Source organism: Lonchura striata, chromosome 19 (assembly GCF_050655825.1).
Source record: "Lonchura striata isolate lonStrDom1 chromosome 19, ASM5065582v1, whole genome shotgun sequence".
Classification (NCBI taxonomy): domain Eukaryota; kingdom Metazoa; phylum Chordata; class Aves; order Passeriformes; family Estrildidae; genus Lonchura; species Lonchura striata.
The window spans coordinates 11068875-11129160 of record NC_140721.1 but is presented as its reverse complement, the minus strand read 5'-3'; the positions used below and the strand labels follow the sequence as shown (position 1 = coordinate 11129160).

Below are 60286 nucleotides of genomic sequence, written 5' to 3'. Positions count from 1 at the left end.
AGTAAAATGTGTGAACTATGACTGAAAACAGATCGGACAGACACTCATACACTTCAGAAAGTTTGGAAACCCTTCCTGCCTGTGTCCCTCACTTTGAACTGTCTCCTGCACAGCACTTGCAGGGTTCACAAGGCCACACATCACCTTCCTCTTCCCCTTCTTCCTCCACATCCCCGGCTGCTTCAGCATTATCCATTAACACACGAGTAACCCCAGTCCTTGCCAGCCTGACCTGGCTTCTCACTACACCGAAATACGTGTTTATTTTGTTCAGTGGCTGCTGAGATAGCATGGCATATCACACACAGCCCCGGTTGTTAATTCACCAAGGATTCCTGGCAGTTGGTGCATGGATGGAGAAGGCTTTGATGTCCCTGTTTGTGCTGGGTTCAGACCCATTTCGGCAGATGCTGATTACCTCATGTTGAACATGTTGGCTCTGAGGGCTTTATGTTCCTGTAGTGATGACACTTCCCTCCATGCTCAATAACCAGGAGAGTTCAGTGCCCCTCACTGTGGTGGCCAGGCTGATGTGACACTAGCCACGAGTGTCCCAGAAGCTTGTTACTTAAAAAATATTATTTATAAATAAGGATTTATGTTTTAACTGTACATAGGGGAATTCTGCTGTGGTATTTTTCCTGCTGGGAATAAGAAGCCAACAGGTCACACCCATGTCCCAGCAGTCAGCCTTCTTCTGCCTCTCCAGATGACATTGGGACTGTTAAAGATGGAAGTTAATAATAAATGGGCTTTTCTTGCAAAAATGCTGGTCATGACTAATATTGAGCAGTGTTGCTGTGCCAGGGCACTCACCACAGCTGGGACCAGCCCCTGCAGCCAGTGTCCACCACAGGCAGTCCCAGTGTGACCAGCCTGTCACACCTGTGGTGGCCAGCAGGTCAGATGCTGGCCAGCCACAGTTAATGTGACCACAGATCAGATTGGATTGGGCTGGAGCCCTGCTGAGGGTCAGTGGAATCTCCTCCTGGGGTCAGCAGTCAGGGATTCTCTCTGAGGGTCAGCAGCTGCCTGAGGCAATTCCCCAAAGACTAGCCCTTGCCTTTCTGGGACAGTGATTGCACATTCCAGAGAGAGGCTACCCCTCTAAACTCCTCATAATTCTCATGTCATTTGGGTAGTACCAATTCCATTTTACATTGCAAATCTGTATTTAAGTGTTTGCAGGGCTACAACTTCACTGATTTATCTGGTTTCTAGAAATAATCTCATTTAAACAACTTATTTGTCTGTTTTACAATCTCCAGCAGAAGAAACCTCCTGAGCTGACCTCATGTGACAAACTGTCCTGTTCCCCACATTTCTGATACAAGGCCTTTAGGTATCACCTGTCTGACAGGAACACCTGAGCCAAACTGAGGGAGTAGTTTACTAGGGATCTGCTGACTTTCAATATCCTTGGATCATTGAATTGAGGACAGGCTTTCCAGATTCTCTCTGGCTCCATCACAAAGTGTAACTGACCTGCAGCACCATCCAGCTGACAAAGTGTAACTCTCCCACCCACTATTCTGCACAGAGCAACCACCCACATACCCACCTGGAGCAGGTGGTAGGAAAACATCAGTGAGGACTGAAGGGATCATAGAATCGAATACTGTTTTGGTTGGAAGGACCTTGAAGCTCATCCAGTGCCACCCCTTGCCGTGGGCAGGGACACCTTCTATCATTCCAGGTTGCTCCAAGCCTTGTCCAGCCTGGCCTTGAACACTGCCAGGGATCCAGGGGCGGCCACAGCTCTTCTGGGCATCCTCTCTCAGGGCCTCCCCACTCTCACAGGGAACAACTCCTTCCCAATATCCCATCTAACCCTTGCCCTCTGGCAGTGGGAAGGCAATCCCTGTGTTCTGTCCCTCCATCCCTTGTCCAAAGTCCCTCTCTTGGAGCTCCTTTAGACACTGGGAGGGGCTCTATGGTCTCCCTGGAGTCTTCTCTTCTCCTGGTGAACAACCCCAACTCTCTCAGCCTTTCCTCACAGCAGGGAATCCTGCCTAACAATGATTCCATAGAAAGAAAACAACTCTTTAAGTCCTAATAGGAGAGGCTGGAAGGCCCTGGTTATCCTGGGAAGGACATCCTGCAGGTTTGTTTGGAAGAGGGTAGAGGTGTTCTGATTGTGAGAAGGGATATTAAATCCCTAACACACCTAATCAATGGAAAAGGTGGTGAGTAACAGCAGCTTGAAACCCCCTGGGCAAGCAGAACTCCCCACAAAGGAAAGAAGGGGCCAAACCCAGCAGCACTAATATAGAGATTTTATTTTGACTGTATCGAGTTGTACAGCACATTTTGTTTGTCACAATGCCATCAAACTGACTCGAGTTTTTGGCCAGCACATTGTGACGCTGAAACTCACAAGAGCTAAAAGCAGTTTGGACTAATGGCCTGAATGGGAGGGCCAGCAGTACCTGGTTTCTGGCTTCCTCATCACTTGCAGTCATTCCAACATGTGTAAAACAGAAGCAAATCCAAGTTTCTTCTGCCATGCCAATAGTCACACTTCCATGTCCGGCAATGACTGCAAGGTACAAGGCAGGGGAGAATCTGAAGCAAGGTGCCTTTTCTTCCCAGAGCCAAGTTGGTTGTTCCCAGTATGGAAAAGAAGCAGAGTCTAAGTAAGTACAGGGTCTTCAGAAGATGAGCTTCACTTACACATCAGGATTTACAATACCAGAGGCTGACAAGTCAAAGTGCAGGAAAGGGTCCTTATTTCATTCCTTCTGATGGAGATGACAAACCATTACTGAAAGATGTGAGAGATCACAACAGTGTCAAGTTCTTTGCCTTGTTAGCAGACCAAGGTTCTCCCTGCCACATACCGAGTCTCAGCTCCTGAAGTGCAGAATATATTGGAAAGAAAACCTACATTTCTGCAAAGAAATGCCCCACTTTCAAACTCTTCTTCCTGACTAGTATCCACAGATGCCTTACAGAGGAGGTAGGATGGATGCTCCCCAAGGGATCTAGGGATTACAAGACCACTGGAGCCCACTTTAGAAACCATTCTTCCTTTCTAAACCCGGTTTCTGTCCTTAGGGTGAGTTGGGATTCCTGCTCTCTAGTTTAAAGGAGAAGCAGAGAGGCATTTACAAGTTGGCAACTCTGAACTTTGACCACTGTACAGGAGACAAAAAAAAGAAGTCAAATTCAAGAGGCATTTCAGGTAGCACTGGGGCAAGTCAGCGAGTTTGTTTCCACCACTGAACAAATGCCACATGTTATGGTTATCACTGTAACTGTACATCCTAAAGTGAAAAGCACAGACCATAGTGTCTATGTCAGCCAGTGTCCTTCCCCACCCCCGTTTTGGTATCGATGCTTCATTCTCCCTTCTTCGGGTTACATTAAGTGCACAGAAATATATAGCAGCATTTGGACTGAAACCCTCACATACACCAGACAGAACATTCCAGGAGGTAAAACAACACATTATGGCCTATACCCTCAAGGTATCAAGTTTTCAGGATAAAGAGCAGTAGGAAGTGGAGAGCTGAGGGCAGAAAAGGGGAGAAGGAGCAACACAGGAACACGAGTTCTGTTTCCATGCCAGGAGAGGATCAGGGTGCCATTCCTGTGTTAGCACCAGGCTGTGACACTACCGTAGACAAAGCAGACGGGCAGAGCAGAAGTGAAAAAGCCAATCTCCCATCTCCCCATGGTGCTGGGGGCAGGGACAAAGTCCAGTGTGACACTGATCCCAGCGGAGCCTGAAAATGGGCACAATCTGCTCAGCCCTTTTCATCTGGAATGAATTTCTCTTCAGAGCCCAAGAGAAAATCAGTTAGTGATGGCTAATGAGTCTTGCTCACCAAGCTGATCCCAAATCACATTCATGGGAAGAAAATCTACAGACTGCTCCCGGCTGAGGCCCTTCCAACACCCACAATCCCATCCAGAGCTTGCCCTCTTCCTTCTCACACAGCAGCCTGCCTTTGGAGGGGGAGGTGGTTCTAAACATGCCTTTCTATTGCTTTGGGGGAACTTTGCACAGGCAAAGAGCAGTGAAAATGTTGCTTTCCAGCCCACAAAAGGAAGAGGTTGTGATCTTCTCTCAGGTCTAGGCCATCAAGGCTACAACACATGGGCCCACCAGCTCCGAGGTGGGGACACAGTAAACTCTGATCTGAGCTCCTCTGTTCCAGCCCGGCAGCGAGGCTGCTGCAGACAGTGCATTCCAGCTTGGTGTTCAAGTGTTGCACCAAAGGCCTTCACAGTTACCCTGGAAGCAGAGTCACCCTTCAAACCCACGAGAGAAAAGGCTGGGCTTAGACAGGTCCCTTGTCTGGCATTCAGCTGGAAGCTGTGGCAATGGGTTTCTTCATATGTTGGCTCATGAGCTCCCTGGCACGAGACACTTGGATATGGTCATAACAGGAGTTACAAACAAGGACAGGGTCGTACAACTGCTGATCAGGGATGGGCAGCTTCAGATGGCAGCAGGTAGCACAGAACACATTCCCACAGTTCCTGTCAAGGAGCAAGAAAACCAGTGAGAAGAGAGCTGGGATCACCACAGCAGAACTTTAGCAAGCACAAAGGGTCCAGGTCAGGGCAAAGCACCAGCCTGACTGAGGATTGTAAATGTGTTTCTTATACTGTGGTCAGCAGTGCAAGCAAACTGCTAGTGCTGACAGGGACTCGTTGCTGTCCCAGAAAGGGATCAAACGCCTTGGAAAAACAGAAACAAGAACAATGTAGAATAGAACTCTGAGGGAACTGAGGAGGCCTGGCATGTAGTGGATAGACCTCCTCTCCTGGGAGCTGGAGGGAACAGACCTGGCAAAGGGGCATTTTGTGACACCAGACTGAGGGGAGGAAGGGCTAAGAGTGCTGACATTTTTACCTGCAGTGGTGCCTCCGTTTGGCCAGCCAGAACTCACAGTCACAGTTGAAGCAGTGTGAGGCCATGTGGTCTGGGACCCACCGCGTGACCTAGGGCAGACACCAGTCAGCTCCCGTCTCTATCCCTCCAGTGACAGCTCTGGGCAGGCTGGGTGTGGCTTTGGGCCACACCTCACAGTGAGCCTACCCCATGTGAGCCATTAGCAGCAGAGGATGTGTCAAGGACACGCTCACTGCCTCGCTTCCAGACCACTCTCTGCTACTGTGCCCACCCAGGTCAGCTGCAAAAAACATTCCCTCCGAGACACACACCTCAGTTTCCTTCTTATCCACAGGTTCCCAGCTTGCTTCTGACAAACAGTCCTCACTGTGGTCAGAACAGAAATCCTCCGTGTCGCTACCGTCTGATTCCTTAAGACATGTCTGCAAAATGAGACCAGGTCACCAATCCCCTCTGCTGCCAGGCACACACTCCAGGGCATGCTCTGCTCCACACACTCTGTGCTGGTGAGGGGCACCTGGGTGGTTCCCGAGCCCCCAGACATGGGGCAAAGCATCCATGTGTGTATAGGAGTTTGGTCCTTGAGCAGCAGAGATACCTCTGGGTGGAGGAGGACATGCCCAGGACAGGGACACAACTGACAGAGAAACAATCTTTCCCACCCCCTCCCAAAGGTATGGAGAGGGTATCGTGGGGTGTGAGCGGCCTGTACTCACAAAGTCATCCTCATAGTCCATGGGGGGCTCGGCCGGAGCGGCGCAGAAGTGGCGAATGTCCAGGCGCAGCTGCAGCTCCCGCACCTGCCGGCGCAGCTGCTCCACCTCCTGCTTGTAGCTGGCCTCGATCTGCCGCAGCCGGTGCTGGATCACATCCGTGGGGAAGGGCAGCCCGTCGTCGTCCAGGTAGAGAGGAGGCACAGGAGAAGGACATTTTGGCGGCAGGTGCTTGGGACCAGAGGCTTGCTTCAGGTGACAGGGCAGCCACAAACGGCTGGGCTTCCCGAAATGTGTGCTCACATGGCCAGTGCAGGCTGAGGACTTCCCACCTTCCCTGCCAGACCATGGGCCACTGAGGCACAGGCCTGGGGCCCGCAGGGGTTTGCTGCTCAGCCTCTTGCTGCAGCAGCCATAGGAGAGGAGGTGCCTGGGTGTTGGCTCCCCGTTGGGCAGTGATGTCACCATGCCTTGAAAACTGTCCCAGTTGCAGCCCAAGAAGGAGAACTCACTGCTTTGGCTCTGGGAAATGGGCTTGCGCCATTGCTCCAGCAGGAGCCTCCCCGGCTGGCCAGGTTCCTCGAAGGGCATACTCCGGCCAGCATCACCTCTGCCCTTGTCTGCATCTGGGCATGAGATACCCAGGGCAGGGCCTGGGATGTCCTGAGAAGGGGTGCTTGGTGCCAGGCACTCCTGGCTGGAAATGTCTGGGCGGGTGGCGATTCTTTTAGGACAGCCTCCTCCATTGGGCACAGTGCCAGCAGCCTTCAAAGGTTCCTGGGGACAGGTTTCCAAATGCCTTCCAGAACTGGTTGGAACCTTGTCACTGTTCTCCTGTCCAGAAGGATTTGTATCTGGATCTCTGCCATCCAGTTCCTCTGTGAATGTTCCACTTCCCTCTTTTGCCTCCACAGGGACAGTGCTGGCTGGCACAGCAGACTGGCTGCCCAGCTGTCTGCTCAGCCCTCTGTGCTCAGCATGGGTGCTGCCTTGCAGAGGAGGGTTCTCCTCCTCCTCCTGCCTGGGCTGTGCCTCTCCTGTGGCCACTGCAGCACCTTCAGCCCCCTCAGTGTTGGCATGCCGGGTTTCCAAGCCCACCCGCACCTCCTGACAGTGGTTGTTCAGGTTGGGGTCACTGGATGTGCGGGTTAGAGGGCTGCTGGAGTCACAGGCTGAGAGCAGGTCATCCATAGATCTTGTCTTTGGTAATCTAGAACCAAAAGCAAAGCAAATCTCACAATAAATCCCCCAAAACTTCCCTGGTTTCAGTCAAAACTGAGACAAGGGCAGGGAAATATTCCCCATTGCAGCTCCAGGGGTCGGTGCAGAGGGGCAGCACAGCTGCAGGAGCTGAAATACACAACACCACAGTGTGGCCTCCTGCCTTTGGGGTGCAGCAGGGACCTCAACTCCTCCAAGTGGCTGGGGCACTGCTATGGAGCTCTTGGTCCCACAAGGAAGACGAGAACAACAACAGGGAAACTACAAGAAAGGACAAGAAGGGCAGGAAGATCTGTGGGCATGCAACACCCTGAGCCTGAAGCTCTAAGCTCTTACCTGTCCAAACACCTGCCACTGAAGTCCTGGCTCTGAGATCCGGGGGGCATGTAGATGTCCATGTCCTCCTGTCTCAGAGGATGTGGCGAGGAGGCTGGGAGGTACACCGCTGTCCAGAGGTGCAGGGCACGCACGTGGCACACGGGATGCAGCACCTGCGACACCGCCCGTGTCAGAGCCCAGTGCCTGCCAGGGGAAAAGCCTGGCAAGCAGGGCCAGGAGCTCTACTGACCTGCTCGGACCCGGGCATGTAGAGCAGGTTGTGGAAGTTCTTGTTGCCAGCCCGCAGCAGGGACCAGACGGAGCAGGTGCGCTTGTAGATGTTGTGCATCTCGCGCTCGCAGGGGCTGTTCCCCAGGAAGGTCCCGTAGAGACAGGAATACGTGTGCTGCACCAGCTTCACCTGTGGCACGGAGGGGGAGTCACGCTCAGAGCCACGGGGAAAAGGGGGCTCCTGCCTACAGGAGACATGTCTTCCCCTCCTCTGGGATGGCTCGTGCACTACCTACCCTGGGCAATCTCACTGCTGTCCTTGCTTCCTACAGGACAGGACAGAGATCACTTCAATTGAAGGGAAAATAACACTTACCTGATACCAAACCCATCCGTCTAGAACCAAATGACTCTCTAGAACCCTGTCCTGCATTTTTTTGGTAAGATAGAGATTAATTTTTCTCCCCTATTTTATTTTTTAAAAAATATTTCAGACCCATGTAGCTCTGAGATATGCAACTCAAACCAGTGCTGCTGCTGGCTTCTGAATTCCCTGGGGTGTAAAGGGACTGGAGAAGGCATTCAAGAAAATCAGAGTATATAAACCCTCCACCACCCCTTCACGGGAGAACAGATTTAAACAGATTTAAAAGAAAACAAATTTAGATGAGATGTTATACAGAGAAATTATTCCCTGTGAGAGTGGTGAGGCCCTGGACCATGCTGCCCAGAGAAGCTGTGGCTGTCCCATCCCTGAAAGTGTCCAAGGCCAGGCTGGACACAGCAGTCTAGGGTAGTGAAAGGTGTCCCTGCCCATGGCAGGGGATGGATGGAACAAGATGTGCTTCAAGTTTCTTTCCAACCCAAATCATTTTGGGATTCTGTGATCAGATCACATCACATCACAATGTTCCAGGTTCTGCAGACCTCTTTTCTTTCAACTCCAGTACTGTAAAACACCACAACCTTCCCTCTGTCTCTGCTCATATGTATTTCTTACCAGAAAAGCTTCATTAAATTCGAAGAGGCAGGGAAATTGCTTCAGAAGCTGATGAACAGCATCCAGCCACTGGAGAAAAACTGGGCACTGCTCATTCTGATCCTCCACCTTTTCCTGGTGTCCACAGCGATCCCCAAACTTGTGACCGAAGTCCAGCCAGTCTGATTCAACGAGCACCTGGAAGCCCTGTGATTAAAAGAAAAAATAAGTGCAGAGACTTTGCTGAGGACACGTGGCAGGACAAAGCAAGCCCCATCCACCAGGAAAGGCTGGGAAGGAGGCTGCTGCGGTGCCTGGCTTGGGAGTAAAGCCCACCAGGATTGGAGGTTTTCAGACACAAACTAATAGTTGTTATGTCTATGCAGTAACCAGCTCAGAGAATTCAGAATAGGGAAGCAGGTGAACTTTGAGCATAAGAGCACTTCCCCAAGCTGGGCAGAGGAGTGAGGAATGGTTCACCCAAAACAGGCAGGAAAATAATAGGGAAAACTCAACACCCACCACAGCATCTCAGAAACACCACTAAGCTTATTCCCAAATGCAGTGCTGCCCCTTTCCACAGGGATTCTGAGATAAAAGCTGCCTTTGAACAGACATGAACTGCACCAGAGCACAATCCTACCTCCATGGTCCTGTAGTAAGGGTCCAGGAGAATCTTTGCCAGCGCCACAATCTGTGGAGTCCTGTCCCAGCCGTCGGAGCAGTGAACCAGCACCGGACGCCCTTCTCTGTCCACGGCACTGGAGACCAGCACTGCTGCCTTCAGCATGACAGAGAGATGCTGAAGCCACTTGGTGCTCTCCAGGGCTGAAAGCCAACTGCAAAGGGGAAAAAAGGCAAGAATGATTGCTTAGCTCTCCACTGAAGAAAAAACCCCAACATTTTAACTTCAGTTTTCTTGGAGTCCTCAGCGAAAATCAATCTTTTCCAAAACATGTCCCAGAGGAGCCAGGGAGCCTGGAAAGAAGGGCAAAGAATCCAACCCCAAATTTAATTTTTCTCTAACACACCCACATTTTAGAAACCCCCAGAGGATACACACAACCAAGTGACACTCAGTGCCACAATCCCTTCTGGATTAATGGATCTAAATTAGCATCATTCTAACACTGTTAGCACTTTCCCACCCCTCTGTTTTGTCAGTTAGAAACCTGGGATAAAAAAAGGAAAACGGAGTGGAGTGGAACCACCCCCCCCCCCCCCCCCCCCCCCCGGTCACTGTCAGATACGGCGTCAAACTCAGCTAGAGAAGTCACTCACTTGCTGGGGTCTGGCACTTGACTGCAGACAGCACGCAGGTACTGGAAACTGTTCCGGATGGAGTGGATGTTGGCCATGCCCATGAACACGACCTCACAGTTGGGGTAATATTCTGATAAGAGAGACAGGAACATTTAGAGAGAGCTACAGCAGCTACAGAACATTCTGAGCTGGAAGAGACCCACAAGGGTCATCGAGTCCAACTCTGCTGCTACTGCAGCAACTGCCTCCACACCCCAGTGCAGCCACCCCTCACACACCACTGCTGGTGTTCATGGAGTCATCAAGGTTGGGAAAAACCTCCAAGGTCATTGAGTCTAACAATTTCCCAGCACTGCCAAGGCCACCATTGACTCCAAGTCCCCAGGTGCTATATCCATGGAGCTGTTAAACCTCTCCACAAATGGGGACTCTAAAACTGCCCTGGGCAGCTGTGTCAGGGCCTGACAACACTTTAATGAAGAAACTTTCCCCATATCCAACCTAAACCTCCCCTGGCTGCCCCCTCCTATCAGGAGCTGTGCAGAGTCACAGGGTCCCCTCTGAACCTCCTTTTCTCCAGGCTGAGCCCCTTTCCAGTTCCCTCAGCTGCTCCTGGTGCTCCAGACCCTTCCCTAGGTCCATTACCTCTTCATGGTCTTTCTTGTCCTAACAGGCACAAAACTGACCCCAGTGGCCAGATAAGGGGGACAGTCACTGCCCTGTGGCCACATTATTGCTGGTACAGCTCAGGTGTCATTGACCTGTTGCTCACCTGGGCACACCTAGGCACATGTTCAGCTGCTGCCAACCAGCACCCCCAGGTCCTTTTCTACTGGGCAGCTTTCCAGCCACTCTGTCCCAGCCTGGAACGTCCCAGTGGGGCTGTTGTGAACCAAATGCAGGACCCAGCACTTGGCTTTATTGAACCTCATCCAATTGGCCCCGGCCTGTTGATCCAGCCCGTCCAGATCCCTGTGTGGGAACATGCTCCCAGAGACCAAGCATCAAAATGCTGTCCAAATCCCCAGCTGTGCCCTAAGAGCCACTGCCAGGCCCAAGAAGAAGATGCTCTGAACGTTCTTGTCCCTCGGTACCTTCGCATTCGCAGCCGCCCCCCTTGGCCCTGTTGGCCACAGCTGCTGTGTAGGACCTGGCATCGAGGATCAGCAGCTTCTGAGGGGTTCCTGCGTTCTCCACGCCCGAACACGCTGTCAGGGACGAGTCTGCAGGGACACACAGGGACTGAGCTCCTGGCACCTCCCTCCCTCCTCGTCTCCCTCCACCCCAGTGCCACCATGAGTGAGCCCAGGGAGCCACCCCCACCCACACACCGCAGTCACAGCACGATGGGACACCGGGGTAAAGCCCTGTCCTGGGACAGCCTGGCAGCCCCTCTGCGATGCCCCATTTAGGAGGGCTGGCAGAAGTCATCTCACCGAAGTCGGCGTCGCAGGGCTCGCTGCCGTCGCTGCTCCCGGCGTGCGGCGCGGCGCCCGCCGGCCTCGCTCCGGGGTTCAAGGCACAGGCTTTGGCAATGGATGTCACCAGGTACTCGTCGTCGGCGTTCCGCCAGCCCCACCAGCTGATCTCGGGCTGGCTGCAGCGCGCGATCACCGCCCCGTTGCGCGCGTGTCTGCGGGGACACGGAGCCTCGCTGAGCCCCGGGAGCCCCGCTCCCTGTGCGCAGCCAGCCTGAGCTGCTCCTGCCTGCAGCTGCTCTGCCTGCTGCAGCCACTGCTCCATCTACAGCACTGACTCTACTGACAAGTGAAAGAGGGCAGGGAATCTCAAACAACCATTTTGCATCAACACAGCAGTGACAGAGAGGCTAAACCAGCCTCATACTTTTATTTACAATATTACAGAATCACTTAGGTTGGAAAAGACCTTCAAGATCCCCAAATTAAATCTCTGACTTCTATTTATATATATAAAAATATATATATATAAATATATCCTGTAACCTACAAATATAGACTATATAAAATAGATATTATTGTATATAGATATGACTGTATTTACAAATTAAACCAGAGAGAAGAACTTAAGTCATTATGGTTATATTTTGAGAAAGTAATAGTTATTTCATAGAATCATGGAATAGTTTGGGTTGGAAGGGAGGTTGACGATCATCTTGTTTGACCCCCACCCCCCCCACCCCCCCCCCCCACCCCCGTGCCATGGGCAGGGACACCTTCCACTTGATTTTAAGGCTCTTCTGTTCTCGCCTTCTCTTTCTTTTTTTCCTCACTCAGATTTCAGACCCGTTGTTAAACCATTTCACTTATCACCTGTAAGTTGGGAAGATGAGCTCATTTGGCATCTGACCAGGGAGTTTCTGGGTGGAGGCCTGAGCTGGTGTTTATCAACAACCCCTAAATGTGAACCCTACCCTGGCTGGGCTTACTGATGAGGAGGCCTGAAGTAGGAATCAGTGCATTTCTCACATGAACACACTGGTCAAGTCATTCTCAACCGGCCTGGAAAGGGAAGGGACTGTAATGTGACAAAGCTGCTGATGACAGAGAATGACCCAGAGAGTGTGAAATTTAGCATTAATAAGTGAAGAGTATTTACAGGTGATCAAAGCATAACCCCAGCTGTGACATGGAGCAGTTCGGTGCAGATCCCAAAGGCTTTGAAGTCACTGGGAATCTCTCAAAACCCTCAAATCAGTGCTCAAGAGAGAATAAAGGTTAAGGATGTGCTAACAGTTACTGGGAAAGGAGCAATAAGTAAAATATTACGGCTTCACATCTTAACCATCCTAAAATAACACAAACTCTTCTCTAAAAGGATCATGTACTCAAACCAAGCTCCAGAGATGGGTGGCACAGACACAAGCAAGCATTGGAATGATCGTGCCATGTTTCAGGAACACAAGTATTTCTTGGACAACAAACAAAAACAAGAGTGGACTCATTGCCACAGTGCAATGTGGAACTACTAACTGGTTCCAACACTTGGTGGCAGGTTCACCAAGTGACCACGAGACAGTCACCATTCTCCCAAATGGGTGTAGGAAATCTAAGATAGCAGATTCTCCAAAGATGCACCTGGAAAGAGCACCTGCATCCCTATCCTGTTTGTTATGTTTCCCTGAAGTGCTGCTCCTGCTGCCTGGTTCTTCTTGGAGATGGGAAAATGAACTCAACAGCCCTGAACCAGACCCACACACCAACCATGCTCAACCACCCCACCACCCCTGCTGCAGCATTTATCTGGAGACCATACAATCACACAATGGTTTGTGCTGGAAGGAACCTTAAAGCCCATCCCATTCCACCCCCTCCATGGGCAGAGACACCTTCCACTATCCCAGGTTGCTCCAAGCCCCATCCAACCTGGCCTAGGACAGGGATCCAGGGGCAGCCACAGCTTCTCTGGGCACCCTGTGCCACCACCCTCACAGGGAACAATTTTTCCCCAATATGCCATGTCACCCTGCCCTCTGTCAGTTTACATAGCTTCCTTAATGACATCTCACAGATAATAACAATGATCACTTTAAACTGAAGCCTTCCAAAGAAATAATGTCCATGTTTGGCCAAGTCGAAACACCATGGGGACCCTTTACTTTAAGTGCAGCTCTGTTTTGCAAGGTGACTTGCAGAGCAGTCACTCCCAGGAGATCTATTTCTGCCTTCAGGATCACTCAAGGATGGATAACAGAGACCAGCAAAGGCTTTGTTTATAGTAGTAAATGAAACAGATCCAAGGTGTGGACTTAAGCACCAGCCTGTGATCATCCAAGCCTGTTTGTGAGCCACCCACAGCTCCTGGCCTGTGCCAAGCAGCACTTTCCCAGACAGTGCCTGAGCACGTTTTTGGGAAAGGCAGGTGCTGTGCCAGGAACTGCTCCCAGCAGGCAGTTTGGGGGGCAGGACAGGGTGCAGGGCACTGCAGCTGCTCTGGGCAAAGCTGCCAATGTCACCATGGTTGTGCTGAACTCACAAAACTCTTGGTAACAAAACCTCTGAGCACTGAACAACAGCTGGGGACTTTCAAGGGACATGGTGACCTACCAGTAAACAAAGAAATGTGGCAGCACCAATGAGTGCAAAGCCACCAGCAAGCGGAAAGTACAACAGGTGCCAGCAGAGGAACCAAAACCACAGCTGAGCTTGCAAGGAGCTTCCCAGGGCAGGGGAGCACCAGAACCTGACTGCCTTCCCTGCACATTGCCCCAGCACAAGTACAGGAATCATTTAAGGCCTTTTCTTACCTGGAAGTTTTGGGGAGGTTTTTCTCAAAGGAAAAAGTTTCTTGAAACTGGGATGCCAGAAAGTGCCGGAGTGTTTTAACTGACATGGCACAAATGATTCTTTAGGGATCCTCAGTTTAGTTTTAATGACTCAAGACCCTTTCATGCTCCAAAGCTGCAATATGAACTGCCTCTGTAGTTTATCAGTTGAGTTTTTTCTCACAGATTCATTCTGAGCACAAGGCTAGAGCATATCTGTTACTGTCAGCACATGTCATTTAACCTTCAACAATCCTCCACAATGGATTAATACCTAGTTTAGTGGAAGGCAGCAAGGGGGTTGGAAGTAGACAATTCTCAAGGTCCCTTCTGTGATCTCCCATGTCTCTCTGTTATTTCCTGGACAAGTCAAGGAGCTTGGCTTAAAGCTTAAGAAAGAGCTTGGAGAGGATTTAATAAGCTGAGCCTAAAGGTTCCCAACTTAGATATGTGTGTGTGTGTATAAGTGCTTCATTTCCCAGATCATTGGGATAAACTCCCATCTCACTGTGGCAGGATGTGAGAGCCCGAGAAGCGAGGCTCAGCCATGGGGTGGAGCAGTGCCCACTGTCCCCTGGCAGGGGGAGTGTTGGGAGGAGCATTCCTGATTCCTGCTGCCACAGGCCCAAGGTCTCTTCAAGGTGGCTGAGCAGACAGAGCCAGAACTGCCACACTGTGCCTGTCTGTCTCTCTACTCAGCTAAATAACTGATTGCATCCTTTGCCTTGTTTTAGAAGAGGATTCTGCCTGGAGGCTCCTGCATCTCTCCAGCGCATCTCCGCTGAGGACTGAGAGGGAGACCTGAATTTCTGTTTTGCTTAATAGCTAAATTACACTTTTTTCAAGAAATCTGATAATGGGGTACCTTTGGTGTCATGTTTAACAGCTCTGACTGTGACCCAGTGAGATCAGCCTTATCCAATAGCTCTGAGGTCTATCAGAGTCCCTTGGTATGCAAGCACTCATCCATTCTCTCCTGAGCTCCAAGTGAGGAGGAGGAGCTGAATGTCAGGTTTTTCATTTCCACACAGCACAAGGCACTGCAGAAGCACCCATGACCCTCAAGGACCCTCCTGCTCCAAAGACTTCAATCTTGAGGGTAAAGAGTAAAAAAAGTGCATGAAAATCAGAGACACACGGGCAAGCACTTGCCCCATCTTGTAACATCACTTGTCAGCGTCTTCTAATCTGATCCCAGGCTGCAAAGGGTGGTACTCAGATCATAAATTACTGGGTACCATTACAGAGATGTAAAGCAAGGAACAAAATAATTGCTGGAGTAGGAAAAAGACATGGCTTTGCCCTCGGGTGGGGAGGCACAGTGGGACAAGCTCCAGCACCAGGCCATTTTTAGCAAAAGGAATCACAAATACAATTAACTTCTTAGCTGAGTTGGCTACAAGAAGGGAAAGGCTCCATCCAATAAGCTGTGCTCATTACCACTCTGCTGCAGAACTGAGTTCTAGAAGGAACACACGGTGTTTTGCCACATCCAACAGCAGACCATGAAGTGTGAAGATGCAGAGTTAAGGTACCTGTAAATTCACTGGTTTTGCTTCCTGACTTGCATATTTTCTAATACAGCTCTGATATTTTAAAGTTTTCTTATATTTGGATTTGGTGACTGCTAACACACAGTCTAAGGCTACAAACCAAACCATAATGTACATTTTACAACAGGACAACTGCCTGGGTGCCCTCTTCCATCAGCCTCTCATGGGTTTCAAACACATCAGTCTTCTGGGAGACACATTTAATGAGGAACCAGCCCCTGTCCTGCACAGCCCTGCTTCATTGACTGTGTGGCCTCCTGCATCCCCCTCTAGATTATTTCTGGAAGGCTGGTCAGGGAATATTTCATAGAATTACAGATTATTCTAAACTGGAAGGGACCCCCAGGGATCATCCAGTCCAACCCTGTCCCTGCACAGACACCCCAACAATCCCAGCCTGGGCATCCCTGAGAGCTCCTGGAGCTGTGGCAGCTCAGGGCCGTGCTCATTCCCTGGGGAGCCTGGGCAGTGCCCAGCACCTCTGGGGGAAGAACCTTTCCTGAAATCCAACCTAAACATCCCTGACACAGCTGTTCCCTTGGGTTGTGTCCCTAGTCATCAAAGAGCAGAGATCAGAGCTGCCCCTCCACTGCCCCTCGAGAGAAGCTGCAGATTTGGGCACTTCCAGGTCTGTCCAGGCCTGCACACCCTTCTGAGCACAGGGCACCCAGCAGGCTCCTTTTGGCTCAGATTTCTTTTCAAAGTAGCTGCCAGACAAGGACCAATGTGTGGAAAGATTTTGAAACTCTGAGAGAACTTTAATTTGACCTCATCTTGCAACATCTCCCGTAGGAGGAAAGTCACCCACACCTTCAAATCGAACTGAGAACAGCAAAGGACAGTTCTGGAACACTGCTTCTCTCTTCTGGAAAACACCCTGCTGCAGATGGTACTGGGAGAAGGAGCCCTGGGATCACCTCCTTTGCAGGCAGGAAGCAAAAGGATAAACAGCTCTCCTGCCATCCCTGTCCCAAAGCCCCTGCAGGACTACGAGGACACAGCAGCTGTCGTGAGTTTGGGGGAGGGAATTTGGGTTTGCATTTACCTGTACACCACCACAGGGATCCTCTTCCATGATCTGAACGAAGCCACATTCTCCAGCTCCTTGTCAGTGATCCAGACAGGGACCAGCAGCTTCTGGGGATAACTGGAACAAAGTCTGGAGAAGAGAAAGCATGAAAGGCAAGATGAGGACTGAACAATCAAAAATCTGCCCCAGAGCAGCTCACATTTCCCCAAACTCAACATGCAGGACTTTGGCACTTTCTCCTCATATCTGTCTCGGTGCAGCCTCAACAAGTGAGCCAAAATGTGCTGTCAGGAATGAGCTGAGAGAAGACAACCTCCTTTCACCTCAGGGCCTCACCTCTGGACTCATACTAAGTATCCTAGGACTTCCCAGAATGCCTTTGGAACAACCTCTGGATTTAAGAATTCATGAGGGTTTAGGGGAATAGAAAATTATTTACAAGGAGTTTTTGTTTTCTTGTAGCAGGTACACTTTCTGCCCAGCAGAACATGACACATTGTTCAGTGAGGAAGACACAAATGTGCCCAGAAATTTAACAGTGGGGACTGGGGGTATGCAGGAGTGAGATCTGCAGCAGAAGTTGTTTGGTGGGGTGCCAGAAATCAAATTCTTATAGCTTTGTGAACATGTAGCAGCAGTGAGAGGAGAACTCTGAGAGCAGAGGGCAGGGTGACATGGGATACTGGGGAAAAATTGTTCCCAGGGAGGGTGATGAGACCTTGGCACAGGGTACCCAGTGCAGCTCTGGCTGCCCCTGCATCCCTGGCAATGTCCAGACCCAGGGTGGATGGGGCCTGGAGCAGCCTGGGACAGTGGAAGGTGTCCCTGCCCATGGAGGGGGTGGAATGGGATGGGCTTTAAGGTTCCTTCCAGCACAAACCATTTTGGGATTGTAGCACACACAAAATTCCAGGAGTACAGCGTGGCTCTTCTGGCTCCTGCAGCTCCTCCCAGCACAGGTCGAGGGCAGGCTCAGACACAGCAGTGCCTGGGAGCTGGACCAGCTGAGCCCCTGCAGCCAGGCAGGCACAGGAGGGTTACGTGGCAAGGAACATCAAAGAGCAGCTCTGGCTCAAGGTTATCCCACCTAATTTAGCAGGAATGTTTCAGGGCAGATGGGGAGTAATGTGAGGAGGGTGAAAGGATCCAGCCAGTAAGCTCCAGAGGGTGGTCTGGTGTTCCTGAGCAAAGGCTATTCCAGCTGACAGCAACAGGCACAATTCAGTATTAGTTTATGGTGCTAGAAGAACTGCCTGCCACACTGGAAAATGGCACTGCAGTGTCTAGACAGCTCCTCTGAGAGCCCCAGGCAGAAAGTAAGGGTGGCTAAGGGATAAAAACAACTGGGTGAGGATGAGGAATTCAGGAAGCAAAATTAAAGCTGTCAGTTAAGAAGGTGAAGACCAGGTTGTTTGTGGTAAGATGTCTGGGCTTGGACATCTCTGAAATGCCTCAGATTCCATAAATAAAGGCAGTCAGGAAATTAGAGAAGCAGTGAAGCATGACTGAAGATGCAGGAATGTGGGAGAGGGCTAGCACCTGTTCAGGTCTGGAGGAACTTCTGGAATAGCTGAGTGTATACATGAACAGGCTTCACTGAAGTGCAAACAGTTCCCTGGCACCCCAGATGAAACATGGGTGATGTCTTAAAAGTACAGACTGGAAGAGGTAGTCCAAGAGAGGCTCAGGAGTGTATATTCCAAGAGTTAAATCACTAAAACTCTGTAGCCTTAGGAAAAAAGTAAGATAGAAATCAATAAAATTCAGGTAGGAAACAGGACATCTTTAAGAAGTGAAGCCAAATTCAAGCAGAGTGCATAGAAACAGGCAATAAGATGAAGACAAAGAGGTATGTCCTTCTAGGCTAGAATTCCAGAGGAATATGTAGAGGAAGTGAAAACCCAGGATAAGCAACTCTGTTGGCTTAATAGTATCTTATAAACTGATACAAGGAAGGATATTTGTGGCACCCTAAATTTCAGGGTATGAGCTTCATAGGAAGGCTGAAATAAACTGAGCTTGTGAACAAAGTGTGAGCAACTTCCAGGGGAAGGTGAGAGTGACAGTGTGATGCTCAGAATGACCAGCATCCAACCAGAATTGCATGGATCAACCCCAAGCCTAAAGAGAAACAGGACAGCATTGAAGTAACACTATCAACCCCTGGAGTGACAGTAATGACATCCACAGAGGCTGGAAGAGAAGCAGAAAGGCTGCAAGGGCAGAAATTCCCATGGGAGACTTGTGTTGCTTCCACACAGGACACACAAGTGTCTGAACCAAAGGTGACATTTTCAGACACATCCAGGTGTTTCTTGGTGCTACCAGCAAAATCGTGCAGAAGTCTCTGGCTCTTCCTTTGGACCTAAGCTGCTCCAAAGTAGAATAACTGAAAAGTCCCTTTGTTACAGCATTCATCACTTACTAGATTCAATAATGTTTTAGAGGGGATAAGGCTCTCACACTGGCAACAACAACACAAAAGGCTAAGTTGATGGCACTTGGGTTTTGAGTCGATACAGCTGTTGGGAGGGAGGTCACCCCTCATGTGTGAGAGCTACCTGAAACATCAATGAATGAGCAGATAGGGCAGATTTAGATTTTCAGAAGGGGTTTTTTGAAATTTTTTGTGTGCCTGTGTTTTTTAACAGGTGTGTCCCCATAGAGCTGAAGGATGCTTCTCTGAGGAAACAGCTGCTCTTGAGAAGACAAGAAATAGTTCAGAACCTCAACAATCATTTTTCACCACAACAGGAGTCCTAAAGGGAACCACCTGGAGTGGGATGGCTTGGAAAGCCTCGGGACCAGCCTGAGCCAGACAACAAAGGGGGTAACAGCCTTCAACTGTGAGGTTTGGTGGCAGGAGAGGGCAGCTGGAAGAACACAGACACAGGAATCAGCACCTGTGAATGAGGATTGATGGAGAACCTTCTTACCACAGAGGTAACAATGGAAAACCTTGGTTTGGAAGGGATCCACGAGGATCAAGTCCAGCCCCTGGCCCTGCACAGGATGCCCCAACAACCCCATCTCGTCCCTGAGAGCCTTGTCCAAGCTCTTGTTTCACAGAAGGCAAACACGTGTACCACTAACAGTCCTCACAGACTTACTGTCCACGTGTTCCTGTGGCAAATCCAAGCAGGGACAGTAATTATCCTTTTTCAATGGTATGGATATATAAAAATTTATAGAGAAGTGTAACAAAAGACAAAATTTTAATTAAGAGAAGTCTCAGAGACCAGTAGGAAATACCATCTGGCTAAAGCAGTAACAGAACTCCAGGCAACTTTCTCCTCATAAACTCAAAAGTTAAATAAAACCACAACCGTAAAAAGAAGAAACCTAAAAATGAGCATCAACATTAGAGGAAAAGTGTTTTTTTTTTTTCTTTTCCTTTTTTTGCAGGAACTACATGTGCATCAAATGCACCAGTACTAAGGCTGATATGAAACCAGTACCTCAGAAAGCCTGTGTGGACCAGATGGGCAATGCTGGAGTGATCCCATCTCCCTGGGTATAAGATCTCTGAAGATGTGAGAGCCAGGGAGAGACCGTGTAATAATTTTATTATCACTGTACACTTTTATCAAGACTGAAGGAGTGGTTATTATAAGCTTGTATTGCTCTCATTTTACAATGGCTGTCGCCAGGAAGGAGATAATAGTTCCCAGATAAGGACATCTCGGAATAGACTTGAAAGACAAGGAACAAAGCCATTACCTTGGAGTATCCTGTCTTTAACAACACTGTTTTGCCAATGCAGGGAAATAAAAGATAAAAGGACTATAAACAGTTAAAAAGTAACCTGATCCCTGTGAATAGAGGCAGGTGGTTATGATCAAAAGCCAGGGCAGGATTTAAAGCCACACTCCCCCAGCAGCAAGAGAGAACTGGTTTGAGTTGAACAAGGCAATTACCCCACCCCTGAGATCCTGGGATGTCTGCAGGAAGCTGGGACCGGCGGGGATCCCCAGGTAGGAACTTGGCAGGTGGAGGGAAGCAAAGCCATGCCCACACCCATCTTGCTGAGATTTGTTTTAAGTCCTTTCTTCCCTGGTTTGGTTGGAAATCAAACACCTGTCTTCAGAGAAGGTGGCTAATGGCTGTGGATTATTGGCCATGAAGCAAAGCACAGATGGTCAATGGAAGCTGAGCGTCCTGAAATAGTCAGAGGGAACCACACCCCAAGACCCAGCAGGGAAGGAGGCACAACATATACAGACTCTGTCTAGGACAGGGACCCACAGGCTGCGCACTCCAAAACTCCAAGAGCAGTTCAGGACAACCCTTATTTGGCAACCTTGGAGAAACTGTGTAAATGCCAGCAAAGTCATGTGAACAGTCCCACAGAAACGATGTGGCCAGTAGGGCAGAAGTAAAATGGAAATCACCCCCCAAATTTAGTGCTTGTGGCCTGGATTCTTTAGGAAAAGAGAACAGGCAGCAAGCTCCAAAACTGGGATTTCCCCAGTCCAGGGTGTCTGAGATTTCTCATGGTCTCCACAGGAAACCAGTGACCTAGAACTGTCCAGTCCATAGGTGATGGGGATGCCTGGACTGGCTGGAACAGAGAGGAAAGGCTGAGGAATACCAGTGGTTTCAAGAACAGGATTATAGGAAATGCACAAATGAGTATGTCCATCAGTTTGAAATCCCATTTGCTTAATGCCACCTGCTGCAAACAGTGCAGCTGCCCTTCCCCAAGAGTACTGCGCTCCTGCAGGAATAGAAGGCAGGCTGGAAACACTGACTAGTGACAAAAGGTCTCTTCCATTGGGAGAGTGGGAAAACCTTGTAGAGATCTCCACTCCAACGACCACAGGGAACACTTTCAACACTGGCTTAACTAAAACGTGATACCGCAATGATGGAGAACCCGCTGTGGGGATATGCCCAGCACACCACCACGTTCCCAGGGAATGCTCTTTTCCCTTCCACATTTTGAAGCTCCCAAGCTGCACTTTGGGGCCACCACCTCTTGTTCTGCCACGTGCTACTGCCAAAAGTTTTACTCCATGTCCTTTGTGAATGACTTGCCAGCAGCTGGAGGCAGATCACCCTTCAGCTTCTCCTGCTCTGACTGAAGGAGCCTCACTCACTCCCAGACTCCTGAGCCTGCCAACAGCTCTCCACTGGCTAACCCCAGCTCTTCAGAGGTGAACAGCTGCCTGAGTGTATGAAAACTGTGGTTGTTATGTCAAACTGAGCATTTTAGAGAGAAGGACTGACCAGAAAGATGAACCCACAATGGATGGACCTCCAGACTCCCAAATGTTTTCCATGAGGAATAAGAGCTACCATACGATAAAGTACCTCAGTCAGTATTCACAGCTCCTGCTAGCTCTGATGTTTGGGCTGTATTCCCTCTCCAATTCCACAATGTGAAAGGCAGAAAGAAAAGGCATCTGGCTCATACTCTGATCAGCCTGGGGGCTGTCAAGGCCAGGATGGAGGATTAGCTGGAGTCTGACTCACCCACTGCTCCACATGGGGATTACCAAGGGAAAAGTAAGGCAAGGGGAGAGTGGGGAGGGCCTGGTAATGAAGCACTCACTTGTAGTTACTGTTGATGTCAGAGACGCGCCAGGCGTTCTGCAGGTCGAAGCCCATCCTCGCCAGCTCCATCTCGAAGCGGAACCTCACGTGGTCCCCTGAGGAACAGAGCACAGGCAGTTACTGACAGCACACAGAAACCTGAACCTGTTTGTGGAACTCCACAGCAACTGTCACAGGCTGGGGAGAGTCACAAAACCACAGAAAGGTTTGGGTCAGCAGGGACCTGAAGCCCATCCCATTCCAACCCCTGCCATGGCAGGGACACCTCCCACTGTCCCAGGCTGCTCCCAGCCCTGTCCAGCCTGGCCTTGGGCACTGCCAGGGATCCAGGGGCAGCCACAGCTGCTCTGGGCACCTGTGCCAGGGCCTCTCCATTCCTTGATTAAAGAATTCCTTTTAACATCCCATCTAACCCTGCCCTCTGCCACTTTAACACTGTTCCCCCATGTCCTGTCACTACCCATCCTTAAAGGAAATGTCTCCCTCTTTTTTATAAACCCCTTTAGGCTCTGGAAGGGGCTCTGAGGTCTCCGTGGAGCCTTCTCTTCTCCACGTGAACACCCCCAGCTCTCTCAGCCTGGCTCTAGAGCAGAGGTGCCCCAGTCCTGGGAGCATCTTTTTGGCAAGGAGAAACTCCAGGACAACTGGATTGCAGAAGGGATTGTGCTTTAGAAGCCAGGAAAACTTGTCCCTCACAGGGGTACCCCTGCCTGTATTGTCAAGTCAGATCTCATCTGAGGGCACAGAAACAGCCTCTCCATGTCAAGGGGGCATGTGGGTTAATTTAATCCACTTCTGCCCATCTGGCAGAGACAGCTTCTAAAGTGGATGTCAGGAACCCTATGGCAAGGAGCACTGAGCACCCTCCCAAGGCAGCTCCTTCCCCCAGACTGCTCTCAGACGCTGACTTAGGGCTTCCTCTCTCGTGTTTTAGCCTTGCCTCACAAATTCTGCATGCCTTTGTTGCTCCAGTGTCACTGCAAGGCTCTTTACCTCAGCCATATCCTGCACAACAACTTGCACTGGTGAGTTTATTTACACGAAACACTTTCCCTAAAGGAAACATAGCAAATATCTCTGCTGGGGTTTGGGGCATTGGTAAAAGGACACAGAGCTTACCTTTCCTCTATCAGCTTCTCTTGGAATAGCTGTAGTACTGAACCCCACCCCTCCATCTCACCTGTCTTTGGACATTCCATTCAGGCTACTGCTGCTGTCCTCTAGGATCAGCTCATTTTTCCGTCTAAAGCCAGGTTCACTCATTTTAATTCCATTTCTAAACAGCTTCATCATTGCTAAGACACAGCAAGTCCAAGTGAACTTTGTGTTCCCAGGGAAAGGAAACTCCCAGTCCACATGAGGGCACCAGCACAGTTCTAGTTTTCTCTTCTCAGAGACTCGATCTGCAGCCCTGTGAGGACGAGCCAGAGCTCTCTGCAGACCTGATCCTGGGAATGTCACAGCATTTTTGGGTGTTGGTGAAGAGATGCAGATGGGCTCACATTAATTAGGCTGCTTCAAAACTGATGCTGTTTGCCACTCCAGGACAGGACTGCCTGAGGTCTCTATCACTGTGATGAGAGAACTTAAGCATGGGATGTTTTCTCCCCAGGAGAAAGGGAAAAGCTGTTTCTGTGTTGCTGGTTCAGAAAGTTTTTTGTTCTGTTTGTAACTAATTCCTTTCACTGTGCTTCTTATCCAACAGCATATGGCCATCAGCTGGATCTCTAGGCCAGGCACAGGATGACCCAGGGAGGCAAATTTGAAACTGGAGAGGGTTTATGAACAAGAGCTCAATTGCAGTGCAGCGCTGCTTGCCAGAGCAGCAGGAAGGGCCAGACCAGGAGCTCACCAGGACGGCAGAGATGTGCATGTTGATCCTCCTCATCCACACACACCCCCAAGCACCAGGCATGGTAGGCGAATGCAAAGAGGTCCTCAGGCTTGGCAGGGCGGGCAATGGCTCGAGTCAGCCTCTTCAGCCACTCCTGGCACTGCTTGAAGGTGGAGAAATGGCACCTGCAAACCCAAAGGCAAATCACCCTCAGTGGGGACATTCATTCAGCCAGGATGAGACAGAAAAAGGAACACGGCCCCAAGCCTTAGAACCCTGACCATGGACAGCTCAATTCCAACATCAGCACAGGGGGAGCTAGCAGAGCTGGTCCCAGCCTGCAGCACCAGCACCACAGCAATAAACCAGATACCTGATCACTTTGGAGTCCTTGCAGACGATGTGAAGCTGGAACATATCCCGAGACTCCACACTTTCCATCATCCTCAAAGGCACCTGTGAGGGAGGGACAGATGTAGGGCATGACACCACAGGCCAGAGCAGCCCCAGCAGCCATGCCTGCAGGCTTCTCTCCCTGCAGCACAGCTCCACCAGACACGAGCTGTTTCTGTGAACTACAATCCCACTCCCAGAGTTATGGAGCTCCATGAGTCAGCACAGAGTTCTTCCATGATTATTATTCTGATTTTTGTTCTCTCCCTAGGTGATCTCCCACTTGGGGCCAGTTCCTGACTCAACCACATCCAGTCAAGCACCAGTAAATGAGCCAAATAACAGCTGCAGCAAGGAGACGGCAAGTCAAGGCAGTGAAAGAAAGCCTCAAGCTTCCATTGCCTGACTCCGTGTTGGTGAGAAGTCTCATTAAAATTGGCCTGCGAGAGACCTCAACAGCCTTAAAACTACCAAAGTTATTGCTTGAATTTAAAGAAAACAGCAAAGGAATGACCTAATTACTATTCAAAGGAAAACCCCATCCTCAGACTTAAATACAGTAACAAAACAGCAACTGCACGCCCAGGCCTGGCATCCTCCAAGAGGCACCTTCCTGTGCCACAGCCCCCAGGAACAGGGTATTCCCAGCCCTCCCTGCTCTGAAACCCTGGGAGAGGTGATGGTGGAGGCAGAGCCAGACTCACATTTATCACAGAGTCCTTGAATTTGATATGCAGGCGGTAGTTGGAGATGGCAATCACAGCGTCGTTGGCATGGCCCAGATACTCCACTCCCTCACCCTGCAGCACAGTGAATGGCACCTGGAAGGGAGACAGCACCAGGTCAGGTCACACAGGTAACCCTGTGCAGTGGAATTCCCAGGGCCACTGTTGCCATTGCTTCCGTTGGGGCATCTCCCAAGCAACCATTCCTAGCAAGGTGCTGCCCATGCCCTGCGAGCAGGACGGACAGCACTAGCAGCGCTGCCCAGCCCCGCACACGGAGCTCTCCCCAGGGACACCTCCTGAAGGATCACCTGTGTGCCATGCACACCTGGCAGCAAGGGATGGCCTTGGAACAGAGGGACTGATGGTCCCTGCTCCTTAGAGAGGGGAAACCAGCCCTGGCACAAGAGGCATGGAGAGGGACACGACTGCAGGACAGCTCAGAGAGAAGAGGGGAGTGCTCTGCACGACTCCTGGAAGAGCCCAGCACCATGGGGAAGCACTGGGGCTGCCCAGGGAGGCGGTGGTGTCACCATCCCTGGAGGTGTTCAAGGAACAACTGGATGCTCTTGGCTGGGTGACAAAACAGTTTGGACTTGATGGTTTTGGGGGTCTTTTCCAGCCTCAGTGATTCGGGGATTCTGTGGCTGATCAGAAGTCTCTGCCCCAGGGCAGTGTCACTTATGTTATCCTTAAATGTGCCATTTAAACATGGGGTGCCCTCAGCAGCCCTGTGAGACTCAGTAGTACCATCCAGGTAAGCAAATCAACCAAAGTTGTACCCAGTTTCTGCTAACAAGGCTTTCAGGGATTCTCTGTGTATAGTTATTTATATGACTGAGGAAGCTTGTCCTGATTAAACTGTGAGAAAGCTTCATTAAAGGTACCTGCATTCCATTATTTTAAATATCTCCATAATCAAGTGTCTGTTTTTCCCCATCAGTCTGGACACGCCATAGTTGTTTTTTTAAACACAGGATCCTGGCAGACAGCCAAGTTTGATTTTTCTTACATTAAAAAAAAAGAAGGCAGAACAGCCTAAAATTCACCAAGTCTCTTTGTCCTCAGCTAATCAGGCTCCTCCTGCTCCCTGAATGCCACCTACACCAGGTGATGTTGATAACCAATTATGCAAAAAATGTCACGACAATTTATCATTTCAGCCAGAGCTGAAACCTGCCAGACAGGGCAGCTGATGACACAATTCATTACACTGTAATTAGTACAAGTCAGACCACCTTCTCTCTATTTTGAAGTTGTTTCTATGGCTTGGGTATAAAAACCTGAATTATTTCAGACTTCAAGAGACAACTTTAGTAACAACTTCTCCTTTCTTTGTACAAAAATAACCACCTTAGCTTGGCATCTTGAAAAATATTAATTATTTGCCTAAGAGAATATCCTCTATTTATTTCTGCAGTTGACTTCTGCATGCTTGCCAGAGCTGTTTTTATCTGGCATGTGTATCTCCTGCTTACGTGGCTTTTTCACACAGCAACAGAAGCGAGACAGAACAGAAAGGGGCAGGTAAGGCTGCAAGAAGCAACAGAGGGAAATCCTGGAATAAACCAGCAGGTGCCCCAATACAGCTTGTTATCAAGTGATGGCATCCTTCTAGAGTCACAGGATCCTGGAATGGTTTGGGCTGGGAGCGACATCCCAACCCAAGCTCATCCAGTCCCATTCCCTGCCATGGGCAAGAGACACCTTCCACTAGGCCAGGTTCTAAGTCCCATCCAAGCTGGTCCTGAACACTGCTTTATAATAAATTAACAATTTACTGAAGGCAAATTACCCTTGGGAGGGTTGAACTTTACTTCTCCACACAGCAAACTAAGGCAGAGAGTGCTCTTCTCCAGAAGTCTCAGCTCAGAGTCGCCTCAGCAGCTTCACCCCCCAAAGCCACAGCCCTGCAGGCCTGACCCTGCACAACTCCCCAGCCTACGGCTGTTCCTTCAAGCCAACAGCTCTCAGTCCTTCTTTTCCCCTGCACTGTTTGCCAAGGCGGTGACAGTCTCTGAACAAACTCAAAACACTGCAGCAGCAAGAACAAGGTGAACCGGGCTCCAGCCCCAGGAGGAGAACGGTGAGCACCAGAGGTTGTTAAAGGAAGCACCAATTCCCAGGAGGGAATGCTGCCCCTGCTGCACAGCAGCAGCAGCACCCGGGGCTCTTCCCAGGGCTTTTGCAGCAGGAGGCTGGCACCATACAGGGGTTCTTTCTTCCAGCCACCATGCAGCAGGACAAGGTGCTCGAGGGGAGAGCAGGCAGTGCAGCTGCAGGGCTGCACAGAGCACGGCCCCCATGCTGCCCCTGTCCCGGGAATCTCCCTGGATGCTCCTGCAGGGCAGGGTAGCAGCAGCACTTCCCACAGGAAATGCCAGGGCTGGCTGTGCCACACTCTCCATGGCTGGCAATGCTGGCCACATCCTGCCAGGGCTGGGCACACAGGGACAGGGCTCTGGGGACAGCTGGCCTGGCCCCCAAGCACAGGGACCTGCTGCCCTGAATGTGCCCCCAACCTAGCCCACCTGTGGCCTCCAGGATGTGCTGGGCTGGAGAACTGCTCTGCAGAGCCTAGCCTGCACATCCCTGAGCTGTTTGGGTGTTTTTACTTCCTTACCTGCAGTGACTCCTCCTCCTTTATGAGCTCCTTCGGAGGGAACAAGTCCTTGGCCTGGATGTACTCCAAACTGGGAGGGCCCTCCTCACCCTGCATTGCAAACAGAGGACACAGTCAGACAGCCTCGGCCAGAACACGCTGTGAAAGCCAAAAATTGAAGCTGCTGGATACTTTTGGCAGCCCAGGAGCTTGGGGATGGATACCTGTGCATGGAAATGTCTGTTCTGCCTCCAGACCCCAGCAGCTCCTCTGACTGTTGCAGAGTACCCACAGCACAGTGAAATGCTGAAGCCTCCAAGTCCCGCCTCTTCCAGCTGAGTGGTGTTTGGAAAGTCAAGCAGACACACCTTGGCCACAGGGGACTGATGTGACAGTAACTTGTCACGTCAGCTGTTCCCGTTACCTGCTCCATGGCACCAGAGCACACACACCATGACAGAGGGTTTCCATCTACAGTCCAATGTCAGCCTATTCTTCCTCCTCTTAAGGACTGCTTTGTTTTGGGAGTTTTTGTTTTCACTCTCACACCAAAGACATCTGGGAAGACCCTGAATCTTCTGGAGAAGATACAACTGTGAACAACCTACAACCCTACCACAACTGTACCCCAGTGCACATAACTCACAACAGGCACTACTGACTGGTGCCAGCACCAAGCCCAGGGCAGCTGGACATGTTGACCCTGTTCAGATGGACACCTGAGAAAACACACAGAGGCCTCAGGATGGTCACACAGAACCTGTACATGCCATCCTTGACAAGTGGAGTGTATGTCTCCGTTTGGAACACGAGAATCTTCATTATACAATCAGGGTATGAGCTGGAAGGGATAAGGATCATCAAGTCCCACTCCTGGCCCTGCACAGAACACCCCAAATCCCACCATGCGTATCAGAGCATTGTCCCAATGCTCCTTAAGCTCTGGTGTGAACCACTGGTGCCAATTTTCACCAGCTCTCACCCAGGCCCTGTCACATCACTGAATTGCTGCCCAAAGGAGTGGCACTCAGACATTCAGCTGCAGATGCTCACTGCTGGGAGTCCAGGATGGTGCTAATTCCACATGTATTTGGTGTGGGAATGTTTTCTTCAAAACTCTACTTCTAGGCTCTAGCATTTATCAGAAAACACTGTGTTCTGTAAGCACTGAGTAACATTTTAAAATGACATATCTTTCTGGATATGCCACCCAAGCCAGAATCCCAATTCCAACCTGAAGAAAGGAGATCTCAATCCTTCTGGCTCAGGAATATTTCAAATGATGCTGAATCCTCTTGTGTTACTGAGAGGTGCTAAAGCCTCAGCGCCTGAAGGAAGAGCCTGGCCTGAGGTGCTCCCAGAACGTCAGACAGGGGCAGCCAGACCCCTCCCACCCCACATCCAAGGAACCTGCATGCATGTAACATGCTGTTAGAGCCTTCATAAAACTCAGCCTCAGGCGCAGCTGGAGGCAAAGGCACTGCCCCTGTCACCATGCTGTGAGGGACACAGAGCACAGCACCATCTCCAGCAGCAGCCAATGCTCACTGGAGACCACGGGGGCCTTGGGGCCCCTCCTGCCAGTGGCTCACTCCAAGGCTGAGGCACCAGCCCAGAAGAGCACAAAGAGAAGGTGCGTGCCCATGTGCCGGTGCAGCAGCCAGGAAGCAGAGATGCTCTCCCATCCTCACTTTGCAGCTCGCAGAGAAATCCCAGGGAGCAGCAGGAACTGGAACAGAACAGCCTGAGCTCTCCACCCGCCTGGGTGTCCTTGAGTCCCTCCTCGCCTGCAGCACAGGGCAGGCAGAGGCTGAGCATCCCCTCCTGCCACGGCCCCATCCCTGCTACCAGCAGCGTGGGGGTCAGCACGCTGCTCTCTCCACAAGCCTCCTGAAGCCCTCGGAGCCCATCTGGCCAGGAGTGCCCTGGGGGGTTGAGGGTGGGCCTGCAAGAAGGCTCAGAGCAGGAAAACCCCTCTCGCTGAAGGTGAAAAAGGCGCCGAGCACAGGACCCCGCACAGCCCAGCACCGCACCGGAGGGGTCCCACAGGGCCGCGGGCAGTGAGGGGCGGGGGCTCGGGGTCTGGCTGCTCCAGCACGGTAATTCCCAGCTCCAGGCAGGGTGCAGAGCCTGCGGGGCCCAGCCCAGCGGCCAGGGCTCAGCCGGGCACTGCTGTGCCCTTGGGCCCGGCGGGGCAGCAGGGACGGGCCGCGCCGTCCTCCGGCAGCGTGTGAGAGCCAAGAAAGGGGGTCCCCCTTCTCCCCGGGCCGATCCAGAGGATGCCTCCACCGGCATGCGAGTTGGAGACTGCAGCTGGCTTACGGCCCCGCTTCCACGGAGGAGAGAAGGAGAATAAAAAGCAGCACTTACAAAGCAGTTGAGCATGGAGCAGGAGACGCGGCCTGGCAGACTCATGTTCATTTCCCGAGACGGCAGCAGGGCCGGGCAGGCACAAGCAGCATCTCCTCCCTCCGGCTGCGAGCTGCGGCCCCGGCACTGCGGCAGCGTCCCCGCTCCGCCAGGAAGGGCAGGAGCATCCCGGCCGCCGGCAGCCCGAGCAGGTGCCGGCGCCGCCGCCGACAATGGAGGGAGGGCGGGCGGAGGATGGGCAGACTCCACCTCCCTCCCAGGACCGCCGAGCGCCGCTCTGCCATCTGAGCGTCTCGGTGACGGGGAGACAGAAAATGGAGCGGGCGGCGGCCCTGCGGGCACGGCCCGTTCCTCGGCCGGGAGCGGCATTCCCGGCCCGGGGCGCTGCTCCCGCCGGCTCCTGCTCGGGCCGCACCGATGGCGGCGCTGGGAGCGACGGCAACAATAGCGGGGAGGCGGCTGCGTGCCCGGCACCGCGAGCCCTGCACGGAGCCTTCCCCGGAGCCCATTGACCCCACACGAGCACCGAGGCCTCTGCTCCGAGCCCTCCGCCCCGGCATCAAACCCTCTGCCCTGAGCCCTTCATCCCTGTGCTGACCTCTCCACCCCAGCATCAACCCCTTTGCCCTGAGGCCTCTGTCCCCAGCCCCCCACTCCAATGTCCAGCCCCCGGCACCTGCCCTGCTCCAGAAGCTCAGCCAGGATGTGCGACTGCACCCCTGAGCCTTCTGTCTTCCAGCAGTCCTCCGTGCCTGGAGCGGGAGGTGAGGATAAGGGGGCTGTCCTGCTGCATTCACCATGTTGAATAGTGATTCAACAGTCCCAAGATGAAAAGTCCACCTTTCCAGGAGCTTCATGTGCATAGGGACTAGTCAGATGTCCCACCAGCACCTGTGTGCTGGAGCCTGGGCTCTGGAGTGGACCACTCAATGACCACTTGGACGCTTAGCTCCCATGTGAACTTTCCCCAGCTCCCGTTGGAAATACAGACACAGGGTAAGGCCGTGTGCGCAGGAAATGCTGTGGCTGAGCACCCAACCTCCCAACACCAGCCCCCTACAAGCTCACCTTTACTACCTGCTGTTCATCAAGCCCAGGAGCAAACAGCTCCCAGGTCACAGTCTATCTCAGCAACCAGAGAAGCAGCTTCCTGGACAGCCCCATCTTCATTTCTACCATCAGCTGCTATTCTGCCCCCAGCAGAGGGAGAATCTCTGTTAGAATGCAAAATTAAAACCTGACCCTTCATCAGTCCTCAAAGGCCCCACTAAATGGCTCAAATCACATCAGCTTTTTGCTCCCACAACACAAATCCAAACAGAGCACAGCCTGTAGCCATTGAGCTCATCTTAGATGTGTTTGCCCCAAAGACACCACAGACTGCTCTTCCCAGCAATACCAATGGGATCTCAAAGAGCTTTTCTTGAGTCAGATAAAAGTCTTCAGCATTTCTCTGCAAAATTGTTCAAGGTTAGCATATTCAGAGCTGCCTCGACTAAAGGGACAGCTTTGTGATACCCAGACATGCTGCTCACTGTTATTTGCAGGGCAAAATTCAGTTCCATGAGCTCCCTTGCTGGCAAAAGAATCCCCCAGACTCACATGGTTACACCAGTTTCACTACTTAGGATAGAAGACTTAGATGAACACATAGCCACACCTGCAGATAAGCCATGAAATCCCATTTCACCCTTGCTTTGCCCCACTCCACCATTTACATGGAGCACATAGTGGGTGAGTGTCAGGCGTTGCTCATCCTTGGGGCACTTGAACCAGTTGGCACCCACAAACCAGAACACAAAAATATAGGGTTATGGACACAAACAGAGGCTTACACATAAGGACAGAAGGTTATGGATGAGGTTACAGATTTGTCTTGGCCAAAAGTGAGTGGCAGGAGAAGTGTCCTGCTCCCTGCAGGTGACCTTTGCCTGGGTCACTGGAGGGAATGCTGAGAGAAACCAGAGCAGCTAAAGCTGAAGGAACCTTTTATACTGGAGAGAAAGTGTGGCTAGAAACACTAGAAAGCAAATATTTATTGGGTTTTTGACATGTATCAGGGGAAAAGCAACACAGCACATTTGGGAAACAGCTGAAGTCCGGGACTCTCTTGGGCAGACTGAGAGTACACATTGCTGTTAAGAGCACACAGCGCAAGAACAGAGTCTGTAATGAACAAAACCACAGACAAGGTAGGTAAGAGGTTTGCTCCAACCAACAGTAAGATTTTTAGGGCCAAGGCTCAGTTCAGGGCCTGGCACAAGGATTGTTTGCATTGTAACCCCCTTAAGCTGCAGCTGTGCAGAGTTAAAGGACTGCTCTTCAGATCAGTACTCTGAATTTCCAACCTAAGCTGACCTGAATGTTCACAAATAGAACTTCTGCTTTCACTGAAATATTTTTGCACTTTTAGTATCAGAAAAAGACTCACACATTACTTAGAAACTTCTACCCAAGCACTGAGCCTAGTGCAGAGCAGAAACGTTGCTCTGAAGTTCAGTGGCTTCACAGACTTTCAAGAGGAACTTGATACAGACTCTGCTTTCACTTCCTTCATGAGTTCCCAAAATACTTGCCCTCCTTTCCCTCCAGTGACCTGGGCAAAGGCAGGAGTGGTGCTGGGCAGCCCAGCACAGGACTGCAGAGTGCTCCAGACTCCTTAGCTGGCTTAGCCAGAGGGAATTCCTAAATGCCACCTCGGATGCCTCCCCAGCTGGGCTCTCTTCTCCACTGTCACAAATCACAGAGGAAGAGAAGGTTATTTCACACAACTGGGCTCCTCTGAGTGTTCTCAGTGTGTGTGTTCATGTAGTCAGAGAGAGAAATCTCCTTCATCATCTCCCAACCACCGTTACAAGTGTTTCTCAATTCTGAGGAGGAGGAGGCAAATATAATGCGGGCAGCATGTTCTTAAGGGCAGCTGGCAGTGATTTGCCCCTTTTCCCTCCCACCAGCAATGCCCACTGTTCCTGTGCTGCTCCTCCCACCCTTCCTGGATCCACACTGCAGGTAAACAGCTTGCAGCCTTCTCCTGAAGGTCCCAAAAGGGATTTAGAGGCTTGGAGACGATACAGTGCTTGGCAAAGATAGGACTGGCACTCAAGGGGCCAGCCTGCAGCCTCCAAAGGAGATGATATTCCTTATGGAGACACACATACATGCACCAGGAACCCAGCCCATGGCAAAGGGTTCACAGGGAACATCTGGTCCAACTTGCCCAAGGAATCTGCATTGGGAGCACAGGATGGGCATCAGGATGCTGAAATATCTCTTGTGTTCTGGAGCCAGTCAGCATCCTGAAACAAATCATTTTGCCAGTGGCAGGTCCAGCTTTCTGCAAATTTGGGAAAGTGTGAGCCAGGGTGCAGCTAATTCCCACCTGGCCAGGTCCCTTCTAACCCAAACCATTCCATGATTCTAAGAGAAAAACTGGTCCCTTTGATTGTAGAGAGCTGCCAGCACACCTGACTCAGCCTTCCACAGACATGCACACCATTCCCAATCCCAGTGTAGCTTTATGTCTTTTTGGCTAAACACAAATAAAATTGTTCTCTCCTTAGGTAGAAGGCACCACACCCATCCCTTCTATAGATTAAGAGTGAACTTCTCCTCACTCCAGCACAGATGGAGGGGAGTGAAGGCAAGGGCTGGCAGAAATCTGCATGAATACCCTGTCCCTGGTAGCACATCCACTGCACAGACTGGCCTGATCCGCCTCCAGCTGGAGAAAACAGACAGAAAAATTGGCAGGAGGAGGTGACTGCCCTGGAAAGGGAATTCCAGGACATGAGAAATAAGTCAGTGGGAGCCAGGGAAGCTCTGTCTGATAGCCAGGGGCTCCAGCAGTAGAGGGGCCATCAGGATACTCTACTATAGATCCCTCCAGGTTTGAGTATTTCTTTTCAGTGAAGATCAAACTAGGAACTGGTTATCTAGGTCTTGTTTTCCAGGTGAGATGGGGAAGGGAGAGACTTGCATAATTTATCTCATTCTAAAAGTTAAAATTTATTCTATTTCTGCCAGGCAGATTCCTGCATTGGGTGAGATGAGCTGCACTCAGACAGGTATTTCCCTCTCTCTCCATAAGCTGGTGCTGAGACTGATGAGCTGTGGCCAAAGGCACTTCTTGTTCTGCCTCCCCTACTTCTGTTGCACAAAGGGCATCTTTGTTTCAGGTCTCCCTACATAAACAGTTCATTTCCTCAAAGCCTAGGGAGGTTTGTGTGAGAACTGAAAGGGTGCTTAGCCTGAGGTGGAAACGAGCCCTTAAACCTGTGCAAACAGAAGTTACTGTTTTATACCCCATAAATCAGGACTGGGATGGTGGGTGTCATGTTTTAATCTGGATAGGATGATAGAATAATTTAGAGATCTGTAATACTGCATTTGGTATTTGTTCAGAAAGGTGCCCAGAGGTGAGCATGGAACTGAATATGCAGCAAGAAACCTTTGAGGAGAGGCACAAAAGGGCACAAGTCATGGGCTGTCAACTCCATGCACCAGCACGAGGGGTGGCTGCCAATGCCCACCTCAGATAAGTCATGGGCCCCTCCAGAGGGTAAGAACCAGATGCCTACAGTGCCAGTATGCCAGCAGTCAGGAGAGGGAATGCTGCTGTGGGAGCTGAGCACCGAGTGCCAGCACAGCACCTGCACCAACCCACCTGCCAGATTAGTTTTAAGTAATATATTAAGGTACCAAGTGCTCATTAGGGGCTCCATTAGTCAGGATTACCCCAGCACTAGTGCTGCCTTCAAGGTCATTCCCATCAGCAGCTAGTTTTGGGGAAAAGTGGGAAGAGTCATGTAAGCCAAGCTGTTAACACTAGACCATGAATCTGGAGAAGCAGAAAGGGAAGAGCAGGTGGTGAGGCACATCTGGGGTGCTGCTGAATAAGGGCAAGGCTTTTGGGCCTGCCCTTGCCAACTACAGGACACTGGTGCTGTGGTCTCAGCCTGCTGTGAGCACAGGGAATTAAGGAAGCACACAGCAGGGAACAGGGATCCAGCCAGCTCCGAGGCACCCCTTCACCCCCAGCCCACCCTGTGTCTAAGCCAGCAGCCACAGCCCTCCAGAGAGGTCACAGAAGGACTCCAAGGAGGCTGGCAGGAGTTTCCATCAGCTCCCTGCCTTCTGCTGACAGAAGCTCAGGTAAGAGGGTGGAGGTAAGTGCTTATTTCTACAGCTTGCAATTACCAAGTTGCTTTCTCTCCCTTGCCATGGGAGACAAAAAGCCCATAGTCTCTTCCCAAAACAGTGGGTGAAATGGGAGGGGCTTTTGGTGCTTGGTTTATCTTTTTTGAAGTGAAAAAATAAATTTTAAAAAGATCACATGAGCATTTTAATAAAATATTAAAAAAACTTTTCAGAAGATCCTTCAAAACAGTAAAGGTATCTTAGGGTACTGATAAGGAAACCCTCTAGTGTAGAAGAAATCAAATGATGATTACACCTAAGGGTGGGCAGGGTCAGGTCGGGGTTGAGGTCTGTCCAGACATAGGAGTTCAGGGAAAAGAAAAGCTTATATATTTTAGTAAATTCAAAAGTCTAGTCTCTGTACTCAAAAAACAAACAACAGCAACAAAAAAACCCACAAAAACAAAACCAAAAAAAGCCCACACAACAAAAAACCAACCAGAAAAGCAACAAAAAACCAACCAACCAAACCAAACCCCCATGCCCAAAAAAAAAAAACCAAAACAAAAAACAAAACCAAAAAAAAACAGGTCCAGGGACAGATGATAAGAACTAAAGGTGGCTTTGCTACAAAGAACTTAAAAGACTAGAGCTCTTCAGATGTCTAAGGGGCATGTGTGGAGATCTACAAAATCCAGAAGGGCAGGAGATGCTCAGAGGCAGCACCACACCTTATTGTTACTCCCAATACAAGAACCAGCCAAAACAACACGGAGCTGGTTTCAAAACAAAGCAAGAGGTGCTCGGCAGCACAGCTCTGACACAACTACAAATCTTCACCTGGTTTTTAAAAGCCTGATGAATTCATGAAAGGAAAACCTACCAAGGGCTCATAAAACATCAATAAATAGTTGCTGGATTACCAAGTCCCTGAGCTGCAGGTCCTGCCAGGTGAGGGCACACACCTGAGTCACACACCCCTGCAGCACTCACTGGCACTCGGTGTCTGACCAGCCTTGCCCTCAGGGGACCCAGTCTGACCTTCTCTGTGTTTCCTGGGGGGGATTTTTGATGCATTTTCCATGTGTTTATTCCCTTTTTTTCATTTGTATCTGGATACATCTGCATCCCTCTCACCTCAATCCCAGAGGAGCTGTTGGGTTTTACACCTCCAATGTGACACCAGGGCAGCTCCAAGCTGAAGTGGGAGGCCCTTTCTCAGGTTTTGGAAGGTGAGGACTTTCACCTCCTCACCCCAGACTAAGTTCCTCACCCTGCAGCATGGGGATCAGCTCTTCCAGCAAGAAGCACAGGAGATCTTGAGGCAGCACCAAGGAGCATGAGGACAGGGGCTACAGCAAAAGGCAGTGTGTGACTACTGGAGCTGAGAGCTTAACTGATGCAGAGAGCACATTTCCTTTCCTATTCCAGTTAACAAAATACATCGGGAACAAACCCTCAGGAGACATCACCATTTCCTCAAGCACCCTGCCAGATTTTTATCTTTTATTTTTTCTAACATGTTTAACCTAAATGTTCATGTTCTCAGTCTGAATTTCCAGCCCTTTGTCTGTCTCTGCAGTTCTCCTCAGCACCTCTTCCCCCACAACACCACGGAGCTGGTGCTGATCCATATCACTTGCAGCAAGTTCAGGCTCTGCCCACCCACAGCCCACATGCAGATCACCCCTCTTCAAACTAACCCCCTCAGGACACTCTCAGCATATCTATCAACATTCCCAGTCTCCAGCTTTTTTCCTCCCAGCAGATCCCTTGTATTTTGGGTTATTTCTTGCTGGAGGTATTAGAGGCCCTTTATCCGAGTTTATCAGCAATCTGGCTGCTTTGGCTGTGGTTCAGATTTTTTGCTACCACATTTTTCTGTGACTAATTCTTGTGAAATTTCTTCTTCTTTGGTGGCACCAGAGCTGTTATTAACATGGTGTGAAATCCTTCACTGAGAGGCAACAGAGGAACACAATAAGAAACCCCAGAAGTATGTTTTAAAGAAAAAATAAATCAGTAAGCCACAAAAACTGGATGACTATGTCAGTAGTACAGGGAGACAGAAAGGGGTTTCAGTATTTTTTACTTTTTTTCCCCAATATATTCCAATAAGAGATTGAGGAATAAATGTTTCCTGTTAACAGCATCTTGATGACAGTGACAAATCCTCTCTATTATATTAGAGTATATAATACACAATACTGCTGCACTCTTCTTGCTCATACTTGTATTTCTTCTCCTACATTTAGAAATAGTACAAGATTTGGACACACAAAGAACAAGACCACCCACAGAGGACAGAGGCAGACCAGAATCATGGAATCATTAAGGCTGGAAAAGCTCTCTAAGATCCAATGAGTCCAACCATTCCCAAAGCACTGCCAAGGCCACCACTAACCCATGTCCCCAAGTGCCACATCCACAGGGCTGTTAAACTCATCCAGGCAGAGACACTAACGCTGCCCTGGGCAGCTGTGCCAGAGCTGGACAGCCCTTTCAGTGAGAAATTTCCCAAAAATCCACCCTGAGCCTGCCCTGGCCCAGCCTGAGGCCGTTCCCTCTCCTCCTGTCCCTGTTCCCTGGAGCAGAGCCCGACCCCCCGGCTGTCCCCTCCTGTCAGGAGCTGTGCAGAGCCACAAGGTCCCTCCTGAGCCTCCTTTGCTCCAGGCTGAGCCCCTTCCCAGCTCCCTCAGCTGCTCCTGGGGCTCAGCCCCTTCCCAGCTCCGTTCCCTGCCCTGGACACACCCCAGCCCTTCAATGTCCATCTTGTAGAGATGAAATAGGACATGGACTCACCATCCTCAGACACCGTCCAAACCCTCCTGGTTCAATCACAGCTCAGTCTCTTCTTGTTCTTCCACAAGTCACACCTGCAGCAAAGAGGAGACAACCCAGAGCAGAAGTTTAGCTTATATAAATTTAGTTAAGAAAATTAATTTCCAGGATTGGTACTCCAGTATGAACACAGGGGGAGAAAATCAAGACCCCTGAGGCCAGTGCCCAGTCTCTCCCTATCCCTGCCAACTTCTGTTTCGTGCCTTTTCCACGAGCTGCTGGGAACCACATTCAGCATCAGGGGAAGACAGCAAATCCTTTTGGTTGCTCACTAACAGAGCACCCAGGACTTGTCACATAAGAACACATCAGCCTGTGCCCCACAAGCACAAAACCCACACTTTGGGGGAATGCAGGAGGGAGCTGAAGGAAGACAGACTTGGTCATTGTGGTTCAAGGACCTGGGGAAGGTTCTTCACAGGGAGCTTGAGTGTTTGGAGAAGATCACTGTGGTCCTGGGAGGAAGACAGCTCTAAATCCAATTGGGTCCTGCCTGGGAGGTGGGGCAGGGTGCAAGCACTCCAAGTGCCAGGAAAAACCAGCAGGTCCTTCTGCCAGCTTTGCCCTGCTTGAGGGAGGTCACAGGGGGCATCTGTAAGAAGGGAAAAGCCATGCAGCAAGACTTGAACAAGGTCCTGCTCCAAGATCTTTTCCAATAGAACCAGATGCTCCCACAGGTGATCCTGGGAACCCCATGGAGGAAGAGATCCTTCCTCAAAGTTTTCAGATGTCTCCCATACAAGATCAGTTGATCACCAACATCTCTCTCATTTGCCCACATTTTGTCTCTGCTTTGCTCTTCCAGCCCCCCCAGAGGGGATGGTATTATCTACAATTAAACACTGGGACCAGACATGGGCTGAGCCCTGGGCACTCCTGTCCTGGTACCACTCATGTGCCTGAGCAGCCTCCCAATGCCCCTGGATCCCTGGCAGTGCCCAAGGCCAGGCTGGACAGGGCTTGGAGCAGCCTGGGACAGTGGGAAGTGTCCCTGCCCATGGCAGGGGGTGGGATGGGCTTTAAGGCCCCTTCCCACCCAAACCATTCTGGGATTCTGTGAAGCAGCACAGAAATCTCCATGTGTGTGTCCCAATGTTTTTAAATACAATGACATTTTAAACAGGGATCTTCAGTATTTCAGTGTAGCTTGAGGATGCTCAGAACTCATCAGCCCAACCTGATTTCTGCTAGTTCCCTGTAGCATGTCAGAACTCTGGGAATGTTCAAGGTCTTCCATAAATTTTTCCACTATTAATTTTAACCTTTCTCCTCCTCAGGTGAAATACAAATGCCAACAAATGTGCAATTGGAGATTACTCAAACATCTCACACAACACACCCCAGCTGGGAATCCCCCTCCTTCCACCACTCAGGAATTGTACTGGCTACAGAATACCTGGCTCTGAATACCTGCCCAAGGCTTTCCTTTGCTCAGGGATTTCCTTCCCAGCCCAGAATTAAGTCGGGTTTGCCACGCACACATCAGAAGGCCAAGCTGAATGCCAGCACGCAGGACTCATTGCTGAGATTGATTCCCACAGTGAGGCAGCTGCTCCCACCCTGCTCCTGCTGTGCCCAGGTTGGAATTGTTATCCTTGGCCTTTCAGGTCATCTCTCACATCCCACCATGCGCTTGACAGGAAAGGACAGGAGAAAGGAACGGGAGGTCAGAAAGGACTCCAGACTCGTGCAATATATCTCTACATTTGATTCTTATCTTTATGGAGCCATGGAGCTGCTCTGAGGGCTGGAGCCCCTCTGTGCTGAAGCCAGGCTGGGAGAGCTGAGGGTGTTCACCTGGAGAAGGGAAGGATCCAGGGAGACCTCAGAGCCACCTTCAGTGCCTCAGGGGGCTCCAGGAGAGCTGGACAAGGGATGGAGGGCCAGGACACAGGGAATGGCTTCACACTGCCAGAGGGCAGGGATGGATGGGATACTGGAAGGAATTGTTCCCTGTGAGGGTGGGCAGGCCCTGGCACAGGGTGCCCAGAGCAGCTGTGGCTGCCCCTGGATCCCTGGCAGTGCCCAAGGCCAGGCTGGACACTGGGGCTTGGAGCAGCCTGGGACAGTCGGAGGTATCCCTGCCCATGGCAGGGGGTAGAACAAGATAGTCTGTAAGGTCCCTTCCAACCCAAAACATTCTTTCATATTACCTTACATTTAAAAGCACATCACCAGGTTCCAGGAAACTATGAAAAAAACACACACTGGGAATCAAATTTCCTAAGAAAACAGAAAAAGCCAAATGCTGCACTATCACCCTTCAAGTGCAAATCAGTCTGGCTCTTTTGAACTATAAAAGCTTTTTTCCCACTACTTAGCAAATGAACTCACAAATCAGACTTCACAGAGGAAAGAGCCTCCAGCAGGAGCTACCAGGAGAGTCACTGCCAACTGGTGACTTGCAAGTGACGTATGAAGCACAATTATTTCGTAAATAGAAAAGGGAAGAAAAATGTTAAATATGCTTTTTTCACTAAATCTGAAGACACCTGAATTATTGACAACACTGAAAACAGGAATACTGTTCCTGCAGTGTGCTTTGTACCAATGTACCCAATCACTGCTAATGGCCAGCACAGTTTCTCAGTTCCTTCTGTGTACAAGTCAGTAATAACCAGAAACTGAAACTCTGTGGCTGTGTCATGACTGAGGAGGTTCTTCCTCACTCCCAACCCCCAGCTCTTTGGACAGCCAGTTGCCCAAGAGGAAGGCAATCCATGGCAGCAGGACTCCTGGCCCCATGAGCTCAGCCTGCTGGAATGTTGCTGCTCCTGTGTCCCCTGGGTCTTCCTCCTCCTGTGGGAGCAAGGGCAAAGCTGAAGGGGTTCCTGAGGATTTCTGGGGTGAGAAAAAAAAAAACAGAACATACCACAAAAATCCAAGTACTGCTTGTACCTCTGGGGACCTCCAGCCTTACCCGAATGACACTCAGCCCAGGCTACCAGGCAGTCTCACTCAAGCACTTCTGCAGCTCCATGTGCTCCTGTGCTGGCATCTCAAATGCATCCCTCTGTTTCAGGCCATGCCCTCTTCCTTTCAAAGGCTGCTGTGTCCCACTGGCTGCTGGCTCTGCCCCTGGGGCCTCTAGCCGAGGGTCTCCAGCCCTTGGGAGAGAGGTGGCAGCTGCCCACCGCACCCAGCAATGCTGTCCAGCACCTCTCTGGGCTGGACCTACCAACTTCTCCTATGGAAGTCAGTTTTGGCACCTCCGCAAGGAGATGCTTCCCATGCAAGAGGCTGGGATCCCCCAAAATCCGGGACAGAAGCTCCTCTTAAAATATTGGTCACAGGGGATGGGCTGGGGTTGGCTACCTGCTATTCCAAGGCAAATTAAATGAAGAGGGGACCAGGGACAGAGAAAGCCAAGACAAAAAGGATGGCACTGAAGATAAAAGAACAATGGCCTCTTACACACAGATGTAATCACTGAATCACAAAATGCTTTTGGTTGAAAGGGACCTTAAAGCCCATTTTGTTCCAGCCCCTGCCATAGACAAGACCAGGTTGGTCCAAGCCCCATCCCACCTGGCCTTGGCCACTTCCAAGGATCCAGGGGCAGCCACAGCTTCTCTGGGTAACCTGTGCCAGGGCCTCTACACCCTCACAGAGAAGAATTCCTTCCCAATATAGCTAACCTAGGTTTCCTCTCTCAGTTTGAACCCATTTCTCCTTGTCCTGTCACTGGCACACTGAGAGCTCATGTTGAGTTTTTTCAGCCTCAAGTCACCCCGAAGCCCAGAGCCTCAGCTGTTCTGCTGCTGTGCACTCACAGGCAGAGCATGGGGCCAGCAGCTGCCTGCCTTCCCCATAGCTCACTGGAGGGAAGCACAGGAGGGAGGAACTGGTGCTGCTGGTGGGACTGGTGAGGTGATGCCACCTGACATACCTGGGCTGGGGGAAGTAGAGAACATAATTCACTTATCTTGAGCATTTTTACAGCTTGCAACCTCCTCTGGAACTCTCAGTCTGGAAGACAAACCCTCACATAATAAAGCTGTGTCAGAGTTGAGAACAACTTGTAAAATTCTTCATTTGCTCTCCCATAGCCTCCTGCTCGTGTGACTCACACCACACTTCCTTATGCAACCACACTGCTGTCTCCAGGGATCTTTGGCCCTCCTGGTGAGAAACAGAGGGGCAGGGACTGGAGCAGTGTCTGGAAACCTCTGTCCCCATTCCCTGCAGATGGTGGAATAGGCTGCTGGAAGAACCTGGCCAGGACCAAGCTCTCTCTGCATCTTACAGGATGCTCAGCCTTCAGCCCTGGCCAGACTGTCACACACACACTGGGAAAGGACTGCTTCTTTTCCAAACTGCAGCTCTGGACTGAAACACCCAGGTCCCCTCTCAGCTGCAATCCAAGCCAGGATGTGACAGGAACTGGGAATCACAGCAATGCCTACAAACAACTGGGCTGTCAAAACCCAGGACAATCACTTCCTCTCCCTCTGCCTCCTCAGGTGTCACAGAGGTGCCATGAAAGCACAGTGAATTTACAGGAACCTCTGAAAAAAGCTGAGGTGCCTCCAGCACAGTGGGATTAACAATGGTGAGCAGGACGGAGGGAACACAGAATAATGAGGAACAGCACCTGCTCCCTGCCAGCACAGCATGGAACAGGAGTCCTGTAGGAAGGAGAGAGGGTGCCCATACACGTACACACATGAAGCTTTGGAAAGCTGAGAAAGGGAGTTAAAGCAAAGCTTCCTGGCTGCAGGGGTGTAATGGGTGCCCCAGGCGAGGTGGGTGGCCCCTGGCAGCTCCTCACTCCCTGCTTGGAGACTTGATTTTAATTGCTCATAAAACTCCAGCCATTGTTTGCAGTTGGAGCTCTCTGCACTCAGCATCTGCCTTAGGCAGAGATTTTTACTTTAATTTCAGCTAAAATGCTAGAGTTGGTCCTGGTGCATTTGAAGTGGAAGAACAAGTCCAATATTAAACAGGGGAAGTTAGAAGGAAAAAACCAGGAAAGATATTAGCCTTATTGTGATCCCAAATGAAACAGAAATAACCATCTCAAGCCTTCCACTAATTAGAGGCTAAAAATGCAATTGTCAGACCCCACAGTTACATGCAAAGCAGATTGTATGGGCTGGTCTTTTGTTATTTTAAACAAAATTACAGCTAAGAGGATTGTTTCTAATGAAGGCCATGACCAGCTGCTCTTCAACAACAGAACTCTTTTACTGCTGAATAACTATTAAAAAGAAAAGATCAGGCTACCAGAACCCCCAAATGTCACAGCAATACCAGATGATGGTGACAATTTGCCAAAGTATTCAGACTGCTCTGCAGCATGTAGGGATCATAATTTATGGTCTAACCAGGGGGAAAGGCTGAATTCCAAGATGCAGAATTACCCATGGATGAAGGGCTGCTGGAAGTGCAGATCAGAGGATCTCACAGGCACTCCCACATTAGCTGCTCAACAGGGACTCACAAAAAGTCCACTGCAAAAATATATAATAGCAGTGATGACAGACGGGACTGATGGGTGGCACTTTTGTCCCCAGCACTGCTGGGACCATGGCTACAACTGCCAGAGCTCAGCCAGCACACTTGGATAAGGAAGACCAATGCCATGTACTGATCCAAAGCAAAACCAGCTCACCTATGCAGCTTAAAGAACCCAAAGATAATAAAATAAAAGAATTCTTCAATATACCACAGTATTTATGCTAAGTATCGGTCCTGCTGACAAGGACAGATCTCAATCCAATTACTAGTAGATGAAGTTTCAGAATGGAATAAATTCCATCAAGCTTATGGGAAAAGTTGTCCTTTTTGTTGCTTGGAGTATTTTAAACTCCATTAAATAGTTGTTTTTAGTCCAGGTCTGAATACACAAATCTCCACAGGCTCTGGGAAAGCAGAGCTGCCCATGGTGCCCTCGGCACACCCCAGCCTCCAGCTGCTCTTGGAATCACAGACTGTCTCATGTTCAAAGTTACCCTACTTTGGAGATGTGAGGAGGGCAAGAGGGGAGGGGGCCACCTGCCATTACACTGCATGGCCCATCCCGAGTTCCAGGGGATGGCTTCAGGCAACACAGAGCAAGACATGGCCACTGCCTCACTTAGCCCATGGCACAGAACCACATCCCACAGCCACTAGGAGAAGGTCACAACTTGCAAACTCTTCCTGGTCATCCAACCTGGGAGTCAGGTGATGATTAAAATACCTTGAAAGCATTTTTCTTCATATTTCAAAGTAATCATGACTTCTTTGAAGGCTGCTGAAGGCTTCAGTTGCATTCCAAGTGGGAACATCTAGGTTTCAAACGTCGGATTGTTCCCAAGAGCTCAGGCCAGGACACATAAATCAGCTCTCTGCAGGGTTCAGGGAAAGCTGCCATAGCCAGGAACGCTCCTGACTGCACAGCAGTCCTCAAGCCCTCAAAAAACACACCCACATGTGGCCAGAGCTGGTCCTCATGCCTATTCCCAGGGCAAGCACATACAGCTGTCCAGGGACGATGCTGGAGGCCGGGATCAGCCACAAAGGGACACAGGGAACACTGGGACAGATTATCCAGGCCTGTAACTGACAGCCAGGCACAGGGGGAGAGGGACAGAATATGCCTGTGCCAGCTGCAAATGTGTGTGAGGATAAGGTTACACAGAGCAACAGGACAGAAACCAGAGCCCTGCTGGGACAGCAAATCCCCAAGGAAGTGCAGGAGGAGGAGCAGAGCAAAGGAGAGAACGGGCAGAGCGAGTTCAGGATTTCAGAAGCACAACTGCCACGGAGTCAAATCTCCCAAATGCTGAAGGTGAGGAGAATAACACGGAGATTTAGCCAAGCTCAGGGCTTTTGTAGCAGCAGTTCCAGGCTGAGGAGATGAGGGACTTCACTTTGACTGGGCTGTATCCAAGTGACTTATCATGGAATTGGGGAAAAAATCAGGCATAGGACATGAGTAGGAGCAGAAGTGAGCTTTGCTTTTAATGGAAGAGAAACTACACAGCATGAAGAAGGATTCAGAGGCAGGTGAGAAACTGAGCAAGGGGGAAAGAAGAATAGTGCAACAGGGAGGAACAGGCAGCACAGGGGCAGAGATCAGAGGGCAAACCAGAGGAGAACTTGTGCCTGGTGCAGGGAAAGGAGCAGAGTGCCAGGAAGAATGCAGAGAGGCAGGAGGGAATGCAGACATGGTATTTTGTCCTTCCCTCTCTAAAGAAACAAGGTCCTCTGCAGTAAAAAAGAAGGGGAAAGAAGGTAGGAGAGATCAGAGGAGTGCCCAGAGCAGCCGCAGGCTTAATGCACAATAATAGCAAAGGTCTGGTTTAGCAAAGCCCAGAGTAGCTCTGCCACAAGCCCTGAGCCTGCATGGCTGTGGGCAGGCCTGGACCCTAGAGCTGCCAAGGATGCACCACTGCCAAAAGGGAGAATGAACAGGAGAAATTTTGGGAAAGGAAATATATGAGGTAGCTGAAGATCACAGAGCTTGAGAAGAACAATGCAGACCCTGAGGCAGAGTTGCTGATGGGAACAGGGGTCACTGAGCTGAGCAGACATCACTGGAGCAGGAGCAACACTGGGGTACAGGAAGTTTTGGGGTTTGTGTTGCTGAACAGTGTAAAATGAGCACTGGTGAGGGTGGAAGGAACAGTGGAAGCCTTGGAAGGAAAGATGCAGGAATGTAGAAGAGGGTGTGGAAAGAGCTGGAGGGGAAATAGATGCTGGGGGAAGAAAACACCACCAAAATCTAAAAAATGCTGAATTCGATAGGCTGGGCCAGGGATACACCTGGAGCCAAGACCTGACAGTCACCTCTGTGTCAGGCTCAGGGGACAGCTTAGCCTGGGGACACTGTCAAAGCAGAGCAATGACAAGTTGTTTTGCAGAAGAGTGAAAGAACTGGGGAGGGGGAGATCCATAAGGTGTATCAAGCTGCAGGATCATGTCCCCAGCTCTGTCCCATCCTTTCCTCTGCCACATCTTGCTCAGCCAGGAGTCAGGAGAGATTGATACATAAGGAGCCAGAAAACAGTTTATATCATGTACAAGATGGAACAAAATTATCTTTAAGATCCTTTTCAAACTTGCATTCTGTGAGTCTGTGAGATGGAGGTGCACAGGCAGATTCTGACAGACCCCAGCTGCAGGGTCCAGCGGTGTCATCCAGACGCCGTCAAGGTGTACGGGATAATGAAGGAAGAGAACAGAACCCAGCACTTTGCCAGACCCTTAACAATCACTGCTATCCATCTCTGCAATGATTTGAAGCATAATTAATTTCAGCAGCCTGCCTGCCAGCTGACTCTGCTCTTTACATTAATGACAGTGAAATAGGAGTTTCAAGGGGAACGCAATGACTGTGAAGGAAGCAGAGCCAGGAGCAGGAGTTTCTCAGCTCATCTCCCCTGTCCTCCCGAGGCTGAGGCGCTGCAGCCCCGGGGCTGGGGCAGCCGGTGGCACCAGGTGGCAGCAGCACACCGGGGATGGTCCCCTGCCAGGGCAGCATCTGCCTCCTCTGTGCTCGGAGGTGCTGCCATCCCCGCACCGATTCATCCCCACCGCAGCCGGCGCAGGCCCCTCAGCCTTCTCCATGGGAGGAACCACGAGCGGGAGAGCCCTGCTGCCCCCGCGCCATGCCCACCCCACGGGCCTTTCATCCCGAGCTGACAGAGAAGGAATTAAAAGCTAAGGCTCCAAGCTGAACTCCATAACCAAGAGCTGACAGAGACAGGAAGCACAGCTTTGGCAAACATTTTCAAAGTTGCCTGTAACTCCAGCCTGTTGTTCTCCAGCTTTGTTTGCTTTTCTTTAAAAAAGCAGTTGGGACATTTCAAGTGACAATTAAGCCTTTATTCAAATGCAAACAATTGCCCGGTCCCTACCCAAAGCAGATGGACCATCCCAGTGCAGTGCAGGCTCCCGCCTGCTCCTGAGTCCTGCAGCTCCGAAGGGAGCCCGTGTGAGCTGCGGCTCCCTCTCATGCTGCCCTGGCCCCTCCGTCCACACCGTGCTGACTTCAATTCAGCCTCGGGAAGGAAGCAGCAACAGCTTCAAGGAAATGGTGCCTGCACTACTGAGGTCACATCCCAAGTCTCCAGGCCAGAGAAGTGCTGTCTAAACTGCTCTCTACAGAAACACTCAGTTCTCATTATGCACAAGGAGAATTCACCTTTAACTCCCATCAGCTTGGTGAGCCTCTGACAGCCACAGTTTTTTCTGAAAGGCAATGTTTGTGGCTGCAGAAAAAACCTGAGATATGCAACCCAAACACAACAGAAGGCTTTGAAATCCAAAGATAAAGTCCTGAAGTGTGTCATTTCCCCTCCCTACCCCACTACAAGTCTTCCCAGCCAAACTCAGGGCTTTCCCAAACACCCATGTCCAATATCCTGGCATTCAATATGAGAGTGCTTCAAAATAATTTCAACCAAACAGCAGCAACACAACATCAGCCCTGTTGTTATTACAAATGTAACTGTTATTATTTTATACAAGTGCATAAACATACCCATGAGGTATTACTTTAGGAGTCCCAATGTTTCTGAGGCATGTTCCTGCAGCCAGGGGACAGTATGGATGGGGGGAACTATAGCCCTTGGTAAAGGGCAGCCAGGACACCTTTGGCATCTAAAATGGTGCCTGCCTGCAAGGATCTGGAATCTCTGCTGGGACAGTCAATAGAAACAGTGTCTGAAAGCAGAAAATACTGCTTTTATTCCAGGTGATCACATAACACTACTGGGATTCACAGCCATGTGACAGTCATGCTTCAGCTCCAGCTGAGGCTCCTCAGCTCTGGAAACTCACGCTGGCTGGTTGGAGGCAGACCCCAGGCCAAAGCTGAAGTGTCACTATTCACCACAGGCAAAATTTTTAGGAAAGCCTGTTTTCCCCAAGGGTAGTTTTCTTCCACAGGAATAAAATGAAGCATCTTTTAGTAATCCACATAAACACATATGTGAAGAAGCTATGACTGAAACCATCAGCAGGTCTGAGAGGAAGGACAAGGAAGCATCAGGATTTATTCTCTTGACTCACCCAGACCAAGCCCAGTTTCCCCAGCAGCCTTCTCAAAAGCAACAAGGATGATACTGTCCCAGGCCCTGCAGCACTGACCCTTGAAATGTGGCTGGGAACATACAGCTAAATGCTCCTCCCTGCTCCTGGGGCAGAGCCAGTTCCTCTCCAAAACTTGCAATAATTGTGCCATCATCACATTAAGTTCCCAGCTCCCCCTTTCATAGGAAGAACCTCTAAAATAGAGCAATGAACATCTGCTCAGGGTTTTTACCATCAAACTACAGAAGACCACAGGAGGAGATGAAAACCCTTGAGAGTTATTAATAAGCTAAGAGCTCACTTTCAATTGCATGTCCAACCTGAACATGATCAGAGCTGTTGGCTCCCATGGAAACCCTGAGTTTGCAGGCACTGTCTCCTGATGGTTTATTATGTCGACAGCCTGGACATCCTCCTTTCCAAGGAACCCTCTCAGGGCTTTGTGTTGCCACAGCTCTTCTTCACAACCAGGCAACGAACTTGAAAACTTGGCCTCCATGAGGCTTCTCTGGAGGTGGTATCCCTCCCAAAACCAAGCAAAACCTCACCTGGTGTTTAACACCCCTTCCCCTGCCCCCAAAGTTTAAGAAGGTTAAATCAGAGCCTTTGGTCTTTAATTTCCAGGTGTCTGGAGCTTTTCAAAACTGGTTTGCACTTCAGCAATGGAAAATCCCATGAAGGTAGTGCCTTGCACACTGACCTGCTTTCATTAATAACCTCATCTCAAAGGATGTGGGCAGGTCAGCAAGTTCAGCTGAGCTTAAGTGCTGCCATCTCGTGCTCTCTCTAAGCACGAGCTTAACTGCTTCTAAAAACAGCACTGGCCATGCCGGCTGCTCCAAAGGCACTCTTAGAAAGGGAAATCCCCAGCCAATTGATACAAGGGAAGAGAAGGCAATTTGATATAGATAGCAAGTCCCCAGCTTATCTAGCAGCAAGAGCTGCTCAAATTCACACACGCTGTCCCTTCCCTGCTGGCAGCTTCCAGCAGGACAAGGGATGAAGGTGGCCACATGCTGAGCTCAGTAATGAGAGGAGCCAGAGTACTGATTCTCATCTGCTGCAATTCACACAGGGAACAGAGCCTGGGGTTCATAACTGACTATAATAAAACTCATTAAGGATCAAATTCCTACCTTTGCAAGGTTTAGGATAAGACTGCATTGCATCAGACTTTGTCTAACACAAAGACAAATCTCAAGAAGGACTGGGATTTTTATCATCTTTGCCCAAACACGAGGCAGTTCCCTTCCTCCTGACAGTGCATCACTGACATGCACTGATGGAACCCCACAGTCACTGACACCAGTGGCAGCTCTATCAGCAATTCCAGCTGAATCCAGGTTTTCCCCAGCACTGTGTTTTCACTCCAGCCCATGTTGCCAAAAAGGCCAGCGTCCTGGGCTCCAGCCCCAGAGAACAGGTGGAATGGAAAGCTGGAGTCGCAGCACTCAGTGCAACATCCCACTCCCAGCTTCTATCATTCCTGTAGCATCCTTCGCTGTAGGATTTTGGGGGTGGGAGGAAGCAGGAGTGGCCAGCACAAGGGCAGCAGGACCTGCTGGGCTGCTGCTCCCCAGGGAATTCCAAGGAGGAACTGGCTGTTCATTCCAGCTTCGGTTTTGAATACTTCGTCATTAGTAAAACATGCTGAAAATGTGACTTCCTCTGCCATGAGACCTATTGAAGCTTTTCACAGAAGTCTAAGGAACTTCCTCTTGTATTTCAATAGAAGACAAGCTCACAGGAAGAACAGTTCCTCTCATACTTCTGGGAATTCCTCTAGTAAAAACACCTATTAAAGAAGGAATGATGCACTGGAACAAAGAGAAAGGGAGATGGGGAATTCGCTTGTCCATAAGTCTGTGGTTTATTATAAAAGAAAACTATGAATCCACTTCACAGCACAGAACCACTTTTACTTCCTCTTTTGCCTCATTTAGCAATGGCAACAAAAGCTCTCTGCAGAGTTTCCTAATGAGCTAAATCTGCATAGAACCTCTGCATTCAAGAGTTTCACATTAAAAAAATAATCTCAATTTGCTCTTTGCTGAGCAAAACAGGCTCTGTCTGGGATCATCTTAGCCAGCATCCAAAGGTGCTTAGCTACCCACTTTTGTTTGGAAATGCAGGCATGAGACAGCAGGGAGGGATTCATCTGCTCACTGGCATACTGGGAAAAGTGGCACTCCCTGGAGAGTCCCAATAGATTAACTTTCCAATTCCAGAAAGGGGAAAGAACAAAGAACAGGGTAAGGAAGACATAACCTTGTGCTAGCCCAAGGAAGTGCAAAGGACAGCAGGGAGAGATATGAGTCGCTTACTGGCACATCCCAGCCCTGGCATCCACTTCCCATGGATCTGCATCCAGCCTGTGCTGGCTGCCTGCCCGTAACGTGGCATTCCCTCTGGCAGCTGCCTGCAATATGTCTCCAGGCTGCCCTATAACAAGCACAGTACCTTGGATGCTGGGAGCTACCAACTCCCCGAGGAATGCTCAGTGGTATGAGTCAGCCACAGGCACCAGGAAAGACGTGACCAATTCTTCAGGCCAAAGCAGACCTGTTCATTCAGTTCTTCTAGTCATGTATTGCCTCAAAGTCCTGCAGAGGTTTCTCTGCGGCCCCTGCTCCTCCCTACATCCATCTAATGTCAGCCTGAGGCAGCTCTACTAGTTACCCCTTCCTGCACCAAGACTCATCCCTCACCTTCAGCAAACTGCAAAGCTCCTCTCCGGCACAGTTCTTTGTGCTCCCAACCAGCTGTGGGAGACAAAAGATCTGCTCTTCCAGGGCAATAATCCCCAGTATCACTACATCACACAGAAACAGCCAGCATCCCTGTGGAATGCTTATGGCAAAGATGAACTGTGCCCAGGTCACCCCTTTGAAAGACACTTCCCCCAAACACCTCCCATTGTACTCACTGGGCATGGTGAACACCCAGCTCCAAGGATCCCAAGTGCCAGGATGAGCAGAAGTGGAATTGTCACAAAGCAAAGCTGCTGCAGCAACAGCTTTGCTGAAGGAACCCTTTCTCCTGTGGGCAGGAGCTTTTGACATCCTTGAGGGATGGTGCAATCCCGCAAAGATGCCGAGAACGTCTGGGACTCGCTCTTGGGTCCCCTTGGGGATTTCTGCACCCCTTTACAGTGCCTGGGAGTCTCCCATGGCCCCTTCTCTCACCACAGCAGTTCTAACGAAAAGATCCTCTATTCTTGCCATTATGTGCCCTTTAGGATGTACCAAGGGTTCAACATCCCCTAGAAAATAGGGACTTCACAGCACAAACAAGCAGTTCTCCTTGGAAATCGAGGGACTTTCTCTTCCTGTAGGCAGCTATATGCAAACATGCACCCTCAGGGCACAGCGATAACAAACATTCAGAGGCCAATGCAATTTCACCTAAGTTAAGAGGCAGCAAGGCCCTGAGCAGGGCAGCAGTGAGGGAGCTGGAGTGCAAACAGGAAGGATATGGTTATCCTGGGTATGATAAAACTCCCTCAATGTAGTAACAAAATTACTTTATAAAGGCACTTTACCCTGTAAGCTGTAGCATCAACCAAGGCTGGCAGTGTCAGAGCTGGCATCAGTACCAAAATTCCCAATCAGCTGCTCACCATTCAGCTCAGCTAGGCTACAACTTCTTTGGGAAGAGCCACTGCTGACCTCAGCTTTTGTCCCTCTCCCTGCACATGGTGTTATTCCCTTTCTGCAGAAGGGAGAGGGGCAACAGGCAGAGGCCCTGGCACTTAGTGGAATCCTGGTCTAGAGGAGACGTTTCCTTGCTACAAGCAAGATGAGAATTCTCATTGCCCAGACTCCCTCTCACTGTATCCACCTTCCCTGGCTGGGTTTGCACACACATCCATAACCTCAAGATATCACCTGTTTGTCAGAGGAGATGTGTAGACACAAGGAACCTTCTTTTCCAAGAGAAGTTACCTCTTGTGAAGGGGTGGATATGAAAAGCACAAGCCAGGACTTCCTGACAGGAAAATATTAAGCACTGGCACTTTCCAGGAGCAGCAGATCTTCCCTCCACAGGAGGTCAGTGATGAAGAGCCCAGTGAAGGTGAGACAAATGTTTGCAGAGGACTGAGAAAAACATTATTTAGAAGGACAAAGGATCCAAATACACAGAAGGAAAAGCTGATACCCCAGAAAGAGGAGCCAGAATTAATCTCTCTGCAGGGTGCCCAGCCGTCCCACGGTCCATTGGGATTGCAGGGAAATGGCTGCCCTGGAGCACACAGACAGACACACTCATCACACCAGAAGTCAGCAGCAGCTCCCCAAGTCACAAGTACCATAGCTTTTAAAAAACAAAGCAGTACTGAACTATAGCATCAAAGGAAATTAATCCCACATACAGAGGACATAAGTCTTGGGCTGTAAGAAACCCTGAAGCAGCACTGGAGAGGGAATGTACGGCTGAAAAGGGTCCAGACCTACCTAAGGGCACAGGAAAGCTGGCAAGAGGACAGAACCCATGAAAGGAGGAAAGTTTAATATCCCAGGTCACTGGGAATGTACCACAGACACAGCATCCCAGTGGTACGTAAAGCAGCTTCAAAAACATCTCTAGTGGTTCCACAGGAGCTCACCAACTCCCACTTTGCTGTGTTTCTTCCCACCAAACCCCCAAATACCTCACACCTATTCTTCCCCCATCCAAACACAGTCTCTGTCCGGGCACATACAGGCTGCTCCATCCCACATCCAACTTCAGCCTCTCTGGGCCTCATCCCTGAAGAGACTCATTTCTACTGCCCCAAGCCTCAATTCCAGGACAGCACAGGCTTTTTGGCCTGTGTCCAGATGCTATGGGCTTGCTCCAAAGTTTTCAGGAAAAACAGAACATTTTAGCCTTTGGGAAGTTCATTCTGCCATTTGGGAAGGAAGACAGAAGTGCCTCTGGCACGGGGGCAGCTGCAGGCCTGACCTGGGGGAGGCTGGCTGGCTGGAAAGCAGAAGTGAGTATAAGCCCAAATGATGCTGACTGGGGTGAGAAGCAACAACTTCAGGGCTCCTCACATCCTCCTAAAGCTCCTCCTGAGCACCTCATAAGGCACCCACAGGGTGATGAAGCTGCCAGGTGGTGCTGGCAGCCAAGCTGAGCTGCAAGAAGTACGGGCATGACCCAGGCTCCAGGCTAGCAGTCAGCCATGCTCTCCCAGGGTACCCTCAGTGAGACAGTCTCCAAACTGGGTGTAGGTGTCTTATAAATGAGATACTAAACAGGACAACACTGCTCTTGTTCCCATCAAAACAGTGAAACAGACCCCACCTGGCTCTGTCACACTAGTGGCCCTGAGTGCTATGTGCCAGTCATGCTCCTGCAATAAGGAGACTTCTGCTGAGTCCTTTGAAAGATTAAAAAATTTTTTTTTGCAAATCCAGGCAGCACAGTTTTAACAACAGGGACAACTGAATAGATTCAGGCTGGATTGCCAGAAGGCACTCATCCACTTGAGGGAAGCTGTCTACTTCAACAAGTTTCTAGAATAAAACAAACCAACAAAACCCTCTTAAGCTTCCAGAAGGAACAATGCAAACTGCAGCCCTTGCTCGCTTGGAGCAATCCTTAGCTTCAGCAGGGACCATCAGGAAAAGGCTGGCAGAGCCTAAGCAATTGAACTGACTATGGAGTAGAAATAATTTGAGGGTCCTTACCATAAAGCTAACAGGCAGTGCCATGTCCAAGCACGTTCTGAGAACAATTCCACAATTTCATTTTGCAGCAAAGAACTGGTCAGGTTGGAAAAGGAACAAAGACCAAACTTCCCAGCCAGTGTTGTTCTGACAGCATGAAATGGCAGAAAGCTGAGCTCTAGAGAATACCCTGCTGCAGTTCTGGGCTTAAGTTCAGCTACAAGACTTTGCCCCCGAGCAGATAAGTTGTGAGCCATGTCTACCTCTGTCCCTGCCGCAGGCACAGGCTCCTCTGAGGCAAGGAGGAGCTGACAGTGGTCAGCAGCCTCAGCAAGAGTCACCAGATTTGGCTCTTGCTCCATTTCAGACAGAGGTACCCAGTATGTCGCCTGTACTTTGTTATCAGAATATTCCCACCTACATTATTCCTAGCAAATCCCATTCCCAAGAATTAGGAAAACCTTAGCCCTAACTGCCATCCTTCCTGTGAATGCTGTGCCTGTCTCTGAGGTGGGATCAGATCCGCACCCTTGCAAGAGACAGCACAGTGTTTCTGTCCCCCAGGAAATGTTGGCAAAACCAGAACTCTTGTCGTGTGTGGCTGGGCCAGCCAACCATCGTGGGTGTGCAGTGCCTGAGATCAGCTGTGTCACACACACTGCTGAGCAAACACTCCACCTAGAAGTGAAGCAATAGGATCCACGAGGGAAGGCAGATCAGGAATGCTCTCCATCAGAGACTAAAGGGAATAAAGCGCCTACAAAAGCTCACAACATAAAAGGAAACCTCTGAGGCCAGAAACTTGATACATGTTGAAACAGAATATACTGACAAATAACTCTCCTCTCTTGGGATATGCCCTGGGCAGGCTTCTCTCTTGAAGAAGAAGAAATTCGAGGGCATCTCTCAACTAAGAAAGAGCAATACAGACAAAGTAATAAGTAACAACAAAGGCCTTAGAGCTGTTAAGAGTGGGAACTGTCAGATTAGTTGTGCTGATGCTCTGTCCCACCAATGTTACCTCTGTCTGGAAAGGCTGAGGCTGCTCCCAGACCCATCACACACAGATCACTGCACAATGACATTGCAAAACACACCCCATTAAAACTATCCCCACCCCTCTGGAAGGAGCTCCTCCAGCTCCGAGGCAAACCCAGGTATGTCAGAGCAACGGGAGGCTGCACATCAAACCTCAGCACTTCCTTCTGGGCAGAAATTCACCATCTTGAGGGAAAGCATCCCCCTTTCCTTGGATTCGGCTCTGGGCAGTGTGAATGCAGTTGTACTCATTGCTTGGGACAGGACAGGGACCAAATCTCCCTGGAAAGTAGGCCTGAGCAGGCATTTGCTATTTATAAGCTAATTATCTGATCCCTCCGGAGGGAAATCCTATCCTTTGGGGCTGTTGGGAGTGTGTGGAACTGCGAGAACGTCAGGGAGGAACAGGAGGGAAGCAATGACACTGGCCAGGAGCGTGCTCCAAGTGATGAGACAAAATTCTGCCCTGCTCCATCACAGCCCCAGCATCCTCCTGAGGAACAGGCCACTGACTATCAGCAGGGATTAATCTGTTATGCTAATTTGTTAAGAGCAAAGTAACTTTTAAAATAGCTCTCATCTCCATTCACCATTATCTAAAAAGGGCTCTGATCTAGTTCTGTAAAGAGCGACAAGTCTCACAGTAAGAGACCACTAGAAATCCAAAAAACACACAGGGACCTGGCTGGCTGGAGTGGAGCTGCCTCAGAAGGGGAAAGGTATGAACTTTCATAATTCTGATAATTATTAATTCCTTGGAGGACCATGTCCTGAGAAGTTGAGTGTGCTTTGCAAGTATGCAACACTGATTTCTTTCCTTCTGTTCACATTTCTCTCTCACCAAAATAACCTGGGTTAGATGACACTGCTGGATTTTCCTGTGAAACAATGCTCAGTCATTTCCAACACCACTGCACAGCCTCAGTGCAACCACACACACCCCAAAAAAATCTCATTTCTCTCTACCCTCCTTTTTCCTCACCTACCAAAGTCTTAACTGAGAACAAACCTCTCCCTCTCCACTGACAGCAGCCTCTGAAAGAAACTGGAGACAGCAAAGAGGGATGGAAATAACTCTGTCTCAAACAGCACAGGCTAAACCCACATCTCTTAGAGAAGGCCCAATTCCCAGAGCAATCCTCACCCACAGGGTGGACTAGAGTCATCCAGGCCTGCCTCCAGGTGAGCAGAGCTCAGCAAGACACAGGCACCAGGCGGAGGAAAGGCTGCTCACATCATCCCTGTGCTCCCCAGCACTGGCATCAGGGAGACTTTGAGAAGCCCCACGTAATCAAAAAAAAACAAAAAAACAAAACAAAAAAAAAAAAAACACAAAAAAAAAAAAAAAAAAAAAAAAAAACAAGAAAAAAAAAAGCAGGCCAGTGCATATTTGGCAGATTGAGATCACAATAAAAGCTGGCACAGCAGCATTCTCCAAAGATCTGCCCCTAAAGCTTCCCTTGATGGGTTTTGGGTTTGGTTTTTTTCCTTTTACCTTGTTATAACCAAATCTGACAGGTAAGTTACACTATTGTTGAGGCAGATGGGCTGGACAGACCCTGCCACAAAACCCACAGCAGTGACACCTCTGAGGAAATGTCACAGTCAAGGCTCTCTCAAAAAATTAAATAACTGTCACAGCCAGATAAACAGATTCCTGAGAATGCAGCAAAGAAAAGGGGAACCCAGATGTTCCTAGAAATTTATAAGTGAAACTTTTAACTTTATTTCACAGTTTACTTAGATGTACATCGTCCAGCCAACACCATTAAAGACACCAGAGCCACCTCACAGACCCCCAGGCAGAGCAGACCCCAAACTCCTGGGGCTGTGAGCCCAGGTGCTTTTATTAAAAAAAAAAGAAAGATATCGAGCCTCCATGTAAAAGTTTGCAGCCAATACAAAGTCATCACTGACTTAGGGAAGTTTGCTCTTATGCTGGCATCTCTATCACCTAAAGATATACATTTTGGAATCTCTTTGGTATATGCATTTTGTGTACATTGCCACATTCATGAACCAAGGCAAAAATTCCTGCTTCCCAGGACAGAGCCCACTTCTCCCTCCCTTGTTTCTCTGTTCCCATTTCAGACTCTTCCTGAAGTTTGCTTTCTCTGGTAAAACAGATGTGGTCTCCCCAAAGTCCACTGCCAAACTAACCAGGCCACAGCATCGGATTCTCATTTCCCATTTTTTACTCAGCACTCCGAGTTGTTCATGCAGTTCCTCAGCTTTTACCTGTCAGCTTCCTTCAAGTCATTGCCAAAATCACCCTCAGGATCCTTATGAGACAGTTAACATAACATGCCCAACAACGTTCTAGGATCCCCCGATTTACCATGAATTATTTTGAGTTAGTTCCAGTTCAGTTAATTCAGCAGGAAACCCCAAAGGCATCACATCAGCTGCTTTAGGGAAGCCAATGTTTACAACACAGCTGAGGGGATTCTAAATAAATGTCAAACCTGCATCACCATCTCCACACCAAACTTCATCCAGCCGCAGTTCCAAACCAACACACTGGAGTGTGGCCTCCAGGGGGGCACCGGGCAAACCCCACCGCATGCGGGAAAGAACCAGCTCCGTACCGCTACCCCGGATCTCTGTGGCACAACAATCTCCCACCCGCCAGGCACCTCCAGGCGGGACCTCCAGGGCCCCGGCGCGGGGGAACGGGAGAGGCGGGCGAGCCGTGCCGCAGCTCGGCCCGGAGAAGGGCTCAGGCCCCGCGGCAGGGCCGGAGCGGGCAGGGCCGGCCCCAGCGGGAGCTCCGCGCCCCGTTCCCCCGTGACCCCGCCTCCGCCCGCCGGCCACACCGCGGAACCTCCGCTGCAGCCCGGCCCGCAGGGCCGCCGCCGCCTCAGCGCCGCTGCCACCGGGCGGTGCCGCCCCCCACGGACAGGCCCCGGGGAGGCCGCGCTCACCCGGCGGCGGGGAGAAGGAGCGGGGCCGCGGCGGGCGGCGGCCCGGGGAGCGGCGCCGGGGCCAGGCGGCAGGAGGGGAGCGGGGGCGGAAGTCCCGGGCAGCCCCGGCCTCACCTGTCCCGGCGGGTCCCGCCCGGCTCCGGCCGCGCCGCTCCCGCCTCTGCCGCGTGCAACTCCCGCCCGGCCCCCCCGCGCCGGCCCGCGCGCCCCGGCCAATCAGCGCCCGGCACCGCCGGCGCCACTGGCCAATCGGCGGAGAGAACGCGTCCCCGCCCAGCGCCACCGGCCGCCGGGCCACGCCCACCCACCCTCCCGCCAGGCCTATCCCGTGACATGGGAGGGGGCGGTGCCTGTCGCCCGGCGGCCAATGAGAAATCACAGCGCGTCCCGCCGCAGCCAATCGGCGGCCGCCCAGCGCCGTTCCTCAGCGAGGGCGGGCGGGGGCGGCGGGGCCGTGCTGTCACGTGGCCGCCGGCGGCGGGGAGCCCCGTCAGACCGGGGGTCCCGGGCGGCCCGCGGGCCCGGGCAGCGCCCGGGGGAAACCGCTGGGCAGCGGTGGGGCGGGGCCGCTGCCTCCGGGCCAGGCCTCGCGTTCTGCGGAAGTCCCTGAATGGTCAAGAGGTCGTGATGCCTTCCCGTTCTATCGCCTCGCTCAGCCTCGGGCAGCTGCTGCTTCGCTCTGTCCGGGTGTGCCCCCCCGGGGCTGGATGGGCTCTGCCCCTCGTTTCCCCGTCCTTGGCGTTCCTCCTGCCGCTCACATCCTCGGCCTGCCCTGCGGACCAGCCCCGCTGATGTGGTTGGGGCAATCCCAGGCTTTCTCACAGCCTGCGTTTTACATTGCAGGATCCTGCGGGCTGAGTCACAGAGTAGTTGAAACTGGAAGGGCTCTGTGGAGATCACCAGTCCAATTCCCCTGCCAAGGCAGGGTCACCCAGAGCAGTGACAGGAACGCCAAACGTGGGTTTGGAGTGTCTCCAGAGAGGGAGACACCACGGCCTCTCTGGGCAGCTGTTCAGTGCTCCTTGAACCGCCTGAGTCTGCCAGCACGAGGTGCTGCTGCCTGAGGCGGTGTCTCTCTACAGCCGCTGGAAAGGATGAGCTGAGCCCAGCCCCACATACACCTGGAGGGTTTGGAGGTATGGACAAAGGGATGTTGGTCCTCGACAGAGTTCAACCATCCCTGCCTGGTGCCAGCTGTGAGTGGAGCTGTCCCGGGCCTGCCGCTGAGAGGTGCAGGGTCGTGTCTTCCTCCTTGTCCCACAGATGTTGAATCTTTGCAAATGCATTGCTTTGGGCAATTTCTCCTGGAAAATGTGGGAAAAGGGGGAGGTGAGTGGTGGCAGGAAAAGGCTCTGGGCTGGAAAATGAAGGAGGGAGCAGCACCCTGGCTTGGCGATATGGCAGGGGGAGCAGGTAGAGAGGTGACAGGGAGGAGGCAGCACCTGGAGGGAATGGTGGGGCAGCTGGAACTGTGGGGCAGATGGTGCCATCCTGAAGAGGAGCTGCTCCAGAATGTGCAGAAAGAGTTTGTGGAGCATGTGAGCCAACCTAGTGATCTCGGGTGCTGGACAACCTGCTGACCCCAGGGGTTCTGAGCCTCAGTCAGATGAAAGAGGTTCAGGATCGATGCAAGATGCATATGGATAAGGCTTGGCTTGTCAACACTGTGCTCCAGAAAGGGCACCAAGGCCAGGAAGATCTGCAGTGACAGCCTAGGGATGGTGGAGCAGTTGGGTCTGAGCTGACTTGGGTGAGAGATGAAGAGCTGTGGTCTGCTCCTGTCCAGAATCCCCAGTAGGATGCCGGAGCAGGGTCCAGCCTTGGGGAGTGTCTGAGGCTCAAAGGCAAGGGGCAGTTGGGTGTCACTGCCCTGAGACCCCCTTGCCACCCTGTGATGACAGAGCTGGGTGTGGCTGTCCCCCGTGGGCCTGAGCAGGGTCCCCCAAGGGGCCCTGCCCTGCAACAGCCCCTCTTGCTGCAGGCACTTCCCAGTGTAACTGAGGGGCTTGCTGCTTGCAGGGCCCTCTGCTGTGCCACTGGCCTTTCCTGACACTGAGGTGCCCCCTTAGCCCCCACTGGCATCCAGGGCCAGCACAGGATCCAGCAGTGCTCCCTGAGCGAGTACTGCGAGATCAGGGACAGAGGGAGCCCACATGCTGGGGGCAGGGTAGGTGAGAGGGGGGCTGGAGCATAGCCCAGCCACCCTGATGGAGCAGGCACGGGCTGAAGGGAGCCAGGGGCCTGCCGACCGAGGAGCAGGGCAGGAGATCACAGAATAACTTATATTGGAAAAGACCTTTGAGGTCACTGAGTCCAGCCTTTGCTGCAGAGAACCCCACTACCAGAATACTTGACTGTTGAGGTCACCCGCAGATCCCTCTTAGCACCAGGGCCAGAGCTTTGTGGCCGCCTTCCCTGACACCTCCCCGGAGGCGGGGCTCCCACCCCCACCCTCCCACGGCTCTGCCTCCACTCCTCCTGCCAATTTTATCTCCCCCGCCAAGCACTGCCGTGGAAGTTGGCTTCTCCTGCTGGGTCTCAGATGGCTCCAGGCCATGCTAGCATGGCAGCTGGGAGAACACGAGAGCAGAGGCTTGAAGAAAATATTCACATCACTTGTGTCTTCCCTAGGATGCCCTGTCCTTTTTCTATGCTGTTGGTCAGGTGGGCCGAATAGAATGATCTCAGAGAAGATGCCCCAGTTTCCTGGTCTGGCACTCAGCATTAATCACTGTTGCAGTGAGGGACACCAGTGAAGTCACACTTGACATCTTC

The 60286-nt window shown here is 50.9% G+C and overlaps 1 protein-coding gene across 3 annotated transcripts; it reads right to left on the bottom strand.

Annotated features, from left to right (window-relative positions):
- Nucleotides 1-2262: 2262 nt before the first annotated feature.
- On the bottom strand, nt 2263-57733 carry MTMR4 (myotubularin related protein 4). Of its 3 annotated transcripts, none has more exons than XM_021540389.3 (19): nt 57626-57733; nt 37834-37907; nt 27547-27636; nt 24903-25019; nt 24179-24261; nt 23824-23990; nt 21970-22066; nt 16431-16544; nt 11026-11222; nt 10684-10812; nt 9608-9719; nt 8970-9165; nt 8348-8533; nt 7367-7537; nt 7135-7289; nt 5581-6787; nt 5176-5286; nt 4865-4953; nt 2263-4488 (listed from the first exon to the last, which is right to left on the bottom strand). In XM_021540389.3, exons 2-19 carry the CDS (start codon nt 37834-37836, stop codon nt 4311-4313), a joined length of 3402 nt encoding a protein of 1133 aa, XP_021396064.2. In that variant the 5' UTR covers nt 37837-37907; nt 57626-57733; the 3' UTR covers nt 2263-4310. The 3 variants fall into 3 exon arrangements, with proteins under 3 accessions (XP_021396064.2, XP_085413768.1, XP_021396063.2); XM_085557642.1 differs by lacking the exon at nt 57626-57733 and adding an exon at nt 57053-57191; XM_021540388.3 differs by lacking the exons at nt 37834-37907; nt 57626-57733 and adding an exon at nt 29896-30105.
- Between the last annotated feature and the right edge of the window lie 2553 nt (nt 57734-60286).

What these genes read in the sequence shown, in the direction of transcription:
- MTMR4 (XM_021540388.3), bottom strand. Translation starts at nt 29,946, where the DNA reads ATGAACATGAGTCTGCCAGGCCGCGTCTCCTGCTCCATGCTCAACTGC. An exon ending in GGGCGGCTGCGAATGCGAAG is followed by an intron (nt 9,720 to 10,683) that starts GTACCGAGGGAC and finishes CTCTCTTATCAG; the next exon opens with AATATTACCCCAACTGTGAG. An exon ending in CAAGTGCCAGACCCCAGCAA is followed by an intron (nt 9,166 to 9,607) that starts GTGAGTGACTTC and finishes TCCCCTTTGCAG; the next exon opens with TTGGCTTTCAGCCCTGGAGA.